General features: G+C 35.3%; 2 protein-coding genes across 2 annotated transcripts; one reads left to right on the forward strand and one right to left on the reverse strand.

Moving 5' to 3' along the window:
- The first annotated feature begins 2,846 nt into the window (after positions 1 to 2,846).
- Positions 2,847 to 31,806, forward strand: LOC131035276 (transmembrane emp24 domain-containing protein p24beta2). The gene is made up of 5 exons (XM_057966949.2): positions 2,847 to 3,051; positions 7,714 to 8,082; positions 30,799 to 30,985; positions 31,140 to 31,247; positions 31,431 to 31,806. The coding sequence occupies exons 2-5, from the start codon at positions 7,870 to 7,872 to the stop codon at positions 31,562 to 31,564; spliced, it is 642 nt and encodes a 213-aa protein (XP_057822932.2). The 5' UTR covers positions 2,847 to 3,051; positions 7,714 to 7,869; the 3' UTR covers positions 31,565 to 31,806.
- LOC131035275 (uncharacterized) lies at positions 23,627 to 25,021 on the reverse strand. The gene is made up of 2 exons (XM_059210869.1): positions 24,225 to 25,021; positions 23,627 to 24,109 (listed from the first exon to the last, which is right to left on the reverse strand). The coding sequence occupies exons 1-2, from the start codon at positions 24,846 to 24,848 to the stop codon at positions 23,726 to 23,728; spliced, it is 1,008 nt and encodes a 335-aa protein (XP_059066852.1). The 5' UTR covers positions 24,849 to 25,021; the 3' UTR covers positions 23,627 to 23,725.
- Positions 31,807 to 72,089: the final 40,283 nt, after the last annotated feature.

Consider the following 72,089-nt stretch of genomic DNA (forward strand, 5'->3'; position numbering starts at 1 on the left):
CAAGAAATTATACCTACATTCTGCCAAAATCATTTTAGCATACATCATCACAACCACATTCGTTCTTCCTTGAGCTCTTGTGCAAGTGCAACAAAAAATTGAGAGCAACGTCCTTGATACAAGATCATGGAGGATAGGAAAATAATGGAGACAAGTCTCTCTTGCATGTGAAGGTATAACTTTCCTTATTTCATGTGTATTTGCACATATTTGTAGTTTTTCTATTAAGTTTTATTGAATTAGTTTGTAGATCTAGGGTTTAGTGGTTGGCTTAGTTAGGGTTTGCAAATAGATTCACAATTTGGCATAAACATTTTTGCACACCCTTGATTAGATATTTTTTCCCTTTTGAATCTATATTTTTTGAGGCAATTCTAACCCTACGAGACTAACCTTGTGCAACTAGAGTTGAGGACACAACCTTAGGGTTGGAAATATTTGATCATATGTTCAAACATCTACAAAATTTTTACTGTAGGTTGGGGATGGTTTAAGGATCTTCTAGTCCAAAAATAAAGATTTTTGGATTAGTTTTGAGGAATTCATATTTTTTTTAATGTTTTTTCATAAAAAACAATTTCTATGAGCAAATCAACAAATTTTTTGGAACTTCTTACATTTTTTGGAAAGATTTCAAGATTCCAAGGGGGTTTGTTCTTTGTATTTCTAATTTTGATGAATAATAATAATTTTGATGAATAATAATTAGTGAAAAATTAGATCTTTAAAAATTAGGGGTTTTCCTTAAATTTGCTCTCTAGGGCTCAAATCAAAGATTTTTTGTAATTTTTTTTTATGTTTTCAGAAAACTCTCAAAATTTTAGCATGGATATCTTCTTTGTATTTTTATTTTTGGGATAAAAGTAGCGCAAAAAAATGAATCTTATTGACTATAAATAAAATTGTAATTTTGTGATGATTTTATGTCTTGTTTTTGCATTTCTAGTTTTTCGACTAACCCTTGGTACTAACAAAGTGGTGGAACTTGCTTTCAGTTGTAGAAGCCCCCCTAGACTACTAACATCTTTTTTGCAGGGCCTAGCAATGGAAAAGGGTTTTTTTTTCCACTACTAACTTGTGGTTTTGGAGGGGTAGCTAGTTGTGCTTTTGCTTTTCTTAGATAGCTCACATTTGGAATTGGTTCTTAAAATGAATCATTTGTTTGTCATGTCTTGTGCACTTGCATGCTTTATGTTTAGATTAGAACCCAAGGTGTTGTGAAAGTATCTTCTTCCCTCACCTTCATGGATCTTGGGTGTAAGAGAAATCACAATATCTTCTTTTTCTTTTTAGAGGTCCTGCCTTTGGAGAAGTGATCACTCCAAGGGGAACAACCTAAAGCAATATTTCCTTCTGGCCACTATATAAAAAGAGCAAAAGCGAAAGCTATAACTGAAACCTACGACTATGTATCAAGCATGTCAATGGTGCAGGGGAAATATGGGCCCTAAGGTGGTTGAATAGAGAAAAGTGTCTCATCCCGAATGTACATATGCAGGTTTCCCCAAATTGCTACTAGAAACCTTTTTTTAGTAGCTATCCCTTTTGATCAGGTGTTGTGGTGATTTCAATGCAAGGGATGTGCATTGCACCTTGAAGTTACTCACCATTTGTACTTCTTTGAGTTGAGACCCAAATTTCTAGGTTGTATAAGCTAATTGTGGCTTTCAAAATATTGGGTTATGCCTTTAACAAATCTAGTTTTACTTTATGGTTCATTTATGCATTTCTCAAAATTGTACCGCTTCAATTTTGAGCCACTAAAAAATCACATATGTATTAAATCTTAGGGAAAAATCAGACAAGGTTTGAAAGATCTTCAGGTTCATTTGCTTTCAACATTGTGAATAATACAATTATTGCATATCGAGACATGTAAACATTGATTTTAAAGTAAAATAATAATTTTGAGGTAGAAAACAAATATATAAAGTTAAATACAAATTAGAATAAAAAAATGAAAAATAATAAATAGATTAAAAATAATGTAAATAGAAGTGAAATAAATAAAATAAAAAATTGGACAATAAACCAAAATTTAAAAAAGAACTAATGCACTAGTATAGTAAATACATCTATTTAAAGAAATGGTTAGAGGTATCTTCTTTCATAATAGAAAATAAAAATTAATATAAATAGAAGTGAAACACATATAAATAAGGATTGAACAATTAACCAAATTTTAAATAGGAAACATACTCCTTGATCAATAAAAATTGGATAATAAATCAAATTATAAAAATGAACTAATGCACTAGTATAGTAAATACATTGGAGATATAAATTTTCTTTCAAAATAACAAATAAAAAATAATATAAATAGAAGTGAAACACATATAAATAATAAATAATAATAAGAATTGAACAATTAACCAAATTTTAAAAAGGTAACAAACTACCTTTTTAATTGACCGTGAGGTGAGAGAAACATCGGCGTAGCAATGAAAACAACCACACAACATCAAGCGAGTCCGAAGAATCAAACTCAAGACCTCCGTATTAAGATGAAGTTGCAACGCCATTGCACTATGAGGTCATCCCTAAAATGAAGCTTTTTAATTATAAAATGATAGATTAATTTAAAAAATGTGATTTTTAATTTTTAATCAAATAATAAATTGTATTTATCCATCTATTTAGAAATTATAATGTTCATGATATTTATTTTTAATATTAATTAAGAACACACTAGTTTCCGTTGAACATACTTAATATTAATATTTATAATTAAGAAATACTAATTTCCGTTGACAATTTTGTTATATAATTGTAATTTTCTCTAATGGAATTATTAATGATTTGTCATACAAGAGAGCTCTAATTGGTCCATTGACCAAACCATCACGATCTGTAACCAATAATGGCATGCCACGATTGGCTTCACACGAAAGCACTCGAAATTTATTTTATTTGCAGAAAAATATGATCCGCTTGTAGGATACTAATAAGCGCATTACAGGCGCGAGAGAGGTTAATGAGACAGAAGTTTTTTGAAGTTTATATGCTTGATTTCGGTGTCACTGGGACGGATTGAACCAACGTTCAGAGAAGGTAAGTATTTTTTAGATATTTTGATAAATTTGCTTAAAAATATCTACATCCCTCCAAAAACCGTGCATTGTTTTGGTGATATCTGTAACATTTTTTTTGTATGTCGATATCTCTGCTAGATCATTTAATTTGAGTTCTATCTTTGAATTTTTCTTTCGAATTTGATGAAGTTTGAAGTCTGTGCCGGGGACTTGATTGGTGGCGGTTGTTTTTCTTTCTGGAATTGGAGAGCGTAATAAAGAATTTGTTATTATTGAGGATGGCGTGAAACTGAGTTTTTGAGGGTCAATGTTTATTCTTAGCAAAATAGCTACATTTAGCTGCCGATCCCGTCAGTTAGATTTCGCTTTTCGGATTATTTTTGTATTTACTTTCCTCTCTGCATATTTTTACATTTTAGGAGCGTGATTTTGAGTTTTGATAGGGTCGTTAGGTTTTCTTTGTGAAATGTTATACTGGATTTCTGATCTCGCTGCTTAGCTTTCATTTGCTTTTTCACTATTTAAGGTTTACTCTGTGTTTGGCAATTTGACATTCTGTTATCTAAGTCAAGATAAGGGTTTGTAAACACCTTTAAAGCAAATGTGTTTGACGTGGCAGTCCCGACTTTTTATGGTGTTTAAATTACCAATACTGTTTAGCTACTAAGGGCCAGGTCTTTTTTTTCGCTGCACATGTTTATTGAACCAGTTTTCAATAAGAGTAAATAATAGTGTATGCCTCCATCTCTCTCTTGAAACATCTTCTGATTTACTTCAAAGCATTTTTCCTTAACTTTTTTAATAATTACAGAATCTTAAACTTGGGAAATCCCTGCTAACAAGCTCTAAAACTCATAATCATCAGGGGACTCAGGTCCATGAGGTTTGAACCTGGGTCATCAACGCTGCCAGTGGTGCTAGTACATAGCCCTTTTGACCTCTTTTGATTTACTCTATTGCTACAATTTATCAGCCCAAATGAAATGTTATCAAAGCGATTTAAGCACAGGTCTCTAGAGTCTACAATCTAAACAGAATCCAGTGAAGGAGTTATTGTGGTTTTCCACCGAGTTCTGTTAGTGATATATGGTAGGGTTAAACTTAGATATCATCAAATAGAAATCTTCAGGCTTGGACATTTCCTAAGTTGTTGGTAATTGGCTTAAAATGTCTTGCTTTGAGTGAATATTTTCCACAGATATTGGTTCAATTTAGTTTAATACTTTAATTCCAATAATCAGTGATTGAAAAGCCCTGCTAATGTTAAATTAGGGATCTTTATATTGCAAGGGTTGTATTGAATGAATGCTTTTAATAACGTCCACAAGGCCAAACAGCCAATGGGATCCATGGGTAGCCAGCAAAGATCAAAAAGCTGTGTTTGCTAAACCTCCTTTTACTTTTCCTTCTGCATCTTGGATCTCATATAGTGTAACTTGACTAAGAAATTTGCAACTCTTGTTATCTTTTCTTCTTCAAAAAAATTGCTCGAAGTGTTTACATTTAGCGTGTCAATGTAGTGGATCCGGATATCCTTGTAAGCTGGGCATTCCATGATGTAATGCCATTCTGTCTCCACTACTCATTGGGTGCAATATCTACACTTTCTATCTGCCCACTCCTCTTTAGGTATCTTCCATCTTCCAGTTTCACATCTAAGTTGATGTGAGCTGGTTCTTATCTGAGCAGTTAACATTTTTGCCTTCCATTTTATATCCATTCCTATGTAATTCTTTTGTGTATGGTCATGTGTGGGATTGAAATTTTTGATATAGTATTCCCTTTTCCTCCCAAGTTGTCTTGTCCACATGTTTTCTCTAAATTTTTCTTGCACATACTTTTTTATTTCCTTATTGTTTTTTGGGCAGTCCCTTGTGCTAATATCCCATTTATTCATCCATTTAATGTGTTGCTTCATCCATGTATCCTTCTTTCTCTCTAGATTCTCTTCCGCTGCTATTTTTTGTGAACAATGTATCTCCATGTTTTCTACTCTTCTTAGATAACTTAGTAGCCGAAACATAATCCATGCCTCAATAGGAAAAGCCCTTGCTTCCGCTAGAACAATCTCATATGGAATAGATGATTTAATCTTTGAGGCTATTTGTGATTAAATGTTTTTGTAATGTCTCTATCTGCCTCCATTTACTTTTTGAAGTGTTGCTGCCCTAAACCTCACAACCATATAAAACCATTAGAACCACAAGAAGGCCAAAAAGAGTTTTCTTAGTTTTCCAGTCCCATAGCTCAGCTCTTCTACATCTATTTTGCAATGAGTATAAGGCTTTCCATCTTCCTTGGATCCTTTTCGCTCTACATGTTTCCCAATTGAGTTTATTGTGGAAGTCAAGGCCAAGGTATTTATATTCGTTGACTATTTGTAGTGGGCTGCCCTAAAAAACAAATTCTCTATGAACGTTCTTTCTCTTCAAGGTAAAGATCATAACCTTAGTTTTGATAGTGTTCACCTACATCCCAACCTCATGACAAAAAAGTTCTAGAGCCTTCAAGTGTTCCTTCAAATCCAGTGCTGTTTTTGCCATTAAAATAAGATCATCAGCATATAGAAGTAGTTTTATAATATAATTGGTCAAACAAACTCCCCCACCAATCCATTCCTCTAACTTGTCAATGTATAACCCAAATAAAGTAGGAGATAATGGGCAGCCCTGCTTGACCCCAATGTCACTTCCAAAGCATTATGATAATCCCTATTTGGTTCGGAATTTGGCCCAGACTTGAACATACAAGCTATGAACAACAGCCCTATAATGCTTTGGAATTCCCAATTCTTCCATTCTACTCCATAGTTTACTTCTAGGTACTGTGTCAAAAGTTTTCTTGAAATCAACAAAGCAGCAAAAGACGTCCCCTCCTTGTTTGTCCCAAACCTTTTAAATCAAGTGTCTGAGTGTAATGCAATGGTCAATGGTAGAATGTTTTGGCCTAAAACCTGTCTGCCCTTTTGCCCTCTTTCCCTCTTTTTCAGCCCAAATACTGATTCGTCTTTCTATCATGCTCCCAAAAAGTTTACCAAAAAGAGGATTGTTCATCATAGTGCGATAATTTGAAGGATTGTTGATGTCCCCACTCTTAAGCAAGGGGATGACAACACTAGTTGTTCAATTTGTCGGAAATCTATTTTGAATGACCCCATTGAATATTCATTTAATGTGAGGTGTGAGGATTTCCAAGCCCCATCTTAAGTATTCCGCTTGTTAGCTATCTATGTCTCGAGCTTTACCTGCTGCAAGCTTTTTAATTACTTAATTAATATTGTCTGAGGAGAAGAGTTTAGTTCTTGACTTGATTACCGGTGAGGTATCTTTATCTTGCACTCTCTCATATAGTTGCTTTGCATATTCTAACCACTGAATATTTGTGATGTTATTCTCTTTGATTGTGTTTTCATTGTGTCTCTTTGCTGCAACTCTCTTCAAAAGCCTCTTGGATTGTGCCTCCCAAGAAAAATCAGCTCTTCTCTTCTTGTTTGCATATAAACCTCTTTTTTCATTTTTACTAGCTTTACATATTCCTTGTTATTGCCCCATACTTTGACCATTTTTTTGCTGCCTTTGATTCTTCATCATACCATGGATTTTACGGAAAGCTATTCTTGCTACATCTTTTAGGCCTAGACCTTTTGCATGAGTTGAGTGCCCTGAGGATTATTGAAGTCAGCTTGATGCTTCCTATTGCTTCTTTGCTTGAATTGGCTAGCCCATTGGCTCCCCTTCCATGTAGCTGTTTTTTGAGCATTGTTTGAAAGGTTTCTTGGTTTTCATGTGTCAAGAGGACTGTAGCTTGAGTGACCTCTTTTTTTTCCTTTTTGTTGTATTTTCTCTTGGTGCTGGTTATCTTTAGGCATGCTAATCTGAATATATATTGGGCTGTGGTCTAATTTCATTTCTGTAAAAAGCTATGGCATCCAAAACCCATAGAGTATAATCATTTTTTCCTTAAAGTCAGCCTTATTAGAAAAATTAACTCTGAGTGATAAATGGTCACTTTAAGTCTCTTTTCATTTAATGAGTAACTTTACTAGATGAGTCACTGTAATTAACGAGGCCCAAGATTTAGAAGAAAATTATAGTAGCTTCTCAGATTCACAATGTTGCTCTATACCACATCAAACAATATTCATTCAGAAAGACTCATACTATACACAGGTCATACTTACAAAATGTATCTAAAACCATACTAAGTGTAACACGCCTTGATACTGTAGTAGAGGCTTCACATATACATGCGTGTGTGTGAGAAGAAAAAAGAGATTAAATTGAGTATGGAGCATTTTGTTGAGAGCAGTTTTGAATCTAATGAAGAACGCTTCTTAGCGGCACATGAATGTGAAACTTTCAGAATCCTCACTGTACATTGAGTTATTAAGCAATATAATATACATTTCTGGATTTTTGCTCAAACCAAATATTTGCATGTTAAAATATTGACTGTTCAGTGAATTTTTTCATAGTACTGAAGTTTTCACTATCTGAACAGTCTTTGATCAGCACATTTTCAAATACCCTGTGTATTAAAGTCTGTTTTTACAGAATTAATCTTAATGATTGAAAGCTTCTCAGCTGACTGTGGCCTTATTTTTATTTTTTTTCTTTGTGATCCATACAAGGATAAACCATGTTCCTTTCCCAATTTAATTTTTTCTTGACTTCTTATGCAGTGATTCTATTCCAGATTGCACAGAAGGGATTTGTAGTTAGTTGTCAAGGAAGCTAATGCATTTCAAAATTTTGGAAGGGTTTACAAAGTGTTAGAGTTGCTGGCACTGTTTGGAAACAGGATATATGTTCTTGAATAGCAGAGAAGAATTACACTGATGGGGCTTGCTTTTGTCAAGACAGGGCTGTTTCTTGTCCTCTGCTTTTTACTATTCAGCTTGCAGTTGGCATTTGGTCTCAGGTTTGTAATTGACAGGGAGGAATGCTTTTCCCATACTGTTCCATATGATGGGGATACTGTGCACATGTCTTTCGTTGTAATTAAAGCAGACACCTCATGGCATTATGAGGATTATGGTGTAGACCTTGTGGTTAGTATATTTGTTCTACATACCATGTTAACTTATTCTGCAATTTGAATGTAACTGCAATTTTTAACTTCTTAGATTCAGGGTTCTTGAATTATCTTTTGTTTTTAAAATCCATTTTACTTCATTAAAAAAATTGCAGATGCTCTATGCATTTCATCTTGGAATCTGATTTCCTTAATTATTTGCTGTTTCTGAACTTTCTGAGCATCATTTCACTATATCAGAGAAAATGCACATGCTTTTCAGGAGTTGGCATGATGGCACACATCAAACCTGCCTGACTATACTTAAGAAGTATTTCAAACAAAAATAACAGAAATTTAAGATTCAAGAAAATGCAAAGTGGATAGCTTCTAATAAGACAAAGAATGAACAGAAGGTTTAATACATAGTACTTTGGTGGGCTACTTTTGTTTCATATTCTGCTAGTGAAGAGTTATGATGATTAACTTTTTCCCATAATACCAAAGTAGTTGTGCCTCTCTTTGGGGGCGGGCTCAACATCAGTTTCTGCAAAGAAGGCCATTCTATCCTTTGTGATCGAGGGATATTTATGTTTAATGTCTTTTTGTGTGGGTTGTGACGCTCTTGATTATACATGTTGATTTTACGGTAGCTCATTCTAACATAATTTGTCATCTTTAAGCAACAATTCACAAATTTTGTGCAAAGATCGATATATTTTCAAAGGCATGGTTATTTGTGTTTATATTAATAGCATCATTTATTTCCTTATATAAGAAAACGTTTTAATTTAAGAACGTGTCACCTCATGATGAATATCTCCCAGAAGTTTTAAACATCTAATAGAGTGACACAAGGTTTGCATCATTTGCAAATTTGGAATTCCTTATATGGAGTGCTTTAGCTTTTTGACATTGTCAATTGGTTTCCATGATGGTTTTCTCATGGCTAGAGGCACATTGATTGTAATTGCAGAGGGTATAATTGGATCAATTTGGGCCCACGACTTGCCACATGGTGGGGAAAGGATAAAATGAAGAATTCATTTTTTGTTTCTATGGACAACCTTCATATTTAGAGTAATTTTTGATTCCAAATTGAATCGTTACATATAATTTACCATGGTTTCTTGAATATGTTCTCTACTTCTTCACCTTGTGTGTCCAAGTCCAACTATATGTATACAAGGATGAAAGGTCCATAAGTGTCTGAAAAGCATTCCACATCTAGTTCTTCTACCAAGACTTCACATCTTTTGGGCATAGTTTATTGTATTGTGTTAGGGATGTGGGTCATCATGTTCTAAGAGTTACTATTCTATCACTGGTTTCCAATTGAACTTCTTTTAGATGTATATTGAATCAAGGCATGTTGTTTTGTAACAATATATGTCTTTCTCTAATTGAATTTTGTTTTTGGAATATCTAGATGCATGATAGATTCCAATGTTTGCAATAGATCACCACATTAAATGTTTGGGAATTTGTTTTTCTGTCTATCTTTTTCCCATTCAAGGAATGTTGTACCCTACTATTGTGTTTGTGTTTGAATTTAGTTCAAATTAGCATTAGAGCTTGTGATATGCACATTCCACTGTGGGTATCTTAGGTTCATAAAATCCTTGATTCAATCAAGCATTATGTTATGCATTTGTTTCTTCAAAACTCCAGTTCATAGTAAAAGGCCTTTATTGTGAGAGGTTGTTTAGACTCTGAAACTTATAGAACCTTTTGTAGCCTTTGTGGGTTCTTTACTATTTATAATAAAGTATATTCCAACTTCCATATGTTTAAATCCAGATGATGCACCGCATGCCTCAAATGCCAGTGCTTTACTATTTGAACTCTAGAGCACATATATGAGTTGAAACAAGATAAGGGAAGAGTGGAAGGACATAAAATGACTTGTCCATGTCCAACTCTTAATTGGATTTAAAAGGTCCATGAGAAGACCTTATCAGATCTGAACAATGGTAGCTGCCAAGATGAGTTTGGAGAACACTAATTGATGAAAACAGGAAACTAGATGGCAACTCATAAATGAAGAGCTTGAGGTTTTTACAGGATAAAGAATGAATAATTTATAATTCCCATGAAGTGTTAGATTGTACAATAAGGTTAATATACAACAGAAATATAAACTCCCCATGCAAAAGAATGATCCTCAAAATGTGTCTAGACACTGAAAGACACCAGAGAGAAGAAACAACTTTGAAACATATAGATGGGGAATGCAAGTAACAGACAAAAAGGGTATGTGAATGGATTGCAGAAATGGTGAGAGGCGCTAATCACATTTAAATAATAAAAGCCGACTTACACATGAAGGCCTACTAATATAAGTAGGCTCACTTAAACATGCAGGCTCCATAAATAGGGCACACACAACCCAAATAAGATGAACATAACCCAAAGTTGCTACACAAGAATCTATAACTAAAAGTCTAAAAGGGTTTTACATAGTCTGACATCCCCTCTAAAGTTCAACTTGAGGACATGGAAGAAAGGTGACATCCAAGCCCAAACAAGAGAGGCTCCAATGTTCTCCCTGACAACAACTTCTAGCTACTCAAGAAACTCCTGCAATCTGGAAAATTGCCTCATTGTTTGCATATATTTGAAGGTAAAAATCTCTTCCATCTCCAGCAAAAAATCACAATTCTTGGTTGCTACATCTCACACACTAGCCTTGATATCCAGATCCAAAAAGAAAGGAATTGGTCCCATTGCAAAATGGATCTAAAGAAATCAAAATGCTATGTAACCATAAGTTGAGTAACAAATAGATTGCTTAATGGGCATCTGCTTCAAAACAAACAAAATGTGAAGCAAAACCTGAAATCCATGCCATTCAAGAAGAATTGCCACACGTGTCTCTCAATCATGAATGTTATTTCCATGTTATCAAGCCATTATCGATAATAATCGGAGATAATGGAAATCAAAGAATGAAGAAGTGATTCCTTTGTAGATACATGACCTCTACTAAAAGAATGAAGCAAGTACTCTTTGGACACATGACTTGAAGCAACTCCTCTAAGACACTTGGATCTCCAACATCCTTTTTAATCAACTCGTGGAAGCAAAGTTGAAATCAACATGCTAATATTCACTCCATGTGGTGTTCCACATACCTAAGGCCATCTATCCATCAAATGCAATAGAAAGCCCATAATGCATGAGTGCAAGAGGCCTTAATTCATAACAATGTCATTTTTATCATGAGTTTCATAATCCCAAACACAGCCATGCTTGGCTGAATTGAGCCGACATCACTTTTGATCAAGGGAATCTCCTGTGTTGTATTTACATACCTAAGGCCATCTATCCATCAATGCAATAGAAAGCCCATAATGGATGAGCGCAAGAAGCCTTAATTCATAACAATGTCATTTTTATCATTAGTTTCATAATCCCAAACACAACCATGCTTGGCTGAATTGAGCCGACACCACTTTTGATCAAGGGAATCTCATGTGTTAATCCCAAACAAGCCATGCTTGGCTGAATTGAGCCGACATCACTTTTGATCAAGGGAATCTCCTGTGTTGTATTCACAAAATACAAAATATAATGCTCACGTATCTCTCCTCTAAAGTGTCAACAAATATAGCAGCTCTAGAAACAACCTCTTTTGCTTTTAAACTCTCAATTGGTACAGTAAGAAGACTCTCCAAATGGGGTGTATGTTTTTTTCTTCTTATATGGATCAACAATTGGAACATTGAAAGTTTGATTTGAGTGGGTGCATCCTATGGGGGAATCTCAACATAACTAGAGATTACCTTATCATACTTGGGGGATATCATTGATGCAGTTTCTCTTGAATCTCAAGTGAATGAATGAATGAATGATTTAATGACATCCATGAGACCAAGCAATCTAAGGGATCGAGAATTGCAGCCTTAAGTTATCTTCAAACTCCTTTCAATGTCAAATCTTCTACTATGGGTCTTGACTAGGAAGCTACTAGTTTCGCTAATCCTAGCTTCCTCAAATAACTCGTGTGGGCTACCAACTTTCAAGCTGTTTTCATACTAAACACAAATATCCTCATATGTTGTGCACTTAATAATAAAGTGCCATTGCATCTTCACCGCCCCCTTACTATAGAATATGCAAGTTCTCTCTTCCCGTTTTCTCAGGCATAGTCCATCTACTAGTCTTGCACCTAAGATGATGTGATCTAGTCCTCAATTGTGCAATTAGCAACCTTGCTTTTCCTTTAGAAACTGCCCCTTGATATGTTTTTTCATGAGTTCTTCGGTTGGGTTAAACTCTTTGACATTATATGCTTTTTTTCACCCAATTTGCTTTGTCCACATGATGTCCCTGAATTTTTCTGTCACATTTTTTTTTATTTCCTCATTTGTGGTAGGACATTCATGCAAATTGATGCCCCATTTGCTCAACCATTTGTTGTTTCACTTCATCCATGTTTTGTTCCTTTAACCTGACGACTCCACAACTATTTTGGGCCAACGGTGGTTATCCATGTTTTCAGCCTTCTTTAGGTAACTTAGCAACTGGGTTATTGTTGATACCTCCAATGAGAAAATTCTTGCTTCAGTTGAAAGAATCTTACAAGGAACCATGGTTTTGACTTTGATATTGCTTGTGATTAGGTGCTTTTGGATTCTTTCTTTTTGTTTCCAATTGCAATTTGACATGCTACTACCCGAAAATTTGCAGCCATAAAGGTCAACCGTTGCAACCAGCAAACCAAAAAGAGTTTTCTTGGTTTTCCAATCCCACAATTAGCTTTTCAGTTTTTGAGTAAGAAGCTTTCCATCCTCCCTATATCCTCTTCTCTCTACAAGATTCCGAACTAAGCTTGTAGTGCAAATCAATCTCAAGATACTTGTATTCTTAAACTATTTTCAATGGGCTGCATTCAAAAATAAAGTTAATTTGTTTGTCTTTTCTATTTAATGAAAAAGTCATGACTTTGGTCTTGGTAGTGTTCATTTGCATCCCAACGTTGACAAAATTGTTCGAAGACCTTAAAATGTTATCTTAGCCCATGAGCTGTTTTTCAAATTTGGATAAGATTGTTAGCATATAATACTAGCTTCACAACATACATTGCTAGCTGGACTAGTCTTCTAATTTGTCAATGTATAGGCCAAACAAAATGGCAGATAGAGGGCATCCTTGTTTAACACCAATGTCGCTACCAAAACATTTGGACATTCCTTCACTTGTTCTGATTTTAGCTCTACCCTGCTCAAAAAGTTTATGCACCATTGCTCTATACACATCTAGTATACTCAGTTCTTCCAATTTGTTCCACTATTTGTTTGTAGAACACGCATTAACATTGAGAGGTGGGGTGAATTAGTGTTAAATACTTAATTTGAATTAAGTAACCTGTTCTTTGCATTTAACAAATTGAAGATTGGCTTAGTTTAAAACTGAATGAAATGAAAGATACAAGGAAAGCAACCACACAATAAGAGGACAAATTTTTTACGTGGAAACCCAAATTGGGAAAACCACGGTGAGAAATTTTGTTAGGATCTATTGTCCTAATCCAGCCTCACAGTTAAAAATATTACAATATCTTAGGGCACCAACTTGTTGATGTGTTTTTTAGGCACTTCCAACACAGAATAAAATACCAAGGTATTTTACCCTCTCTTGAACAAGATCACCTCAGATACTAAATATCTGATCAACTAAGATGATTCCAAGGTTTCTACGGTTAGTTCTTGACACGTGGATAACTCAATGGTTTGATGTGAATTGCTGTTCTTACTTGGGGACTTACACAATTGTTCTAAAGATTTCAAACTTATCTTGAATGGAGTAGGCTTGCCAATGATTTCAAACGACTTAAGATTTTGCAACTTGAGCTCTTAATCTATTCTAACAAAGATTTTAAAACAAAATGCAAAAGGATGATGGTTTAGAAGCTCTAATCTAATCCTAGAATGCAAGAGATAGTGAATGATTCAATGAAATTCAACTAGGCTAAGTATTACCATCAAAGAACAACTCTACACAAGCTTAGTGCAATCGTCTAAGGTAAATTTACAGATGTTCAAATACATGCTAAGCAACATCAACACCATCAATTGGATGCATATCAACGGGCAAGCATAAATTGAAGTTAAGTTTGATTTATATTCCAATTGTCCACACAAGGCAAACTCACAATCAACAAGAAGCTAGTGGTATGGATAAACGAATTTTATTCAAATGCATTCAATAATCTTTCATTCAACTAAAATACTTGAAAACAAATTCTAATCTAAATTTCCAAACATTCTTTTCCTGCATTGGTTGGAAATCTTTCCAAACTCCTTCCAAGTACTGTATCTTAAATATGAGCATTGTTGTCTTATCAAATGCTTGGACATGCTGAGCTAGGAAATCGTTTGCTTGTTTCGAAACATCCTCTATCCATTTTCCAACCTCTTGATATGGATTCCTCATTGCCTCATGATCAAAGGGGGATCCATGAGCAATAGCAATGGGTGAGACAAAGGTAGGATCCTCATGCCTTAGGGAATTCATCCCTTCATTATATTCTTTGCGTCTGCATCTCTTTCTTTTCAATAGTCTTGTCTAATCATGCCTCAATAGCTCTTGAAACTGTTGCTTCTTTGTAGTAGGTCCAAGAACAATTGTGGTAACTTGATAATCCATAGGAGTGACCACATCTCTGGTCTTATCACCTGTCGGGACAGCCACTTGTGCAATGTGTGCTCTTGTGTCATCTCTAGTAATCCTAGAGAACATCATCGCTGCCTTCTTTTCCTTTTCCTTGCCAACCCTGGCTAGGAAGTCATCCATATCTTCTATGGGCTGTGCCTCTATCACTTTTTTCTTCTCCATGCTACTCAACAACCAATTGTGAATTATAGAAAATTCCATCTTGTCTTCGAGGTTCAAATCTTGATCAAGTCCTCTCAAGGCTGAAATAACATTATCATCATCATCTTTATCCTTAGGCAATTCCACTACATTATTGCCCAAATCAACCTCAAGTTGAATTGTGGGAGGTCATGGCTGTTCTTCATCATCTTCATGTGGTGCTGATTGTGCTGTAGCATGTAAATTTTGATCATTCTCTGGTAGGATTTCCATGTTGGAACCTCGTTCGGACTCATTGTCCTTCTTTGTCATATCATTCTCCTTCACGGATGAGGAACTCATGGTACATTGAGGAGTGTTAGACTTATGCTTCTTGTGCCTTGACTTCTGGCTAACAATCTCCTTGCCTTTTGTTTGTAATCCTCCAGGCATACCTTTCCTTCTTTTGGGAGCCTAACTTTCCTCATCATTATGTGTTCTAACATTGCCTACCGCTCTCTCATCATCATTGAGAGAGGACTCCTCTTTTCTCATCTTATCATAGGTTAGGGTGACCTTTAGTTTTCTCAACTCATAATGTACTTGTCCACTCATTCCCTGGAGTAATCATTTACATCTCTCATCAAAATATTCAAATCTACCAACTCAGGTTGCGACCAACTAGGCAATGTGATAGGCTTGTCTTTCTCCTTTGCATACTGTGGGTGGATGTGATCCCCATCATCTTGCACCTGATCTGGAGTAGAAAAGTAGAGAAGAAGTTACACTTCTTCATGAAGTCCATTGACATTCGTGACCACATTTTCCTTCTTACCGCGAACTCATCCATGAGATTAGCCCAATAGTCCTCAATGTCAATCTTGTGTATAAACTTCCCTCCCTTAATTGTTACAATTCTTTGAAATGGATCGAATCGATCCTTGCCTCTATAGATTCCAAGATGCTAGAATTCCAATTCCTCATTAACTGTCTCTGTTGTTGCTGCAACGTGGCATACCTCCATCATTTTCCCAAGCGTGATAGGAAAAGTAATCCCTTGCCTATGCTTCGCCTTTTGGAGGAAATCATATTCTAAGAGCTGTCTCACTACCTCAAGTAACACCATCTTATCTGTCGGATACCTAGGAAGCTTGTATGGTTTTGATGTGAATCCTTGAATCCTTAGGTATGTGAAGGTAGAAAACTAGATATACCATGATCCATACTTCTCAATGAGCGTCGTTGCCTCCTTAGACAATCGTTTATGTATTCCGCCTTGCAGCAACTTTGTGATGTACATGGTGAAAGCATCGTTCACCCTTATATGATGTTCAATCTCACGCAGGTGGAGTTGTGGGTAGCACTCGTATACTTTGTATTGTCCTAGCCTGTTCCCAACTTCGCCTTTGCATATCAATCCTTTGTATGCAATATGTCTTGCAAGCATGTAGACTAGGTAGGAAGTCATATAGAATGTCTTTGGTTTTTCGAAACCTCTCAACTGGATGTCTAGGTTGTCACTTATAGTCTTTGCCCAATTGATCATGATTGTTCCTCCCACTATCTTTTCAATAAATTAATACATCCATGTCTCAAATAGCGCCCCTTGAGGTGCTCCCATGACTTGGTTGAGTAGAAATATCAATTCACTGTACTCCTCCTTGAAGTCTGAGCATAAGAGTCTCTTGGGTAACCTAGAGTGGTGCTTCATGTTCTCAAGAACACACTCGTTGTTTATAACTGTCAAACACGACTTCGATCTTCTTTCAAATTTAGCTTGGGCTTCCTCCTTAGTTCTCTCATGCATGTCCCAAAATCTTGGGATTCCAAAGGCCTCCCCAATAGACTCCTAAACTAGGTATGCAACACCAACCCCTTAAGAGATTTGATCATTCTAGTTTGTGGATCATAATGCTTCACACACTCAACTATGAGTTCATTGCACTGGATGGATGTTGGAAAACCAGCTTTGTGTAGATTCCACTCTTCATGATATTAGCCGCCAAGGGTGATGGGAGGTGATTCCTCGTTCCAAACATTCTTCGTCTCGTCCTCTTCATATCTAGGTACTCCATGTTGGTGTCTCTAATCTTCTTCCATTGGGATGTTATTTGTGACTCCGGATAGTTACCTTCTTGCACAACCTTCTTGCACAGCCTTCCTCGCTGATATCCTCGCTTTAGACATGAGACTTGTACGAAGCTGGAAGTTAATATCATGACAAAATAACTTAAATAATTCATTTTCAGAATTACCCTAAGTTCTGATTTTGAAATTTTTTCTATCTTTATGAGCTCGAAAATCAGAAATTTAAACAATGTATAATATGAATTTGGAAATAAGGCATTTCGCCTTCTAAAGAACCTGAATTTCAAACTCAGAACAAGTTTGATTACAATGTATAAATCTGAAGGCATGTCTGCAAACTCAGAAAATGAAGTATTTTGATGTCACAAATGTATTTCCAGGTCTGATTTTTCTGCGTTTGGAGGTCTGAAACACCTCTGCAACTGCGACTTTAATGTCTAGGATCACTCATAATCATGGCACAACACATATACTTGGTGTGATTTTGCCCCAATCAGCTGGAAATCAATACGCCCGGGCATAAACAATGGCTGGGATAATCTCTTAAGTCTGTAATGCAAGTAAATGGTGGCTGGGAAGAACATTTTGGCTGGATAAAATATGTCTTGGATTTGGTAATGAAGCTTGGACCAGCAATGGTGCTACGAATGATGTTGCAATCTCTGAACAATGGGGCCACACCGGGGTTTTGGACAAAGTCGCCCTTCCTCCAGTTGTAGTGAACCTTGAATCGACCTCTTCCAACCCTCCAACTGTCAAATCAGTCACAATATAATATAATATAAGGTGCTGGACTGTATATTTATTCATGTTTTTGCCTAAAAATGTCACCACACAGCCAATGTGGGATAAAAATTTGCCTTACCAGCCAAATGGAAAATCGATATGCATTGGGATTTCAACACTTGGCACAATTTTACCTTGTTTGATCATTAAATGTATGTGGTAAGGGAAAATTGATGCCAATTGGGACATATTTACCTTCAAAATTTCACTTGAATTTAATATCCAGCCACTTGGGGATATTTGAACTCCATTGGGACACATAATTTTCACTTAAACTCACCCCAATTTGCAAATTATAACCTTGAGGGGAAAATCAACCCTCATTTGGACAAACAAATTTCCATCACTTAACTCATTTTCATTCACAAATCCACTCCAGGGGAAAATCGATGGCCATCTAGACAAACAAATTTGATCATTTTCATGTAAAAATACCCTTTGGTGGAAATTCGCTCTTCATTGCGACTCAAATTTCCATCAAAACTTGTCAAAATTCATCAAAATGCTCTCCAGGGAAATTCGAACCCCATCTGGACATGTAAACTTAGTCATTTTTCTTCATTTTGACCCCCAGTGGAGAATCAACTTCCATTGGGACACAGATTTGTCCTCATTTCACTTATTTGTTTCACTTATTTGTCCTTTGGTGGAAATTCGAACTTCATCCGGACATGCAAATTTGTACTAGAACTTAGTCATTTTACCACCTGGTGAAAAAATGTGGGTAATCGGGATAGCTCTTATAGGCCTGGTGGAAAAATGACCTCCATCTAGATAATCTCAGTGGAGATTCTAGATGCATCGGGATTTTGCCCAAAAACACTTGCAAATTCAGTCCATGAGGGGAAAAATGCACCTCATCGGGATTTAGACCATTTTCATCATTAAAATAAGTCTTTTTGCAAAAAAATGGAGTGGAAAATCATGCTCCATTGGGACAAAGTCCATTTTCACCTTTATTGCTCAGTGGAAAAATGTTTCCCATCGGGACAACTCACTTTTATGCCTTAATTTGATGGGGGAGAAACACCTTCCATCGGGATTGTGATGATTTTCACACTGTAAAAGCCCAAACTTATCAGATTTTGACATTTTATGCAGTGGAAATTCTATTTCCATCGGAACTTTAACATTTTAATTGGATTTGAGGGGTGGAAAACAGGAGTCCATTGGGACTTTGTGCACATTTGACTTATTCTACCTCTAAGGAGTGGAAAAATGACTACTATAGGGACTTTTGATGCTCGAACACAAAATTCACACCAATTTGCAACATGTAAAACACATTATGCTCATATTTTAAAGCAAGTTGCAACCTCAAACGCTTAGAAAAACTTAGGATCATTTTGACATTTTAACAATTTTTAAACACTTTGATCCTATTGACTTCAAAACTTAAAATTTAAACATTGCTCGCACATTGAAGACCTCTGGACATGATCACATCAAAAATGAGACTCGGGCACTGAAAGCTTAAAATTACCACTTGACTGTCAAAACCCTTAAACTAACGCAGGCGGAAAGCACGAAAGAGGGGGTCCCCGTTTACAATGGGGCGATGTGCGAAAAGGTCACAACACAACCCCAATGTACCACCAACTTCTGAATAGTGAATACAATTTACAATTTGTTGAGCACCAACTCAACTAATGTTCAGAGCAACAACTCAACCAATTTTCAGAGTACCAACTCTAAATACAATCAATTTCCAGATTATATCAACTCAATCAATTTTCAGAGCACCAAATCAATTTGCAGATTATACTGCTTTATCATGATAGACTGAAAATTTAATTCACCCAAAATGAACAGATAGAGAATGATTCAAAATACAGATTTGATTAATCTGCAAAACAAGTAGATTAGATATAATGTGATTCGTATAAATCTGCAATCATAGAATCGCTGTACTTCTGAAGAAATGATATCTCTGTAGTCTGGAAGAAATTATGCAACAGATCCAAAATGAAAGTCCTTGTATTTACCAAAATGCTTCAAGACAAAACTGGATATGATGTCAGTGAATTCTTTATTGCTGGAATATCAAAACACATATATAAATATAAATCTCAGAAGTATAATCTATACCTGCTATTCTGGATAGCATACATATTCAGAACTCTGTCTTTACTCACCACACAAACATGTCTTTTCAAATTGCGCTTCTTCTTATTGCCTTTTAGCCTCAACACATCTTTATCATATTTCGACATGCCTTCGAAAATTAAGCCCCTCAACACATTTATGCTTCTTAGCAAGCTTGGCAGAGATTGTTTCCACCTCTTACACAGAGCAATGTGACTTTATTTCATTTCGCATACACGCATCACTTTCTCCAGGCACCGAAGTAAATATAAATATGAGTGAGTTTAGTCGTCACTGGTTAGGAGTAGTTATTTGTTAACATAAATAAGTTCAACTAAATATTGAGAAATCCAACTTCTCTAGTTCGAACTTCATAATATTGACAAATGCAACTTCAAACTGCATCTCTTAACACAACAGATTCGAAAGGAGTTATAGCCAACCACAAATTCCATTTCGTACCAACTATCTATGCATTGATTAATGAATATCATAAGAGAGTAATTTGTTTGTTTCTCCAATGTCATCTATGCTGTCACAGTGAGTCATTTTTTATTAACATTACCAGTCATAAACCCTGAATAAAAATATGCTCTGCAAGCCTGATAATAAAATCTTTAGATGCTGAATGAAGAAAAAAATGAGTGGAGGAGACAAGCCCGATAACAAGAGAAGATTGATATAATAAGCCCCGATAACAAGATGTATAGACACAACAAGAGAAGACTGATATAGTTAAGTGTTGGATACAAGGCTCTCCCGATATTATTGTAGATATGATTTCTTATGAATTCATTCCAGATTTAATTCTGATTCTTTTCTAATATTATCTGTACTTTGCGTTTCCAGATCCAACAATAGAGCATACTTCAGATTAACAACACGAGCACACTTCAGAAAATAACCACACCGTGACAATCTTGTCCATACAAACTGAATATCTGAATTATTATTAGCTTTGACATCAATGCCAAAATTGATGTCAACATTGTCTCTAGGCTTTTTTAAAGTTGACAAAGCGGCAAAAGCTTCCTCTTTTTGAGTTTTCCGTATTTTTTCAATCAAGCATCTAAGGGTGATGCAATGATCAATTGTAGAGTGTCTTGGTCTAAAACATGCATGCCCTTTTGTTTTTTTCCCTTATTTTCTACCCAATTGCTGATTCTATGTTCTATCATGCTCCCAAATTTCCAAGAAGAGGATTGACCATAATAGTGCTGTAGTTAGATGGACTGTTAATATGCCCACTTTTATAGAGAGGGATGACCACACTAGTTTTCCACTCTGTTGGAAAGCTGTCTTGAGTGATGTCATTGAACATTCTTTTGATATAAGGGGCAAGGATTTCAACTCCCCATTTTACAATTTATCTTGAAGCCCATACATGTCTCGTGCTTTACCAATTGCTGAATTTTTTATTCGTTATTTGATATCTTCTACCAAGAAGAGCTCCATTGACATGTTAACTATGGGAGGAGAGTTTTTCTCTTGGACCCACTCATAAAGTAGTCTCAGACATTCTAGCCATTGGGCACCTGTGATATTGTTTTCAATCTGTATTCTTTTTTGCTGTAGTTCCTTCCACAAACCTTTGGGGTATTGTTTTACAAGAGAAATTAGTTTCTTCCACAAACCTTTGGGATCTTATTTTTGTTGGTTTTTAATTAGGGTGAAGAGCGGATTCCAATTGCCTACGGCAACATTGGGATCCGCCCTTTAGGGCTGGGACCTTTTCCTCACACGCCACTCTCTAGGGCTGAGCCCTTTCCCACACGCCATCCTCAAATAGGGCTGGGCCCCTTCTCACACGCCACTCTCAAATAGGGCCAGCCTCTTAAAAGGACACACTACACTAATATCCTTGGCGCCAAAATACCCCATTCAAAGGCCGACCTAATTAAGGATAAGATGGGTATAAATAAAGATGCAAAGTGAAACATTATACACTTGCAAAATATACATCAATTGTGAAATTCAGTCTGCTATCAGCTAATGCGAAATACATCAGAAAGGTGCGAATTCATCTCCAGTCAAGTGCGAACTTTGTAACTCCTCCTTCATTGTCATCTCTGCCGTTGAAAGTGCGATCTCCATTCAAGTAGAGGTGCTGGCCCTTCATATAATCTCAGAACTGTAGCAGACCTGTGAATGTTGAAAGAACATATCTGATTGTTCATTCACCCACTAAGGGGAAGTGTAGATCTGAACAGAAGACTACAGACCTATTGGAGTCAACCTAAGAAGCAGTTTGTGTGCTGACCTATTTGCTAAGTGAACTCCTTCATCAAAGCCCTAAGAGATAAGTTGTAATCAGAACATTATGCTTAATACATAATCAGATCCGAGGATCTTTGTGGCTGGGTTTTTCCTCGTAGGAGGTTTTCCCAGGGTACTTGTGTGTTGTGAGTTCATTTTGTTCATTTCTCTACTTATGCTTAATTCTGGAAAATCCTAACACTAACAGCATTCAACATTAATCTGGAAATTTAGATAGATTTCTATTTTCTGAACATTGTATTAATCTGAAAGTCTAAAAACTAACAATTTTTGTTGCACCGTTTTCTCATAATTCTTCTTATTTTCTTTGTTCATTCCCCTCTTTCAATGATCTATCAAATAATTAGAAGTAGGAAGTCCTTTAACTCCACTTAATAGATAGTATGATCTATCTATTGGCACACTCTTCATTATACCACAGATTTGCTGAAAAAATGTTTACGGTCCCTTTCTTGTGGCAAGATCTTGCTGCGAACACTATCACTTGCCTTGTTGGTTTCTTTGTCCCCTATGCTATTTTTTATAATATGAAAATGTTGCTCAAGAGCAGCACTAAAGATTCCTCTATGTTCTTGATTCGTGAGGATTTTCCTCTTTGGAAAGGGTTTTCTTCTGCATATGATGGGTTTGTTTGCCATGTTGGCTGCATGGAATGATGCCAAGTTTAACAAGTAGAGTTGCATGATCAGATTTCATCTCAATAAGGCATTCCCAATATCAAACTCCAACAATTTAGAGATAAAACTCCAGGAGCAAGTTATGTAGTCCACCACACTTTGACCATTATATGTTTTGTAGGTAATACCAGCTGAATTTGGTCAACCTCTCATGCCATTGCAAATAACCATGCAAAAAAAGCTACAAAGCCCTACTAATTTTGCCCCAAAGGGTGTGAAGAACTCTTTGTTTTGGAACTTACTATCTCAATCTCACAGGCATCATTAAAATGGATGATGGGAATATCACCATGGTTAGATTTATCTTAATTGGAGTTGTGATATAACAATATTTGTCCTGTAATTTGCAAAAATTATAAGCCTTGGCTTTCATATGAACCTTTTGACTTAAATCACCTAAACCTTATTGCTTATATTCTTCATAAGAAGCTTGTTAGGAATGAGTGAATAACATAGGTTAATAATTAATAGATAATAAATAATAAGTTAACACACTATTGCTATTTTTAACTAAGTTACCGGTTCCGGTTCGGATTCGGGTACGGGTTCGCGGATTCGGCAAAAATTTTTTTTTTTTGGGTACGGGTACGGGTTCGTCCGTACATATATATATATATATTTTAATTTTTTTTAATATATATATATATATATGTTCAAACTTCAAACATCAAAATTATATATGTTCACAGTTCAAACATACAAATATGAAACATCAAACATACAATGTAACTTTCCCATACAATGATACATAGATGATAACAGATAAATCATAAATCAATAAATCATAAATCCATAATTGCCAATGCCAATAAATATTCTGATATTGATATATCATAAATCATAAATGTAATATCATATTCATAATTTGCAAAAAAGATAATATTCAAGTTTCAAGTTTCAAAATGTGAAAATGTCATGACACAATAAAGTATAAAGTTAAACATTCAAATTACAAGCCATCTATGGGATTTAAATTCCATATTCATCTTCATCTGAAGCATCCAACCCAAGCTCACGGTCATCAAGTGGTTCAAATTCAGCATCAATTGAACCAATATCAAATGGAATGCCACTCCCACTAGCTATGTCTCTCTCAAATTCCATAACCGCCTCGTCTATAGAGACTTGGCAAAGTTGTGCAACTGTAGCATCTAAATCAGCACACTCAGGGGCTAGATCCCAATTCCTTGTTACACCCTCACTATATTCAGGGTCCTTATGTGACAACAAACGAAGGTTGGAGTGTACGTAGACCAAATCCTCAGCTTTCTTTGCACCCAAACGATTACGTTTGACTGAGTGGATGAAGGAGTATGTACTCCAATTCCGCTCAGCTGAAGAAGAACTTGCAACCTGTTAAAAGTTAAAACATAATTAGAAATTTACAAATTAAAATTATAAAATAAAAAAATGATAGCATCAAATGGAATTGGAAAACTATAAAAATAAAAAATAAAAAGATACATACTTGGGAGTTAAGTTTAATTGCAAGAGGCTGCAAGTAAATGGAGCCTTGACCATGTACATACCACCACTCATCAGCATCCATCCCATATCTAGCATTAAGAGCTACAACATCATGATTTTTTGCAGATACAAATTGGCCAAACTCCCTCATGACAATATTTCTTGTCTCCTCATCTTGATATATCTTTTTAAAGGCAGCCCTATAGCCAGAAGCAACCTCTGCATCTCTATATGGTGGCACCCTCCTTGGTGTTGCAAGTATCTCTGCACTATAAAATTTTGGCGTCAAAGCAAATGCTAAGAGATGTAAGGGGGTGGTCATCTTGTTCCAATGGTCAACAACAATTTTCTGCACAACTTTGAAAAATGTTTCCGTTGGGTCATTTTCTTTTCTATTTATTACTTCTTTTATTTTTTCCACCATGCAATCCATGCCATCATAAATCTCGCCCAAACATGGGCGATCAGTATCAGCATACCTGATCATGCTCATGATGGGCTCAGTGAAATTCAAAACATATTCCACATCATCCCACCATTTCTCACTAAGGATCAATGCTCTTACTTTTAGAGCTCTTTCTGTGTGGGACTGCTTCCATACACTCCACAAGCTGTTGATGACCATAGAACTCAAGGCGTCTCGCACCTTCAGAAGTCGTCTTAAGACGAGCGTGTGAGATGCAAATCGTGTTTCAGCAACCTAACATGACATAACAAAATACACAACATATATCAAATGCAAGTCTATAAAAAATACAAATTTAAAACTAAAAAATTAAAAAATAAAATTTAAAATTAGTAATTATAAATTACCTTCAACAACTCCAACTTGGAGAAGGTCCTGAAAATGGCTTGTGACATATGATGATTAGTCACAAACATTTGAATCTCCTCGCCCTCCGCATATAGTTTTTTCACCCAATCAATTTGTGTGCCAAGCTTTTGCATGATTAAATTGAGTGAGTGTACTGCGCATGGTGTCCAAAAGATGTGACCATATGTAGCCTCCACTATAGTCCCTGCTGCCCTACAATTTTTAGCATTGTCAGTTACAACTTGGACAACATTTTGAGGCCCCACCATGTCAATGCATTCTATCAAGATATTGGCAATGAAACTTGCATCTTTCACTTGCCCCTCACAATCCACTGCTTTCAAAAACATTGCCCCTTTAGGACACACTGCTATAACATTGATCAATGGCCTATTTTTACAATCTTTCCATCCATCAGAAACAATGGTCACACCTGTTTCCTGCCATGTATCTTTGATGACCTTCAACTGTAACTCTATGGATGCTTTCTCCTTTGCCAATAAGGTGGTTCTCACCTTTTCATACCCTGGACAAACATAATCAGAAGGTGTATTGCAAAGAGTATGCACCATGTCCCGAAAGTAAGGTGATCTAACAAGGTTGAAAGGAAGCCCATTGCCATAAAGGCAACGTGCAATTTTGGAATCTGCAATCTCTCTCAGTTCATTTTTGAAGGCAAAATCCAATGGGCCTCTTTTCCGTGAAGCCACAACATTCTGATTCTCTACTGCATCAACTGGTGGGTTTTGCATGAAAGGATGTGAACCAGCTGGTCTTGTGGAGCCCATGCTACTAGAAGGCCTCTTAGACATTGAGCTTTGATGGACAAGAGGATGATTAGTCTTTGCTTTGCCACTTCTCCTATCAGCTTCCTCTTGTTCTCTAATATATCCCAAAACTAGAGCTTTTGGCAGCCCCTTGCCATCTGATCCCTTACAAAATTTTATTCCACGCCCAGGGATGAAACAAAGGTGGCCTTTCACTCATAGTATGAGCTGGTATACTCAGTGCCACAATGGTTGCATTGCCAAACAAAACCCCCACCACCAGACACTGGCTTGATCATTGTTGTATAATGCCAAAGTGGTGAATCTTGATCAATTTTAAAGGGGGTATTTTCATTTCGGACATTTGCAACTGAACTAGAGCTTGCACTTGCACTTCCAGTTCCAGCCATTATGTATGATTATATGAATAGTGCACCTAAAATGAAAAGAGAATGCACAACATTATTGAAAAAAATTATTAAAATTTTGGTATTATAACCCCATACTATGCATACAAAGTGTAAAAAAATATACAAGACTTCTTTAAAAAAAATTAAAAAAACTTTAAAAAACTTTAAAAAAAAATTTAAAAATTTGAAAAAAACTTGGAAAAATTCTTGAAAACTTGAAAAAAATTCAGATTCACTTACCTTTAATGGCTAAATCTTTCTTCTCCAGTGATTCCTATGCCTTTGATGCGTGTCTCACACCTTCGTAGTCGTCACCTTCGAAGAAAAATACAAAAACTAAGAACCCTGATTGTAGAGAAAAAATCTTCAAAAATGCAAGTAGAATAGGTTGAATGCATGTTTTGATGCATGAAATGCATTATAGAGGGGCGGATTAGGGTTTAGATGTATTTAGAAGATTAAAAATATTGTTTTTTTATTGTTTTTAAATGCTTTCTAACCCGTGGGCCCCGTTTTTGGGAACCCACGGGCTTGGGTTCACCCGGGTCCTCCTGGGTTCGCCCTGGGTCCCCCCCGGGTCCTGCCCAGGCGGCTGGGTTCCCTGTGGGTCCTGCATGAACCCAGCCGCCTGGGCAGGACCCGGGGGGGACCCAGGGCGAACCGGACCAGGACCAGGACCGGGCACGGACCAGGACCAGGACCCAGGCAAAAAAGGGGAGAACCGGTATCATTAATTGGTGTTAGTTATGTGGTGGTTGGGGCTGTAGAAAGAAGAAACGATTTGTAAAGCCATTGAATGCAATTTTGTGGCGTCGAAGATGAATGACTGTTTGTGTGTTGGAGCCTTTGTCTCGTTTTGTTTACAATGTAAGGACCTTAAGGTCTGTATGATCTAAATCTTTGTACTTAACTGTTAAATTCAAAGAAACAAACTTTTTGCACAATATAGATTCAGACTGGTTTAGGAAAATAAATACACGCTATAAGGAGCTCAAAATTACTTATAGAACATTCAGATTTTTAGTGCTTACACAGATTTAGAGCATCAATAAACACGTTTTAACTTAGGAACTGCAAAATCAGGAATATATTTGCTATTTAACTGATATAGAATTTCTTTACAAAAGTAATTTGAGCTTTCAGATTACATAGAACACAATATAGAATTCAAACAGCAACACATGATCTTGAGGGTTTCATCTCAAGACCATATAGAGCTCGAATAGCAACACACAACAGCAGTGGTGACCTCTTGGGGGTTCCGTCCCAAGACCCAAATTGTGCACAAAGGCAAACCAGAATATTCAGCATACCAAAAGACAAAGTAGAGTCTTCAATATATACCCACTTCGGGCAGTACATTAACTTGTAGTGCAAGGCAAGTAAACAATCTGATTGCCTTCAATGAAGGGATGCCAATCTGTAAAGAGGCCAACAACAGTTAGCAACGAGTTGGCTGAAGTTGGTAGAAGCTTCTGGTTCACAAATAACTGCAGACAGTTGGCACATAGCTGACAAAGAGAAATCCTAGGGCGGTTTGATGCTAAAGACAAAACAGATATAATTTCCCTTCTAGGATACAGCTGTCACTACAAGACAAAATGGATACAACTGCCACTACAAAACAAAATTAGGCTTCTTCAAGAAGTTGATTGTTCTAATAGAAGATTCCAGACCAAATCTGGTTCTTTTTTCCTACAAAGGATAAGACTAACAGCTGGCATAAATCTGGTTTCTTCCTCTGATTTTTCTGGAAGGAGACAAACTTGCACAGTTGGCAACCAATATTGCCATCCAAGCCAGGTGGCCTCATCTTTCATGGGTTCATCACATACAATTTATTTGTCTCTGTTCCAAGGTGATGTTCACAATCCAGGCCTCTGGCCTTTTATCAAAAAATAAAGTGATGTTCACAATGATGATGCATTGAAGACTACATGCAACAATCATTGTTCTTCCCATCCACTGTTCTTGCATTTTTGTCAGCAGTGCTGCAGTGTGGACCGCATGCAAATCTGTAACATACATCATTCATGTGCACTGTCTCCTCTCTCCATCTTGTTTGCTCATTTCGTCATTTTCTCTCCATTTTGTGGGATTCATTAGAGTAGAAGTTAAAAGCGTAAATTAATAATGGTAGGCTGTGGGGATCAATCTCCACCCTAATTCAGGCACATGGTGAAAAGTTACTCTAAGGGATGCTGTTATTGCTAAAATAGGGCAGATCTCACCTATCAATGTGGGTGATAATGAGCAAAGTAAAATCAAGGAAACATTTTCAAAACTGATTATCTCACCAATGAGATGAAGTGTGAGAGAAATAATAATGTTCACTAAAGAGCCCACTGAGGTTTGATTCCTTGGAAGTATGGAAGAAGAGATGAGGCAACGTGCAAGCACCTGGGTGATTTTGATGGAACAGGTACTGCTCTTGGCTGTAAGCTGAAGGAGATTGATTATGCGTTCACTCAATAGTTAATACTCAACTAGTTGCTTTCTCCAATTTAAAAGAAAATTGATTACTTCAAGTCAGCTTTGTTGAATTCGTTTGTCATTGATGTCAAATCAGATTGAGTTAATGTTTGAATGTACAAATCAGGTTGTAAGAAAATATAGATATAGAACATATGCGATCAATTTGAGACAAATGAACAGTGATACCTGATCATTTTATACCGTGTTCTGTTGTATATCTGCAAATAGAATGACTGTTTTCAAATCACGGCCAGTGATTTCAGACGTAGCGAGTTTGCAGTATGTGTCGTAACAAGATTGTGTTTTTGTTTTTGGGTCTGCATATACAGTATTACTGTTTTTTTTCAGAATCTGTTCGAATGCATAGAAAGGCTTTGCCATGTTCAATGCTTGCACAGAAAGCATCGAATGTGACTTCCAGGTGTTTGGATATCATTGTTGAGCAGCTTGCTGGTCATTCTCCAAGAAGAAATTCTCAGACTTACATCTCTACACACAGGTTGCTATGCGATCGACTCAGCAAATAGAAGGAAATTGCCGCCTTGGGGGTCTATTCTTTATTTTGAAACTCATAAAGTCATTCTAGTGGTGCGATATTTATCTTGAGAAGGTTTCAAATGAACAAAAAGTTTGTTTTAAAGAAAAGAAGCCACGTTAGAAAGAAGTTAAGCGGTTTTGCAGTTAGAAGTCAGTTTGGAACTAAACTTAACTCTCTAACCACCTTCAGTTAGTCGACTCTCTTAGAAATATTATATCTGCACATTCCTTGGTTCGAAAGTTAGTTAAGTGGATGAAAGTTCAAAGGGATATAAACCGTGTATATGATATGAATGTAGCATGTAAAACACAGTTTGCAGAGAATTTAAGGAGGATTTTTTAATGAGTGAATGTATGAGGGTGATTGCTGTCATGCTGTATGAAGAGGATTGAGACGTACATACCTGAAAATCAATAGTTGGTACATTTTTGAAGGCAAGTGTGAGGTATCAATTTCAAACTTATTTCCTAATAGTAATCTGATTGTGAAGCGTTTTGCAAATCAATGTTAACTGTGAAGGTTTTTTAAGTCTCTTCTAAATCTACAAGATGAGTACTTCATATATTGAATTTGCAGTAACAGTACAGAGGAATATTATTATTATTATCTCAGTCTGAATTCAGTTTGCAGGAGATTTGTGATTGTTACTTCAGGTTGGAATCAATATGCAGAAGATATACTTTTATTGTTTATGTTTGAATTCAGTTTGCAGAGGGGTTATTAGCATTTCAGATTGAAACCATTTTGCAGAGAAATATATGGAATTGTCTTGTTGAATCAGAATCTCTGTTCATTCATATTTGTAAAAGGAAATCATGGAATTGTAATAATTTGTAATTGTTGTATATTCTGATTTGGTGCTCATATAAGTGAATTTGGTGATTCCTTTTGTTGGTGCCCTCAAAATTGTAATTCTTCAAACCATGAGGCTGGATTAGGACGGTAGATCCTAGCAGCATTTCACACCATGGTTTTTTCCCATCCTGGGTTTCCACGTCAAATCCTGTGCAGTTGTTCCTTGTGTGGTTGTTTTGTTTTACAGTTTCAGTTCCAATTTCTTCCAGATTTCAGTTTGAAGGTTAAATGTTTTATTTTTCTGAAGTTAAAAGTTTGTATCTACTACTGATTCAACCCCCACCTCCACTCTCAATAGTAGAGTTGTGTTCTTCAACATTACCTTTCTACACTCCAGTTTATTTGATTGAAGGTGAAGAAGTTAAGGTGATACTAACATTCTCTTCTGTAAAGCATATAAGTTGAAATCAACCGACTTTCTTGACTGGGTACTTGTTTTCATTTGATGAAATCAATGTTCATACTCTTTGGTGATGGATTTTGAGCAGCTATTGTCCGTGCCTTTCAAAGTTATTTCATAATTGACACTAAAATAACTATGATTCTTATAAGGAGTGTGAATCACACTATTGTGAATTGCTACATATTCTTCAACAAATATTCAAATAATTCTATTGGCTTGCCATTTAGTTAAATGGATAACTAATCTGTAGCAGAATTCAACTTTATAATGTTGTTGTGATGTATTCAGTTTTTGACATGTGGAACATTGTCAGGTGAAAGCTCCTTCCGGTGAACAAGTTCATGATTCACGTGACAAGGCAGAGGATAAGTTTGAGTTTGTGGCACACAGTCAAGGACTTTATCAGTTTTGTTTTACTAACAAATCTCCATACCATGAAACTGTAGATTTTGATATACATGTTGGCCATATTCCATACTATGAGGAGCATGCGAAAGACGGTAAGCTGTTGAAAATTTCAAATGCTTTTGTATTCTCGTGGTACACTTCTCTAATAATTTAAAGCATTTTATGGGCAATTATAACAGTTTTAAAATAACAATATATTCACTGTATTTTTTTTACCATTTGCTATTCTCTGTGGGAATTATGCAGATCATTTTAATCCTTTGATGCAACAAATTGCTAAATTAGAAGAGGCCCTTTACAATGTACAATTTGAGCAGCATTGGCTTGAGGCTCAGACTGAACGTCAATCAATCAGTATGTTATAATTGACCTTCACATTTAAAACCTAAATGTACTAGTTTCTATTGTGTGCCTCAGCATTTTTCTTTTTCCTCTGGACATAATAATTTACATCAATATCTCCTAAATAAAAAATTGAGAGACATCTGTCTTATGTTAATGTGTTGAGTACTAATATGTTTGTATCTCATACTGCAGTAAATGAGACTATGAGCAGAAGGGTCATTCATAAAGCATTCTTTGAATCAGTGGCTCTTATAGGTGTTAGCCTTCTTCAAGTGTACCTCCTACGACGCCTATTTGAACGGAAGCTTGGCAACACAAGAGTATAGCTTAGTTTTTCAACTCATTTTGGAAATTCCCTGGATGTTTGGTCACGTAGGAAAGCTGGGAAGTGAATTTTGATAAATTGTAACTCTCAAATGGTACACATCAAAGCTCTCTCTGTTTTTCTGATTTATGAAACTCTCAGTTTCAATTGAACTGGGAGTTCTTAGTTTCTAACAGAATTTGAATTAATCTAACTTGATAGTTGTATAATGCTTATAATTTTAAATTATGACTTGAGAATTAATTTGCCTATTTAGTTTTAAAACATTTTTGCAAGGAAACATGCTTTGAGCACGGAAGTAATGTTTTTAATTCTATAGTTTCATGTAGTTCATATTTCATGTTTTGTCCATTTCACTGTCAGCTGTCCTTATTAAATGAGGGCTTTGATGCTTTCTCTTTTCAAGGGAAGGTATTTACATTCTGGAGTGGGCTAGCCTTTGAGAAAAGTATTATATAAACAACTAATGGTGGTTGAGATAAGTGTTTTGATTTATAATCCTTTTCTTAGTTTTTAATATGGTTGTTTATTTGATAAATGCCACTGAATTTTGGTAATATCAATGTTTTCTGTGCTCAATTCAATTACTGATTGTTGTGAAAGATTAGATGTTTCTGAAATCTAAAGTAGATTAATTTAAGCCCCTCAACCTACAGGTCTGTCCTCTGCAGATAGAAAGCGATTCTTAAGCTGTTAGTAGTTAGTACTTTTATTGGGGTTAACTTGTTTACCGAGCAACAGTATTTGAGCTGTATATCTAGAGCATGTCAAGTAATCTTAGCCACAGTTATTTTTCAAAAAGAAATATTTAAACTCTATATCTACAGCAGGTCATTCTATCTTAGTTGGAGTTATGTGTTAAGAAGGAATATTTGAACTCTATATCTACAGCAGGTCATTCTATCTTAGTTGGAGTTATGTGTTAAGAAGGAATATTTGAACTGGATATCCACAAGATTTTGTTAAGTAGTAAAGTAAGTTATATAACATGTTCTGTACTGCTCTGTATTGGCAATCTATATATGACAAATTGACTGGTACAGGTATGGCATGCCAGGCATGCCATATCCCCGCACGAGTTCAGAATCACAGCCATAAATAATAAACACATAGGCAATTAATTATGCCAGGCCGACCCGGCATTAGTAATAAGCATTGGCAAAAATTAATAATTATTAAAGGGGCCGACCCAAATAGCAATATAAATAAAATTGGTTATGAACATTTAGAAGAGGGCCGACAAAAACCGATTAAGGGGCTGACTCAGATTTGTTAGGATGGTGTTCAATAGGTGTGACTCTTGCCAGAGAAGAGGTATTATGAAAGGGCATGCCTCTATCCAAGAATAGGGATATAAAAGGAAGAACTAGTCATCAAATAAAGGCATCGAGAAGAGGAGGATAGAAAAAGGGAATAAAAAGAAAATAAGCAGTTGATAATCAGAAAATAAGGAGCAGATAAGAAATTCTGAAATTTGAGTGTGAATTCAGAAAAAGGTACCCATAATGGATTATCAATGGAAAGAAACATTTGAACTATAATCAGAAAATCAGATATGACTTGATTAATAAGCAATTGGCATCGAAGGTGATCAGATTTGGATACAAGCATTCTGCATTCAGAATACAGCAGTCTTTGCTCTAGCTAGTGTTGTGGTATGCAATGTGATGATATTATTGAACATATAATCTTTTATGTATTTTTGATATAATTAATGATGAGAATTGCTAATCTTTCTAGTTTCTTTAATTATTTAGTTGATTTATTTATTCTCCTACGAACAATCATGTAGAGGTTAGTAAGGAAACACGATTGGGAGGGCAGAGACGGGTTCCCCATCTAAGTAGGTCACTCCATGTTGGATGGACAAGAGTTCCTGCCACTTGTGGGCCAAGGGGTGTTCCGGGCACCATATCATGCTTTCCTCTCCAATCCCTATGCCGGTTGGTTGTTGGAAGTGATCGCACTAAAGAATAAAAGCAATCATTGTATGTGTTAGTAGGGGGACACGATCGGGAGGGCAGAGACCGGTTCCCATATCAGGTCCTTGGGCTTAGTTGCGGCGAATTTTCTGGGCACCCTATTGTGCTCTCCTCTCCAACCCCTACCATGGTTGATTAGTAGAAATGAAACTATAGATTAGATCCAAGTATGTGAGGTTATTTAACTAAATTGCTTATTTACTCTGAAAGTTCAATAGCTATTATATGTTTTAATTATAGAATGCTATTTGTAAACAAATTATGTTGTGGAATTGTTACTTTGGGTAAAAATCAGGTATACCCCAATTTGGGACATAACATGGCAGTAGGCCAATTTTTTCTGCCCAGGTTTGGTATGGCTTGAGTACACCTACTAAAAAAATGTATAAAATAGAAAATATCAGGTTTTACTTTTTCTTGACTTATCATGCTAAAAATGAGATTTTTGCCAAGGCATTAAGGGACGTGGGTATGGCCCGGGTTTGCCCTAAACAAACCCAGAATGGACCTGGGTAGGGCACCCACAAAAGAGGAAACTGGTTCATTTTGATACTCGGACTAGCAGTGGGGGGAGAAATTGGCTAAGACAGAATAAAAGATTCACTGCTAGAAATATCAAATTTGTTGGATGGTAAATGTATAGGCCATGTGAAATTCTATAACATGGGTCTTATTAGAAATCTAAATCATTCTGTTAATATTGGACTGTTTTGCCTTGCAGTACCAAGAGTACTTAACAGCTTTCAAGACCAAGTTTTTTAAATACTGGCCACTGTTGAGGTTGTGTAGTCATCTGTAGCAAATGGAGCAGTCCTCTAGATGAATAACTAATTTTCATATTCTCTTAAGGTCTGTTTGTGAGATTTCTGTCTTTATTGGAGAGCTTTTAGGTCACGGCTCAGCTAAAGCAAGGTACCCATGTTTATGGAAAAAAAAGCGATCAATAGATAGGAATGATCAAAATGAAATTTAATGCTACGTCAAGGATTGATAAAATATGAAAAAGGGTACTTGCAAATTCAAGAATTAGGAGTATTGGAAACTAGGAATAATGGGGCCTAGAAAAAGTAATTTTTGGGGTAAATAGGAAAAAGCACTAAAAATTTTAGCCAAAAAAACCCACGAATCTTGTGCTTTCTTTTTCTGATATTGCTGGCGACTTGCTTTGACTGCTGATTTCTAGGATAGTGCATGATGGTTGAAGTTCTAGTTTTGTTCGGTAATTAAATTCTTTGTTGCTTTTAAATTTTTGGTCTTTGGGGCAAATTCTTCATAAATCTCCACCTTCTTTTTGAAGAATCTTATCGTTCAAAGAATCGAACTTGGGCTCTGTTATTTTGCTACATCCAAAGACTATTTATGAGCATCTTGAACTATGGTGTCAAGTTTTTGTTGCCGTTTGCCTCTAGTTTCTTCTCACTTACATCCTTACATACGAATGAAAACAATTTGCCAGCTGTTTTTTGCTAAATGATCTGCTACTTGGCATCTAGACCTTATGTTTCTGAAAGTACTGCAAGAGTGGATTGATCATCAACCATATTATATTTCGGAGAATCAAATTCCAGACTTAGCATGCACACTCAATGTATTCGTGAATATATTTTGGAACTGTTGTCCGCCGATAAAAATGTCTACGTTGAGTATTCCGTTGTAAAATATCTGATTTATATGATTAATAAGTGTTTAAAGCTAAAATGTTTACGATTACGGTAAGTAGGAGTTTTTGAAAGGGTCAGATCCTTCTAAAGCTAAATTCTTAATTTGTTAAGAGTGCAGAAGTTAATTTGTCTATCCAACAGAGTTGTTGCTTATTTTGCCATTCTTAGGTAGTTAAAAAAATAGAAAAAGAGGGTTAATTTTAATGGCTACTTAGGTAATAGCGCATCCGAAGTTTAATTATGATATTAATGCAAAATATTTTGCTACGTCAATGGGTCCTTGGTCTATTGGTAAAGTTGAATGGATCTTAATAAGCCTACTAGGGATCAAGTCTTGTTGAGTGAAGACTTTGATATCATAAGGAATGAGGTTGGTATCGAGCCTAGGGCAAATTTGGTGGAATAGATACCTCTCAAAAACTTATTTAGATTTGACTGGAAGGAGTCTTGACAAAGAGGACATAGCATTGGTGTTTGGATTACGTAGGGCCTTAGTTAGACTTGGTGTTTGGATGACAAAAGTGGCCAAGATGGAGGAGGATATGCACCACATGTAAGGAGATTAGGCTAATGTGTTAGGAGATACATCTAGCATTGATAACATAAATTGTCATTTATCAATTATTAATTTAGGAATTAATCAAGCGCATAGCAAAAAGTTCAAATTAATCATTTAGGCAAGCCAATCTTGATTCAAATGCTAGCTCTCAAATAGGATATCAAATCTTGGCTTCTGAAGGTGGATATGTGGAGGTTTGATGGGAAGGATCCATTGGCTTGGGTAAATTAAGTGGTTTTTATGTCTACCATATTTCGAGTGGACAAAATGTGACAATGACTTTGTGCATAGAAGCAAAAGGGTCTTAGTGTTAGTTAATTTTTATTTTGAATTGTAATTGCACTATTGTGATATCATGATAGTGAACTACTTTAGCCAATTAGCAAAGTTACACCAAATATGTTTTGTCAAGGATTAAATTCAATAGTTGCAAAATCTATCATTGCTAGTGGAAACAACATAAATGAAAATATGAATGATTTGTCTCTTGGTGGGCTCAAGTATCATATCTGATATGAAGCAAGTGTTTAATTGGAGTTCTATATTTGAGTCATTTATTATGGCACGTAGTGTAGGGGTAAAATTTTTATCACCTAGAGAAGAATTCATTAGCAACAAAAATGGGAGAACTCATGCAATGCCATCCCTTTAATATACAATATTGAATTACAATTTGATAAAAAAGTGGCCAAATAGTTAAATTTTGGTTGTGTTGGCAAATTCAATGGGGGACACAATTGTGCTAAGAAGCTGTTCTACGTTGAGAGCACCAATGATGAAGAAACAAAGAAATGAAGAGATAGTATTGGTTTGGAAAGACTCAAAAGATGTCCAACCATCTCTGGCATGAATTATAAAGTATAAGCATCCCGCAAAGCCTTAAGATACTAGGTTTCTTTAAACAACCAAAGGTGACAATATTGATTGACTCAGGGAGTAGTATTCATAACTTCATCAACAATAAATCGACAACAAGATTGAATTGTTTTGTTTACCTAACCTCAAACTTTTAGTTTATGATTGTAGATGGAGATAGAATTAGTTGTTTGGGGAAATGTCACAATATTAAAGTCACAATGGGAAACTAAATGCTTGATTGCCCTATGTTTGCTACACCTAACATAGAGTATACATTATTATGGGAGATGAATGACTTGTGACCCTAATAATAATTGCGACTAACTTATAGGAGTTGTTCATGCATATTGTATTAGAGGGTAGGATATTTGAACTGATTGAGAGTTTTATACAAAATGTCCACAAATGGTAAGCTCACACCAAATGTAAAAGATTTTTAATAAGGGGGTGGATAGGAGTGTGGCTTAACTGTTGTCATTGGAAATTCACTAGTCCAAGATTCTTGTATTGCTAAATACACAAGGAATTTCAGGGGACTTGCGGAAAAGATTACCTACCAAAAGAGATCACGGTCAAGCCTTTCAACTTGTACTAGGAAATTTGTAACCATCCATCACCTCTTCTTGAAAGGTACACCAAAAGGTTAAAGAAGTGGAGGAACACATTCAACACCAGTTAGAGGTAGTAACTAAGAAAAACAAGCGAATATCACAAAGCAAAACGAAGCAACATGGTAATCAATACAACAAGTTAACCTAGGCAAGTTAATAGAGCTTGATATGAAAAGCAAAATCATTTTGGAACAATAAAAATTTTCAAATATGCACGAAGAGGTTACAATTGAGGGTAGTTATAGAGTATTTGATTAAGTGAAAGAATTCTCTTGTTGAAGATGCCATGTGGAAAACCAAAGAATTCAAGAAATAACATCCACATTTGATCAATATTGAGGACTGTGCTTCTCTAAATGGGGGGCATGCTATGCCCTTAGCTTATTGATTGTATTAAGATATGTGTAGACAATTTGTGGTTGGCATAACCCTTAATTAAGTTATATGATCAATTATATAGTCTAATATTGGTAAATAAGCTTTGCTTGGGTGACACCCAATATAAAGTATGCTATATATAGAAGCAAGTAGTTAGCTATCATCGTATGGCAAATTTTGTTCTTGCTGAGAACTTTTAGAGGTTTGCCCCCTTGAAGTGATTTATTATTCTCAAATGTTTCTTGTTGCACTCTTCTTTTGTGCAAGTTATATCATTACATGATGCACTCGTTTTATGTATAGAAATTAAACGTGTTAGTCTTATTAGTGGTTCAATATACTACAGTAAAAGAGGAAGATGTATTATAGATACATGTAGTCAATTTGTGGTTGACATAACCCTTAATTAAGTTATTTGATCAATTATATAGTCTAATATAGGTAAATAAGTTCGTTTGGGTGGCACTGAATATAAAAGTATGTTATATATAGAATCAAGTAGTTAGCTATCATCATATGACAAATTTTGTTCTTGCTGAGAACTTTTAGAGGTTTGCCCCCTTGAAGTGATTTATTATTCTCAAGTATTGTAGCATATTTCTTGTTGAACTCTTCTTTTGTGCAAGTTTTTTCATTACATGATGCACTAGTTTTATGTATATAAATTAAATGTGTTAGTCTTATTAGTGGTTCAATATACTATACTAAAAGAGGAAGATGTATGTTTAGTGCATTAATTACAATCTCACCTCCAGTAAATTTTCCTAAAATTGATTGATTTATAGATGCCTTAATTTATCATATATGTTATTTAGTTGTTAATGAATATTTTGTATTAAAAAATAATGAACACCTCTACATTGATCTCTTGCAATAAATAACATAAGAATTCTCTAAACATATTAAAGACAAAGCTAATTCATAATTTATTAGCTCACACAATTAATTCATAAGTTATTAGACAACTAACCTAATTTATAAATTTTTACTCAAAAATAATGAACAAGTACCTCTACGTTGATCCCTTTCATATCGAGAACATAGACATCTCCTAAACACATTAAACACAACTAATTCCTAATTTATTAGTTCATAATTTTTTGCTCAATGTTGATGAACACTTCTACATCAAGGTTTCTTTCATACCAAGAATATAAGCACTATGTAAACATACAACACTAATTCATAATTTATTCGATCATGTACATAGCTAGTTTATAATCTACTAGTTCAATGTCATATTAGTTCATAAACTTTTACTAAAAAATAATGAAAATCTCTATATTGATCTCTTTTGTATCAATAATATAAGCATCCTCTAAACATAAATACTCTCTCTCACACACAGTACATCTATTTGTGTTTTATATTAATGCAATTTTTATAGATACTTGTAATCTATCACCATCTAAATTATATATAGATTTATACATAATCTACTTATCAATTAGACTTGCTTTAAAGTGAACTACAAGCAGTATGATTCTTAAAATATATTATATACCTTAATACAAACTATAAATGATTTGTCATTAATCATACTCTCGAATAATTATGATTTCATGTGCAATATATCTATATGAAGGCACTGCTTTTGGTGCAAATTTGAAATAGCTATTTTTTAGAACCAATAATCTCCTAGATGTGGCATTCTAGTTGGTCTTTCTATTTCATAAACGCATTAATACCTAATATGTTGAATATTTATTTACATGATCATATATTATTAGTACTAAACAACTTCATACTCTAGTAGTTTAAAGTAAATCAAAATTGACGATTTCTATTAGTGTGTAAAGTGGTTTTGTTTAACTAGTTTGCTTTTAGCTTACATAGTTGATTCCTATTCACACTACACTTAAGCTTACTTAGAGGTTAGCTAAACGTTTGTCTCACCTCATGTTGATTCACCAAGTGTCCCAACAATTGCCCATAGAGTCCTACGTTTGTTTCACTCTTGGAGGGGTAGTTAGAGTTTTAATGCTACGTTCTCATTTCTCCTTGGTTGCCTTTATAAACAAGGCTCCTTTGTACATTTTGAACTAATTGCTTATGATATTTCTCATTTTGCATATTGCTTGTTTGTGGAGAGTTTTTAGTTTTGCAAGTGATCTTAGTTGTTCTAACAATTTCAAACATTAACATTTTTTTCAAATTATAATAAAAATTAGACTATTCACTAAATATTCAATTTGAACATTAGGTAATAGAAAGACAAATGAATGGTTATATCTCATTAATATAACATATCCAATCGTAAAAAAATATAGTTATGTGATCATCCTAATTTGAAGTTAAATTAAAATGACATGTTTTTTTCAAACTACTAGTGTATATGAATTGTACAATATAATTTCGTAGCATTTAAGTGACATCATCGCATGTAGAATGTATAAGTAGTGACAATCATGCGATATAGTTGTATAAAAGTATAATAGTATTGTAAATATGAGAGTATAAAGCCAAAACATGAAATATATATATATATATATAAATCATGTTTATAATTAGCTTGTAAATAAATTAACTATAAATACATGAGTCTTAACTATTATGTGAGAAATTTATAATAAATCAAGTTAAAAGCTATTGTAGAGATTTCTTACATTTATGTGATGCTTAGCATAATTTTTTTTAATATGTTTTCATATGTTGAGTGTACTTAGTAGTAGTGACAATCATTCTATGATGAACATGGGAACATAAAGCCAAAACATAAAATACTTATCTAAACATATGTCTAAAATTAGTATGAGAACAAATTAAGTATAAATACACAAGTCCTAACTATAAGATAGGTGAGCAAATTTTAATAAATCAAGTTAGAAAATGGTAAGAAAACTTCTTACATTTGAGTGATTCTTAGCATTGAAAAATTCAATATGTTGTCACATGTTGAGTGTACTTGAGTATTGATAATCATACTCTGTACTTGTAGGAAACTAATGCAAAAATGGAGGGCCCAATAAATAATAGTACAACCATCTGACCAACACATATAACACACACATAAATAGAAGAACCAAAACAAAATAATACAAAATATATTGTAGGAAAAATTCAATTAATTAACATAAAAAATAAAATAATATAATAGAAAATACACTACAAATACTTGATAAATATGATACTTTTAAGGGACAACCTCCTAATCCACATCAAGTGGGATCTATCTAATAGTCTTCAATAAGAATATGATATTGAATATAATGATGGTACCTAGCCACTAACTCTTATATATACTTAATTATGCCTTTGTTATCCCTTACATTGATTTAGATACTTAATTGTAACCCCTAGAAAGACCTAGCTACCTATATATGATTATAATAATGATTATATAAACCATTTAATAGTTAAGGTGGCTACAAGATGACTACTCATAACCTAATACACACTATAAGATTAAGGGTGTCTCATGCTCCTCTCTTTGCAAAAAGTGTTGCCCTTTATGCTAATCAATTTTGGATGTGCCTACATAAAATCTTCACCTCCCCATTTGATAACTTTGGCCAAAAAATTCTTCCATGTAGTGAGGTAATTTGGAATTGTCGTCATTCTCATCATCTTCATGTGTGTTTGGAAAATTAACCTTAGCTCCAAGATGTGTTTTCTCTCTACATCTAGTTTAGATATCATTGTTTGTGTTAGACTTTTGTATTGATTTGGACACTTGCCTCTTCATCATGTTTTATTCCTTTTTCTTATTCTCCTTGAGACTATAGGGTACCTCTTGGCAATGAATTCATTTTTCCATTTCTTTAACCTTTTAGTGTGCCTTTGAGGAAAAGGTGAAGGATGTTAGATGGTACCCTAGCATTGATTGAATGGCTTGATGAAGATCTTCTTTAGGAGGTAACACTTTTTTGAATTTCTCCAAGTAGTGATAATGCATGCAAATATATTTTTGGCTCAAATTCTCCTTCTTCTCATCGTCCTTGGACCCTTATCCCCATTCTTGCATATTCTTCATTTGTAGCAAAGGTTTTGAGATACCATATGAATGCTAGCTATTAAATTATTGGATATTTCGTCCATACTAAGTTATGATTCAAAATGAAAAAAATATGTCCTTTAGAATAATCACCCTCTTCCCAAATATTATGATTGGGATCCATTGTCTTCGAGTTCATAAAAATCTGAAAGAGAATTAAATATTTTTTAACAACTGGATCTAGGCACTATTCACAAACCCTTTCTAACTTGATTGAATCTTTTATTTTTTGGTTGCTAGGTTTATTTGTTCACTTATAGATTTGTTACTTATGGAATCAATCTCTTTACTAAGTGTGAAGCCCCCCCTTGTTTTAGGCCTCGCAATAAATTAGAAAAATAAATCCAAATTTTCTAAAACCTTTATTGTAACTCACTTGGGCTTTTACATATTTCCTTGTACAAAAAAATCCAAACAATTCATTGAATTGCAAATAGAAGAGTGACTTTTGTGGAAAACCTAACTTTATAATAAATTCCTCAAATCTCCTCCAAATTAATTAAAATCAATATTAAATGTGGATACATGCATCTTTGTTTAACCCTCAAAAAATTAATAAAAATCATGAATTTCTTTTAGGATTAGCTGTTGTACACCTTGCATATAACATTAATTTAATTTAATTTAATTATGTAATTAAACAATTAATTGTTTGTGATGCATCCTAGGTGATGTGTTTATCCACATCAAGAAATTATTTTGGTCCACTTGTAAAGTTGTACGTAACATTGGATTAGATACTTTATGTAGGTCACACATGGGAAAAATATTTAATTTAATATCTGGGGAAGAATATTTAATAAAGTGAGAACTTAGTGCCCAATATTAAATGTGGGGTGTATAAAAGAAAACACATGTTTAGTGATTTAAGATTGGCTAGTTAATGTTTTGGGTAGGCTGTCATTGTATTGATTTTTTTTTTAGGAGTGTATATGTGAAGCATGGCATGGGATGTATGTATATATGTAAGAATTGGCTATGAAGGTAGCCACCCAAGATCTAGAGGCAATGAAAAGCACAATAGCAAGATATAAATAATATGTGACAAGAACAAACTATATACTAATCAAGATTCAAATAGCCAAATCAACATACAATATACATGAGCCTTCTTATAAAGGCAAGGCCATAGGGAAAAGAGAGCACACAATCATGACATGTGGCCCAACGAGATGCAAGGGTAGGTAGGGGTAGGTAGGAGAAATAATAGATAATTCTACTAAATGTGGATCACCCACTGAAGTTGGAATTATCATTCCACTATAAGTGAATATGAAAATGTGATAACAAGACAACAACACCAAAGGTGAAATTTCTCCTACAACCATATTTCCTAGATATGCAATTCCCTAAGTGCCTCTTATGCAAATTACTATGATATGCATTATCCTAAGTCAACTTAAGTAAAGTGTAATTACATGAGACATAAATTACACCAACACCCCCCCTTAAGTGCAATTTAGGGGGATGTAGACTCAATCTAACAATGCAATATGGGTCCTGGCTACAAGGCCATGATAGGTACCCATGTACAAATGTAATGCAATCTCTCAAAAATAGAGAAAGAGAGAAAAACCCAGTGGGAAAAAAAATCCCCACAAAAGAGAGATGAAAACATACAATGCTCTCACTGAGAAGAACAAAATCTCATGCGAGGAAAAAGTCCCCCTATAAGACAGAAGAAGAGAGACCATGAAGCCCCCCATCAATGTAGAATCTCCTCCAAGGATGGTCCAATGATGTCGAACAACATTCCTCCCCATTAGGAACAAATAGAGCCAAGGTTGCACTAAGAATCTCAAAGTGTGAGAAAATCAGGTACCAATGTTGATGAAGAATGATAGATGAATCACTCACTACAACATGATAAAGATCATGCATGGAGAGAACCTGTATGAGCATCAACTGAATAGTCAAACTGCATACATTCTCAACATGAGACATGTACCAAGTCTCACAAGATAGTTCCAAATATACCGAGTACAGGAGGATTGCATCAAATATGTCATCAATGACAAACTACAAAGAGTTGTGACACTTTATAGTAGTGCGAGTACAACATAGCCCATGCAAGAGAATACAACATGACGATGCAAATCTAGAAACATAAAAAATGATGCCACCAAAAAGATGCCCTGTAGAAGATTGCAGATGAAGATGCCTCTGATTGGTATCTTGCCAAGAAAAATATAGGAGCTATTGCCTTCCCCCCCCACTGACTGCTAGTTGGAAGATGTTGCAAGACAGGTATGTAGGTAGACAAAAAAATGTGCTCCCAATTTTGCTTATTCATGAAAAATTTAGTTTTAAAAATAACTTAATCAAAAGTTTAAATAAAACATTCATTAACATCCAAAAAAAATAAAGTAAACACATTTAAAATTTTTTTTTTGACATTTAAAAAAAATATAAAAAGATTTTTATTAAAAAAAGTTTATTAAAAAAACATAATTTAAAAAGTTTTAATTTAAAAAAAACTTAATTAAAAAATTGAAAAAAATTGACCTTTGTGTGATGCAGGTTGTCCATATTTACCCATAGGTACCCTGTTGTATGTAGGGCCTAGGGGCCACAAGTCACTCGTGATACTTGTAGGGCTTGCGATACCTATAGGTGCATGCGATACACGCAGGTGGCCTATGGGTCCAAACACAATTTTTTTAAACTTGTTTTTTTTAAGAACGACCCTCGTAAATTTAAGCAATACGAAAAAAAAAAAAAAATTAATTGTAGAAAAAATAGTTTATTTTATTATTTATTTTTTAAACAAAATCATACTTGAAGTGCAATGGCATCCGTATGACATGGAGGGGGGCTTTTTTTTTTTTTTTTTTTTAATTCGGGGTGTCTAACTCTGATTTCAACGAATGGATAGATGATCTTGAGGGTTTTGGGCCTTCTAAGCACAATGACGATGTCGGATTTGGCCCAAAGAACTCCAAAATTGTAGATCACTCCTGGGTTTGGCAACCACCCTCCACCTTTAAAAAACTATAGATTTGGCCTTCAACATCAGATTTGGATGAAACAAAAGGTGATTTCAACTTTCTTGAACCTCCTCAATCCAATGGTAACCTCAAATTTGACCCAACAAGCTCCAATATTATCTTACAATAGAAAGCTCCAAAATATAAAACCTTGAATTGTACCAAAATTATCTCAAAAGGCAAACCAATGACACTTTAATGGCTCTAATACCATGTAAGAATTGACTATGGAGGTAGCCACCCAAGATTTAATAATTTTCTATGAAGATCATAAGTAATTCAATTGTGTGTAGATTTATCCAAAAATTTACTCATGATCTTCATAAAAAATTACTAAAGTATGTTTGTTAATATCAAATAGCATATGAAAAGGTCTAAAATTAATTTATTACTGTAGCAATACAATATAGCTTCAGACATCATGAATACCCAAATTTGCCCAATAAACTAGCTAGCTAGTCTTCCTTGAAGGAACACCAAACCAAATGAAAATTTGTGGAACATCGAAGGAATGGATTTTCTGATAATCAACAATACATAATCAGTTTTGAGTTTTGATCTACAATAACAATAGGTATATCAACAAACATACTTTAGTAATTATGCTCTCTTTCTTTCATCCTAATGATGGATCATGTAGTATGATTTGAAACGTTGATGAGAAAAATCTAGACATAGTTGAATCCATAAATTTTCTTATGATCTTCATGGATTGTGTAAACTACATGAATTTAATTTTCTATGAAGTTTCCTTAATTTAGTGCCATTTCTATGCAAGACTAGCTAACGATTTTTTGTTATTTTTGATGAAACTGACCTAATATTTGCAAATCTAATTTTCAAATATGAAATTATTTTTTAATTTTGGTTGAGCATATTACAAGAAATTATTTGGTATGCACATTATTTCTTCCATTTATTTGAAACCTTTGGATGATGAAAGAAGACTAAAAAGTGTGCTTGGCACCAAGGTGAAAAATTTGAGGAATGGAAGTACAACAAAATATTTAGTCCATTGAAGGATCTTCCTATTGAGTATGCTTTGTGGGAAGGTGTTGAAATTCTAGAGCACCCAAATTTGAATGTCTTGAGGACAAACAATTTTGAGGGGGAGGACTTGTCATGTCCCCTTTCAAAATAATTTAATTCAAGCAATTATTACCTCAATTTCCATATTTTCCAAGTTAGTATAAATACATAAGAAAACAATAATTTTAATATTTATTTATATCCTTTCTGAAATGTAATATTTCAAATAAAATTTGAAATATTTAAATATTAAAATAAAATATTTTACAACTCCAAATGAAGTGTGGGTTTCCTTGAATGCTCTTTTTTGGTCAAAAGCTAAACTTAGTTGATTCCATGATGGTTATGATAGTGGTATGACAAGTCATTAATTATCTATGACACGGTAGACATTTATGGGCATGCAGTTATGAAAGGGAATTCAAAATACAATTTTTAATTTTTTTCCCCTCCAAGATGGACATTGGATTTGATGAACCAAGTTGGGTATAAGAAACATTTTTATTTTTATTTTTAAAAAACTTCTTGTATTAGCTTCAATTTTACAACTCCTTGGATGAAATCCAATGAAGGCTAGAGGTTGTGTATGAAATCCCATTGGTATCTTGGAGCCAATTTTACTTAGGATCTTTTAGAGATTATGTTACAAGTGTGGTTATAGTTGCACCAAAAGATCGACCTGTTAATGCCCGATACAACCACTAGACTTATAGAATCCACATGAGGCAGTTAAGCCATGTCACAAACCTGAGTGCTATGCTGCACAACACAAGGAAACCAAGGGCAAACACCTTGCAACAATCCCCCTCGCCACAAGCAAGGGGTTTGAACCTATGACCAAGCTCTGATACCACTTGTTACAAGTGTGGTTGTTGTTGCACCAAAAGATCGACATGTTAATGCCTGATACAACCACTAGACTTATAGAATCCACAGGAGGCAGTTAAACCATGTCACAAACCCGAGTGCTATGCTGCACAACACAAGGAGACCAAGGGTGCACACATTACAACAACTTAAGGATTTGTAGGTTGTTTGTGTTGAGACTAAAGTTTAACTCCAAAGAAGTATCCTGAAACTTATTAGTCCATCATAAAATAAAAATGAAAGCTACATGAAACTTAGCTTCAACCAATGAAGTAACATGAAATAAACAATATAAACAAGACTACACCTTCCATGATTTACACCTCTTTGTGTCCTAACTCCACTGTTCTTAATTGTAGATGATTTTTCTCTGAGACAAGTACTGGTAGATTCCAAGATGGCATATGAAGAATGGACTGATAGTTAACTGATACTATGATGCAAATGATATGAAGCTAACATGCTATGAAAATGATTTGTGCTCAAAACTCTAAAAATGCTATTTGCTTCAAACTCAAACTCACGGATGCAAGATAAAGACTCCTAGAATGATTGTAAGATTAGCTAATTAGACTATTAGAAAAAAATGACTTAGGAGACCTCTATTTATAGATTTTTGAGTGCATAAGCTTAGGTGGCAGAGATCAACGGTCATGATCAAATCTTGCAATTTTGGATGGCTATGAGCCAGAGGTTGGGATGTGAGAGAGAAAGGTGGAAGATGTTACTCCTGTTGAAATGCAAGAATACTGAGAGGGGGGGGGGGGGGGGGTGAATCAATGTTCTACTAGAATGATCAATTTTAACCTTATTAAAACATGCATACACCGACTGGTATACCGGTACATATAGAATTGAAAGAAGTAAAGCAACCAATAAACCAATCACACAAATGAATACCATAACACACAAAATTATATGTGGAAAACCTCAAAGAGGAAAAAATACGGTGGGATTTGTGATCCACAATATCAATCCACTCGCCATATGAAGAGATATTACAAAATATAGGGGCCTGCATTTGCATGAAGGCTTATAGCCTATAGCACACTGCTGAATCACAAAAGGAGGCTCATTGACTACATACAAATCCAGACTATAATCCAGAGAAATGATTGAACTGCAAAGATAACATCTTCTATGCCTAAATACAGTTCCGGTTAAGATCTGTCTATTTCGGTCTGAAACCCTAAACCCTTGCCGAAATAACCCTTACATAAATATCCTCACATACATGATCTCTCTCATATGTTTCACATCTCCTTTACATTCCATAACCTTACACACTCTCATATGATATGTCAAAATGATCTAATCAACTGACCTATATACCCTTTACAATCCATTATGCCTTATGTCGGCTTACAAAGATAATTACAGAAAGTACCAAAAAAATCCGGGATGAATAATGAAAGACTGTACAGTGAATATGTCCCAAAATACCTTAACAGAGATGAATGTATTTAAAAATATCCAGATAAGCCTTCTCCAAAAGCTCAAGATAGGTATCCCAACCTGAATTGAAAGTGCCAAAAATAGATACAAGTCCATTTAGCATATGAGAAAATGACTCTTTCTCACTAAGCTCTGCCGATGTGGGCTTACCAACAATATCTATACACTCCTTATGTACACTTAATGAATCCAACTGGGGACTCACCAATCCTCTAAGACTTCTGGCTCTCCTTATGATTTTTCTCAAGAACAGAAACTTGGGCTTTCAAAACCAAAATCTGACCATCTATAGATATAGTCAATGAATTCAATCCAGCAAAAGAATTGGCTATACCTGTAATCTCCTCTTGAATATCATTAATCTTTTTATCTGTCTCAGTTGTGAGTAAACCTATGTTACAACATACTCTATAAATATTAGTACACTGCCTCAATGCATTATCAATCAATTTCAACTTATCATTAATCTCCTTCCTCCCAGACTTTATCATTTGATCAAATGTAGCTCTCTTTGCCTATGTGAACCTCTCCAGTGCTTGTCGGTTTGATATCTGCTACAAAGAATGAAAATCCTTTAAAATGTGCTTTGTGATTGTCTTAAGCTTGTCGGATGGGCTCACTTCTTTGTCAAACTTGCACTCTGGGACAAATCTATGCAAAACAGTGATAGACTGATCAATAACCCCTTTATCCATAGATTCCTCCATCATTTTCTGTGCAACCATCATCATGAGTTCAGTAGAACTCATCTCCGTTATGCTTTTATTTTCATCAATTGACAAAAATGATGGACTCACTACTGATTCCCTGTTGGATCCCCCTTCTTCTCCTCTTATGTTTTAACTTTTATAGCTTCCTCTCTTGCATCGGTGGCTTTGCCAGTTGGTGCAGTCTCAGTAACTGTCGATTCCTCCCTAGGAACTGTAACCTTATCTTGTACATTTGGATCTAGAGGACTGTTGTCCTCAACATTAGTAACATGTACATTATCAACCTTTACACTCTTTGTATCTACTAGTATCTCAAAATTTGCCTGTACATCAGTATCTACTTGGGGCTCAATATCCACTATATTAATGTTTTTCAAAATTGAGGGTGAAGTACCCATAATACCTTTACCTTTCCCTTCAATCGAGATGTCTGCAGTATTTGTCGTAGGTTCCGGTGAAGTATAAAAACCATGGTTTTATTCAAAGAACTAAACCCATTCCTTGTGGGTCTCCTTGATTATCTCATTGATCCTACCTAACATAAGACTGATTATTCTGTGCTTGTTGTTAAAGATTTTCCTATCTGCAACCTCAAGTGCCTTGTCCATCTCCTCTGGAGCAATAGAAACACAAACATATAACAATTCCCGAATCTTTATATGCCCATCCTCTTACATTGTTGATAGTATTCTAGCATCTAAGATGTCATACAACTGTGCCAGTATTTGGTCTTCAATTTCTAACAAGGCTTTCTTATAAATATCCAAATACAACAAAACTGATTACTCTACTTTGTTCATCATTATTTAAATGTTCATAATAAAACTATACATTCTTTAACATACCATCTTTAGTAATTTCATCAACTAACTCTGCACAGGTCTTTGGTGGAATAAAAGTTACATTACTAGATTCAATTGCAATATCAATGTCATCCTTCTTCTTTCTCCTTCCAGTACTGGATGGGGTTGAAGGTGTTTCTTTTGGTGCTCTTTTCTGTGCCAGTACCCTGATAGTAACTTTCCTAACCGGTTTCTTCTTAGCTTCTACCTTGGTCTCTCCAGTTTTCTTCCTCAATAAACTTTTGAATGCCAAGGGTGTGTCATCTTCAGATCCAGATTTAGCTGCAATTGGCTCAATGAATATTTCTGGCTCTTTCCTCTTCTTGCATCTCTCGCGGACAACATCAATCAATGCTTTGATGTCCTGTGAAACGTTTTCAACAAATTTACTTGCCTTGCCCTCCCGCTTCTCTCTTTTTTTGGTTGAACTCAATTTCAACCTCTTGCTTCTTTCGCTTAGCAGTGCCAAAGGTTTTTACAGATTCACATTTGTGTATAAGCATCAAGAATCTGTGCATCAACTTCATAACCCATTTCCTCAATCCAAATCTTTTGGGGCCTTACAACTTCCATCATAGATTCATCTTTCTTGACCATGAAGCATATCTCGGTTGAGTACTTCTCAACAATGTGCTTTGGAACCCTCGTCCTAGAATTCATATCCTTTTGAAATGCTTTAAAGTAACCCCACACTTTGTCATCTCTCTAACTACCCAATGTAGCAATTGACTGTTTGAGTTGCCTCCCTATCGGGATATCGAATGCCCATTTTCTCTTCCCAAAACTGAGAGTCTCCTTGATGAAAAATAGCATCAAATAGACAATTAGGTTACCATACTAGAATGTTCCTTTCTTTTCTCCTTTAATCTTTCCTAGATTAATCAACAATTCATCCAACATCCAACTACATAGATCCAAATTCTCATTCTCCCTCATCATTTTATGAGTTGCATAAATATAGGAGCTAGAAATAGAATTCAATCGGTTTGATTGTGTTACCTTGTAACCAATGACCATGCTTCCAAATTTGATATCTATGTCGGCGATAGTACTAATCCTCATTGATCACTTGTCTGATGTTGCGTTGGTAATCTTGTTGACCCGATCATTTGAAACTTTGTTCTCTGGACATTGTCCAACCTGCGGTAAACCGGTGATTGCCTTGATGGCCTCCTTCATAATCTTATACGGTCTATAAAACCAGATAAACTCTCCATGCACTCTGCTCAAAACATACCTAACAATCTCATCTTCAAATTCCAGAATATCTAGAATACTAGTAAACCCTAAATCCACAATATGCTGGTGTTCGGGCTTAATCTTTCGAGAATCTCCCACTAACTCATTCATGTACATTCTCTTGATATCAGTCATTCCCAAATCCTCAATATGAAAGTGAATGTAAGCTCTTACATCTTCGACATACATGACTCCTTCTGGAACATGGGAAAAAGTGCCAACCGAATCGTCCAGGGTAGCAACATGTAGATATCGCTTGAAACTTGGCCTGGGATGATCCTTAACCTCAACTATAGTTGGATTTGCAATAAAAATAGGTACATATGATGATCCTGCTTCCACGATTGAAGATAAATACTTGTGAATAGCTGCCGGTGAAAAATCCTAAAGACCTCTTCCAATCACTGGTGAAATTGCTCAAGATGATATCAATCACACTGATTCACCTTAGACTTTCCTCTGAATCACTCTGAATGCAAAGTGATTAGAAATGAAGTGAATTCGATCTTTTATCCTCCAAGAAACCCTCATCCATCATTGATATTAATGACTTTCGGTGGAAGATACCAGATCTCGATCAAACATCTCCATGCCGGATAAGCATCTCCAATGTCTAGAACATCTCCCAGAACCTCTTCCCGAGGCATATGCCGTATCTTCATGAATCTTTCCTACCCCTAAGGTATCTTCCTTAGTTACCAGATGAGCTTCCTGCCCGTACAGGAGCAACCTCCTCTACCAGTTGAGTAACCGATGCATTTCCATCTGTTGTTTGTTCTTCTATCTTCCTGACCCATCTCTGGGTACGATCTTGCTAGATTTCATTAACCCTCTCTTTTCCTTTCTCATTTGATCCTTCATTACCAATCGATGGATTTTTGCTTCTACAAAACTTAGTAGTATGTCCAACCTCATTACATGCATAACATGTAACATTGTTCTTTTGGATTACTTTGCTAAAACCGATGTAATTGCTTGACTTGCACTGATTAGCCATATGTTCAAATTTTCCACATGCATAACATTTAACATTCATTTTGCAATCTTCTATCTTGTGACCATACTTATTACATTTAGAACATTGACTAGGAGCAGAATCCGGGTTTCGATTTGCTCTATTTCTACATTTCCTAGCCATGTGACCAAATTTATTACAAACAAAGTATCTACCATTAAATTTGTAAGCATTAAACTGCCTTATCGGTGTCTTATTATTTTGATCTTCATTTGTAGTACCATAACTCTATCCTTTTTCAAATCCAAGTCCACTGGAATCTCCATTTTGCCTTTGTCTCTTCAATAAATCATTCAACTGTGCTGAACTATTCTTGAATTTTTCTTTATACTCACTTGCTATAGTCAGATCATCTCTCAGGAATTATCATTTGTCTCTCAAGCTCTTGTTCATTACTCTGGGATTGTACTAAATCAGTTCTCAACATATCATTCTCATGGACCAACCTTCCACATTCTTCAAATTTGTTCTTCAGAGATACAACAAGATTTTCTTCCTTTTTCTTCCAGTCCTCAATCTCTTTAGACATCCTCATAGTTATAGCTTTCATTTCATTCCTCATAACCATGTTCTCCTGACTCAGCTTCAGACATCTCTCATTAAGAGCATCTTTCTCATCATTATCCTTATTTTGCAAAATTTCCTTCCTCCTAGCCTGAGCAGATGATAGTCTCTACTATAGGACAAGAATGAATTCCTAAGCAGAATTCAATTCATCTTGTAGCTTCAAGTTATTCATCCTTTCAACATCATAATCTTCAAGTGCCACCTCAAGTTGCTTCTCCAAACTCATATCCATGGATTTCAGATTCAGGATCTTCCTCAAGCTGTTAAACTTTCTCCCAGGCACAAGACTCTAATATCAATTGTTGGAATCCAAGAACACTGAGAGGGGGGGGGGTGAATCAATGTTCTACCAGAATGATCAATTTCAACCTTATTAAAACATGCATACACCAACTGTTATACTGATACATATAGAATTGAAAGAAGTAAAGAAACCAATAAGCCAATCACACAAATGAATACCATAACACACAAAATTATACGTGGAAAACCTCAAAGAGGAAAAACCACAGTGGGATTTGTGATCCACAATATCAATCCACTAGCCATATGAAGAGATATACAAAATATAGGGGCCTGCACTTGTAGTAAATCTTATAGCCTAGAGCACACTGCTCAATCACAAAAGGAGCCTCACTGACTACATACAATCTAGACTACAATCCATAGAAATGATTGAACTGCAAAGATATCATCTTCTATGCCTGAATACAGTTTCAGTTAAGCTTTGTATGTTCCAGTCTGAAACCCTAAATCCTTGTTGGAATAACCCTTACATAAATATCCTCACATACATGATCTCTCTCATATGTTTCACATCTCCTTTACATTCCATAACCTTACACACTCTCATACGATATGTCAAAATGGTCTAATCAACTGACCTATATACCCTTTACAATTCATCATGCCTCATGTCGGCTTAGAAAGATAATTACAATATGAATATACATGTCAGCTCGATAACATAAATACATGAATATCAAAATAATTGCCAATGCTAGATCCAAAAGATGTCGGCCTCCAATATTGATAACTTGATTCTAAACCATGTCGACCTGCATTGCCGGTAACCAAAGAAATCTAACCAACCTGTCGGTGCCGGTGAAGTGCCTGCCGCTACACAAATGAACCAAAATATGAAGCCAGAACAAGTTGCCATGTTGCCATCAATGACAACATATTGAAACCAACCAATTGAGTGTCAATTGACAACACCTCCTACTCCTACATGATGCAGAAAAAGGTAGAAAGAGAAGGAAAGTGTAATTCATCTCACCTTGACTAAGGATGAAGACTGAGAGAATATAGGATAGTTGGAGAAGATTTAAGGATAAGAGGACAAGTGGACTCAACTTCCTCCAAAGATGTAGGAAGGTTGGAGAGAATATAGGGAGGTTGAGGAATGTGTGTACGTACACATTATTTGGAGAATGAAATGAATGTTGAAGATAATGATATATTAATATCTTTAGCCACATGATGGATGAGTTGGCAAAAGAGAAAGTGGTGTGGAGATGAGGGTGGATTTAAATAATTTAAGAAATTATTTAATTAAGAAGACTATAGGATAGTGGATAAAAGAATAATTAAATATTAGATATTTAATTGATTAGAAGAAAGGCTAAATGAAAGAATTAATAAAATATTTTAATTAATTAATAGAAGAATGAATTAAATAAATTAATCTTTTTCAAATTAACTATTTAATAGAAGAATAATTATTAAATAAATATAAAATATTTATTTAACTACCCATAGCCAATTTTGTGTGTATACATTTTGCCCATCTTTTAAATAATGTTGAGACAACATTGTTTGAAAGATCAAATCAAGTCTTGATAAAAATCCCAATTGTGTGCCCCCTTGGGAGACTGATAGTGAAATTGTTGAAAAATTTGGATTGAACGAGTGATCTCATGATAATTGATTGAAAAGATTTGATAATAGGTCTCTCAAATAAATTTATTTTTGAAAAGCAAATAAAATTGCACCACTTGAAACATTAATTACCCCTTCAAAATAAAAAAGGGTATTAATAAAATTATAAAATTAATTATCCTCATTTGCATTCTTGTTAGCTTCTGCGAGATAAAAGAAATTGGTGTTGAGTTGGAAAAATGGTGATCCCGTTCGAGAGCCATCAATTGGAGTGCATGCGACGATACCAGAGACCTACTGAGTATGGCCCACTGGTGAGTGACCTATCCCAAGTTTGTTTGTAGCTTTCCGTACAAATTTTCATGTTTTTCGCATGTGTTAGGACTAGTTTTAAAATTTTCCAATTTTTGTGTTTAGGTTTAGTGCATATGCATCATAGTTTAGCGCATCCGATCGGTAGGTTAACACTTTTGAAAGTTTAGCGCTTCCATTATGTATGTTCTCGCCTTTGTTAGGAATGTTTGTGCATATAATTGATTAGCGCTTCTGCCCATTAAGTTCGTGCTTTTGATCGTTATGGTAGTGCATTTGATAGTTTTCTTGCTTCTGTGCAATTTGTTCATGCAAATGATTAATATGTTAGCACTTTAACTTCTGTCAACACCTATGTTGAATAGAATAACACTTTTGTTTGGATGAAAAAAAATTTGGTTAAAATTGAATTTGTTTGATTTTGATTATGTTAAAATTCAATTTAATGAAATTTGATTTGATAATTGATGTGTAATTGAATACATTCATAAATGATTGATGTCTGATTGATAGAGGATTTGATAAATTTGATCGATAAGATAGATGATTGATTGATAGAAAACCATGATTGATGGTTTGATTTGATTTGATAGCTCTAAGAGGCCGATTCAGTCTCTGATGAAGAGTGTGATAGATTTGTTTGAACACATTGATTAATAGAAAACCATGATTGATGGTTTGATTGATAGCCTGATTTGCTTGGTAGAAAATATTTGATTAATTGTTGATATGATTTGATCTTTTGATTGATTTATTGATAGGTTGGTGATCTATTAGATTTGATAGATAGATGATTGATAGAGGTCAAATTCTCTTGTTTAAACAAGAGAAACTTGATGTTCTCCAATATCGGGAGAAATTCCCGGCCATGCGCCATCTAGTTCCAGAGCTGACACAGGATGAGATTAGACATATAGATGCGTGTGGATTGCATCACCTCTTGTATATGCCTAACATTACGCATAACAGGGGGTTATTGACTGCACTAGCCGAGAAATGGCATAGCAAGAATAACACATTTCACCTACCCACTGGTGAGATTAGTGTGACGGTCAAGGATGTCTATCAGATCTTACACATCCCCATGACTGGTGAGTTATTCTAGTATAATTACTAGGATTTTGGAGGGATAGAGGCTTGCATAGCCATGTTTGCAAATGATAACATTGATAGAGGAGAGATTAGATGGGAGGACATTATTATGCACTATGAGACTCTCCCAGTGATTCTTGTAGGCTTGATTGGCGGATTCATTTGTCCTGATAGGAGATCTCTAAGTTTTGTTGTTGATTGTGGTGGGATCTTGCTGAGCATGATGCAACATCAGACTCATTATGCATGGGGTGTGTGTATGCTTGCACACTTATATCATGATCTACATCAGGTTGTTTATGATGGCAGGGCTAGTCTATTGACTAGATGTACACTACTACAGGTCTAGTGCTGGGAGCACATTGTTGTTACCCAACCTATTCATGATAGAGTTCGCTATGAGGAGCAACCATATGTATATTTGTACAGAGGTATAATTACTCAACAAAAGCAGGGTAAGCTTGAGTTTTGGTGATGGGTTTTAGACTCCATGGATATTGTGATTTGGAGACCATATATTGATTGTGAACCTTGGATGGATGATCCTTAGACTTTGCCATTGATTTTGCAGAGTAGGTATTTGATTGGTCATACTTTGTATATTATTGAGCGGTAGTTGTTTGGTCACATTTTGAGACAGTTCGATATTATTCAACACATGCCTTCTGATGCCGCCATGTATGCACATATAAGGATAGGCAAGATTGGGTCCCTTCTTTATCTTTTGAGATAGCACATGTAGAGTTTTTGGCTGTTTCAATTGCAGTGTATGATTTGAGATTACACATTTTGGATGCCGGGATTATAATAGAGTATGCGCAGTATATGCTTGCACAACTGTTTCCACACATTAATGATCCAACAGACCCTCCTCCCAACTCAGAAGATGAGGAGGATGATTCAGATGATCCTGTTGTTCGATGATGGAGACACAGATGAGAGATGAGAGATGCATGAGGGGTCAGGGGAGATGGGGGAGATGAGGGTGGAGATGGGAGAGGAGGGATAAGAGGATGAAGGGGAGGCTGGGTGAGAGTGCAAGGAGGAACTTTTGCTCAGATTGGCAGGGTTGGGAGACCACTTCCCATGGCAGGAAGGGTTGAGAGGGTAGAAGGAGTACTTCCTCTAGCACGAAGAGATGCAATGCAGATTGGTCAGGATACAAGCAGAGGAGAGCTGAGGGCAGTGAGAGGATTACCCTCTCCAGGACTAGGCAAAGGCAAAGGATTGGACAAGGGTCGAGGGAGAGGTATTTATTTTGGTCAGATTCTTCTAGATCCAGGGATTATTGAAGCTCAGGGTGGTTGGGATGAGGAGGATTCAGAGGATCATGTGCCTCTCATTCGATGACGGATCATGAGAGGTACTCGGGTGGAGACTCCGACAAGTGGAGATGAGGGCATGCAATATGTACACTAACAGGATGTGCCACAAGAAGTCTTTAGAGAACAGATAAAGAAGCTTAGGGAACATGTACAAACACTCACTATTGAGAGTGTTAGGTCCCAGAGACAATTGAGAGGGGGGTTGAATCAGTTGTCTAATAAATTCAAACCAAAACAACTTAACCAACTTAATGCTTGATACCGGTAAACTAGTTAAGTATGTCGGTAGACAGTGTTAACAGTTAATTGCTATACTGGTAAAGATTAATGCATGAAACATAAACATAAAGTTATCCACAACACATAACACCAATATTTGTACATGGAAACCCTGTAAGGGGAAAAACCACAGTGGGAAACCTTACCCACAATCAAATGATACTACTGCAGATAGTAAGTGTACATAAATGGGGTCTGCACATGCAGAAAGGCCTATAGCCTAGAGCTCACTGCTCAATCACAAAATGGGAGTCACATTGACTACAGTTGGATAGTTAAATCCAATAAGAATGTACTGCTCAAAATAACATCTTCATATGCTGGATTCAGTACCGGTGTAATGCTGATATGCTTCTACAAAAACCTAGCTTTATCTTCAAATGATGTCTTTGTGTATACCTCTGCTTAATCTCGCATATACCTTCTCACAATTCTTTTTCGCATCCCACATTCGATCTTACAAATAAGATCTTACATTTATACCATAACCTAAGACCAATTTTAGTAGGTCATCTCTACAAGATATTACAATAAAGACTTTTACAAATAATATAATATCTGATGCAATAATTGATTAAACATGTCATCTTAATGCATTTTAGAACAATAATAAATCATCTCCATAGTGTGCCATGCTGATTTGGAAAAGATAAGGCTGCTGGTGTAACCCTAGGTAACCCTGGACCTATTTGCTGGTAAAAGCAAATATGCAAATATGAATATACCAATATTAATTCTTCAAAACAAAGTGTCCACATGATGTCTTCGACATTACCAAGTGTCTTCCATATCATTCCAAGTGCTGGTGATCATTATATCCTTCTGGTGAACTATATACTATTAATTGTGCAGTAGTTACTTGCTTGCCGGTGAATGCTGCTTGATCTCCAAAGTGCTAGTGTTTTAGTAGGTGTTGACATCAATGACAAAACCATGCCAAAATACGAACAGAGAGGGTTAGAGCCACGAGGAGACTGACAATATGATGAAACAATAAGGATCCGATCAACTACTGGGGGGGGTGAATCAATAGATAGAAAACAAACTTAACTTTCACCAAACTTAATCCCAACTCAAAAACAACTTGCTAAGCTAAACGATAGAAAACAAACTTAACTTTCACCAAACTTAATCCCAACTCAAAAACAACTTGCTAAGCTAAATTGGTTTAGACACTGTATCCAAAACTGCAACTGCACTGTCAAACTTTACTGGTTGACCAAAACATCAATGATACAATGTAACAGATTTGAAAATCACATACCATTTATCCAAAACATTAAACCACTTTACTAACATCAATAATAGCTCATTTCAGATCGCTTCTAGTCATCTAAACATTTCTAAGTGGCTTTACTAGTTAATCACATCAACCATATCAAAACACATCCACAAAATCATTCACCACTTGACACAATGATTTTTCACGTGGAAACCCAAATGGGAAAAACCATGGTGGGGATGAATACCCACAAGTATTTTGAACTCTTCTAAAGTTCGCCCTGTTAGGAGCCAAGCCTTGTTAGAAGCTTATACAATAATTCCTATTAAGAATAGATCTGGTTAGGGATCACCCGGTTAAGGGATTGACTACAAAACCCTGTTAAAGGCAATACCCTGTTAGGAGTAACCTTGGTAGAGGATTTCAAATCCAAGCTAATGGATCACCTGGTTAGAGGATTTAGACAACACCAAGCCTATTAAAGCTTACCCGGTTAAGGGATTTAACTATTGTAATGGTTAGAGAAGAACAGGGTCTTTGCTGATCTGGTAATAACACTTCTTTGCTTAATCAAATCCTTTTCTTCTCCTATTTGCCTTCACAACATCCTGTAGACACTCTTTCTGGTTCGACAATAATCACACTACTACACTTAACCAAATTTCCAACACAATTACAAACAATTCATCGACCTTAAATACAAATACAATAGGTTGGTAACACATCACAAAATCTACAAATCTTATAGAGATTACAAACATATCGATTCAATCATGACCGTTGGATTACATAGAAATCAACTACACATTGTTCAAGATAACTTCAACTACTTCCAGATCACCGCACATTGGATCCTGTAGCTCATCACACATTTTTCACTTCATGCTATGCATTTTCTCATTCCCAAGATAAATGGTTATCTTCACATGCCAAAACCACTTTGAAACTCATCACGTGCATCATGCATACATGGCATCTTCATCTCCAATCACCATTCAATCGTAGATCAACCCAACCGATTCACCAAGCTCCATTGGTTAGGGTTCTGCATATCAACTAGTTAGGGTTACCGGTTGATCACTTTGCATCAAATACAAATACCGATTTCCTTCACTGCTTTACTACTGCTTGCATTATTGCATCACTACCGATTGTAATACAAATTCATTACTAGTTGCCATTGACATCAATGACAACACTATACTTCATCAATGCAATCTTCATGCAATGCCAATAATCTCCCCCTTTGGCATTGATGGCAATACAAATATCAATACCCTTTGATTGTGATGATTGAGAGTAAAACATATACATAGGTATAGGAATCCTGGTTTACAATTTTCCATGTACTCTCCTTCAACTGTATCTCCATGTCTTCAGCTAGTAACTAGCTATCAATCATATACAGTTCTTGTCCCCCTTTGACAACAATGTCAAAGTGAAGGTTAACCATTCCATGCTTCACCGATCTACAACAAGCTGCTCCCCCTGTGGAGTAGTTCCACTCTACACTAATCCTACTTCAGGATTTTCAATAAGCTCTGGGATTGATGTCTTCCACATCTGCTTAATTGACTTCATGTAGGGGTACAACCCCTAACTTACCTCTAAGATACTCAAAAGTAGCCTTAGGTAGATGTTTAGTAAAGATATCTGCTAGCTTTCCTTTGGTAGATACATGCTCCAGTGACACATCTTTACTTTGCACTTTCTCTCTTAGGAAATGATACTTTAGCTCAATATTCTTTGTCCTAGCATGCAACACCGGGTTCTAGAAATGTTTATTGCACTAGTGTTATCACAAAAAATCCTTATCGGTTCTAATAGCTTCAACTTGAAACCTTCCAAAATGTGTTTCATACAAATTGCTTAGGTACAATTCATATACGTTGTGACATATTCAACTTCTGTAGTTTATTGTGATATACAACTCTGCTTCTTGCTAGTCCAAGACACTAGTCTTCCTCCAAGAAATAATTGTCCTCCGGTTGTACCTTCCTGTTATCAACATTGCTTGCCTAGTCCACATCTGTACAAACTTTTAAATCAAAGTTTCCTGCATATGGATACCATAATCCATAATCAATTTTACCTTTCAGATACCTAAAAAATTCTTTTGGTCACTACCATGTGTGTCTCCTTCGGGTTATTCTAAAATCTGGCAACCAATCCTACTGGTTGAGCAATGCCCGGTTTGCTTTGGACAACATAATGTAGTTTACCTATGATTGACCTGTACTCCTTTTCATGCACTGATGCATAATCATCCTCTTAGACAATTTATAGTCTGTAACCATTGGTGTTCCAACTGGTTTATAGTCTCCCATTCTAAAAGTCTTCAATACTTCTTTCACATATTTGGACCGTGTGATGAAAATGCCATCCTTCATTTGTTGGATTGCATACGTATAATTTTTTTTATTTCACCTACCAGTGACATCTCAAACTCATTCTTCATTTCACTAGAAAAATCATGACACATATCATCATTTCCTCCAAAAATGATATCATCCACAAATACCTCACTTACCAGTATCTTATCTCCTTCTGACTTGAGATATATGTTACTGTCTTCACTAGTTCTCTAAATACCTATCTACACCAAGTGAGAGTGAAATATTTCATACCATGCTCTAGGTGTTTGCTTTAGTCCATGTAATGCCTTATGTAATTTGCACACCATGTCCTTTTCTATAGTTTTGATTAATTAGAAAAATAGGTTTTAAGGACCCGAAACCTTTTACATAAATATCAAAAGAAAGATCATCAAAGATCACCTAGACCAACATAAAGACAACATACAAAAGATTGGCAAGAAAGCCAATAACCCGAACGGACAACAAAAAACTAGGAACAACAAAGCAGATAAAACTGGAAAGAAAGACCTAGATAGCTAGCAACACCTACACAGACTTAAGAAGTTCAACAACCTTGATGACCAATAGGTCATAATTCACCGAAGCAACTTTGAGCTCTTCGATTTCCTTGTTTGTCTTTTTTTCCCTCTTCTTGCCTTTGGTCCTTGTTCTTGGTCCTTGCACACCTTCCACGCCCTCCATGTCAAGTTCCTGCTCTAGGGATCCCTTCTCATTCTCCAGCTTACTAATCATGATTTTGATTTTGTTAGCCGAGGCCTTAAGAATGTTATAACCATGTTCAACAATGCTTCTGAGACAAGTATTGATTTTGTTGAGTCTGTTTTCAGCATCCACCATTCTCTGGTCCCTAACAGTGTCAGTGTTTTTTATGTCCTTTTCTACAGTTAAAGCATAATCATCCGGCTGTTCAATGTAGAATTCCTCTTCCAATATTCCATTTAGGAATGTTGACTTCACATCCATCTGATATACTTTGAATCCTCTGTATGCTGCAAATGCAAGTAGAGTCCTTACTCCTTCCAATCTTGGAATTGGTGTAAATTTCTCACCATAGTCTTCACCTTCTTCTTGTGCATATTTTTTTTATACCAGTCTGGCTTTATTTTTTACCACTACTCCATCTTCATTCAGTTTATTCCTGAATACCCATTTTGTACCTATTACATTCTTGTTCTCTGGTCTGGGTACCAATGACCAAGTAATGTTCTTCTTTATCTGGTCAAGTTCTTCTTCCATTACCTTGATCCAGTCTTCATCTGCAATTTCTTCTTTTGCGGTTGTTGGTTCAATGGTGGAAAACATACAAGAGTTCTCTCTAAGCCTTTTTCTTGTTTACACACTTGCATTCATGTCACCAATAATATGATCGGGGCCATGATTGAGTCTAACATACCTTGGAATGACATGATCTTGATTTCCAAGTTCTTCTTCTTCACTTTGTTTTTCTTCTATTGGACCTCCCTGTTCCGATTGAACTGGGGCTTCTCTGTTCTGTTCTTCAACTTCTGGCTTCACCGGTTTCGATTCCAAAAACATTGTGCAAGGTTCTTCTTCCTCCTTCTCTTTACTTGTTTCTCCTGATTTCTCAGGAAACTCATCAGCTTAGACATTAACACTTTCAATGATCTTCTTGGTCCGGTTGTTGTAAAACTTGTAAGCTTTTCTCTTGGTGGAGTAACCAAGAAATATGCCTTCATCACTCTTGGCATCAAACTTACCAACATTATCACCTCTTTTGATAAAACATCTTCTACCAAAAATCTTAAAGTAACTGACATTAGGTGATCTACCATACTAGTACTCATATGGAGTTTTATCCTTACCTCTTTTAACCAGTATCCAGTTCATTGTTTAAACAACTGTGCTGACACCTTCTCTCTAGAATGTCTTAGCTACACCTCCTTGTATTAGCATAGTCCTAGCAACTTCAACAACTTATCGGTTGTTCGTTTCTATAATACCATTTTGCTGTGGTGTCTTAGGTGTAGAAAGCTGCCTCTTAATTCCATTATCTTCAGAGTAACTAGTGAATTCCTCAGAAGTAAATTCACCACCTTGATCAGTTCTTAAGCACTTTATTTTCTTTCCACTCTCATTCTCAACTAAGGCTCTGAATGCCTTAAACTTGCTAAAAGCTTATGTCTTGTCTTTCAAGAATTGGACCCACATCATCCTTGAGCAATCATTAGTAAAAATCATGAAATACCGATCACCTTGAATACTCCTAGTCCTCATTTGTCCACAAAGGTCGGTATGAACCAAATCTAGCAAATGTACTACTGAGAAAAATTTGCTCTTGAAGGTTGAGGATGTCATCTTCCCTAACTGACACTCCTTGCACAAAGCATTCACCGGTTTGTCCAACTGTGGCAAACCTCTTACTGATTTGGACTTACTGACTTTTACAAGGTTATGAAAATTTATATTATAGAATCTTTGATGCCAAAGCCAACTATCTTCTACTTTTGCAATTAATCAATTATTGACTTTAGAACTTAAATGAAACAAGTTACCCTTGGTCTGTTTGTCAGTTGCAATCAGCTCACCTTTTTTTCCATAAATCATCCAGACACCATTTTTGAATTCCAGTGGGTAACCTTTGTCATTGAGTTGAGCAACACTCAAAAGATTGTGTTTCAGTCCTTCAACCTAGTAGACATCATCTGCACTACTTTTACCATTCAGAGAGATGGATCCTTTTCCTTTTACCATGCAGGTTGAGTCATTCCCAAATCTTACAACACCTCCATTAAACTCTCTCAAAGTAAGAGACTTACTCCGGTCATCGGTCATGTGGTGTGAACAACCACTGTCTATAATCCAGTCATTAGAACTATCCATGTGAGAGACTAATGCCTTCTGATCTGATGTCTCTTCTTTAATAGAAACAAAGACAATGTTCTCATTTGCATCTTCTTTAGATTCATCATCTGCAATTCCTCCATCCACTGCAATGAGACAATCTCTTTTACCTTTTCCTTTATACTTCTTATACTTTACCTTTTTTTTCTCATTGTATCCATTAGGACAGTTAGTTGTAATATGTCCAATTTGGTTACATGCAAAACACTTCAAAGGTAATTTACCTCTGTACTTACTGATACCTCTAGGTAACCGCTTGGCCAACAATGCTTCAAGCTCAATCAAACTGTCTTCATCATCTACCTCTTTGCTGGATCTAGACTCATGACAATAGTTGACTTCTCTACTTTTCCTTATCGGTGGGGTTGAAACTGAGGCTCTAAATGCAGATTCCAATCTCTAAACACTTCCATCAAAACCATTTAATTCAAATGCAATTAATTTACCAATGATGAAATCAAGAGTTACCTTTGTGTTATCAATAGACTTGAGTTTCTGAATGGCTGCAACTTAGATAGCATAGACCATTAGAAGGGTTCTCAACACCTTGCTAACCACTATGGTATCCTCCACTGTACCTCCAACACTTTTGATCTCTCTGACTATCTCCTTGATCCTTTGACCATACTGTCAAATTTTTTCTCCTTCAGCCATCCGCATATCATCAAATTTACCTCTCAAACTCTCTTCTTTGGCAATCTTAACATGCTCATCACCGCTATAGATATCTTCTAGTTTCTTCCACACTTCATAAGAAGTGTCCAATCCATGAACATCAACATACTCTAAATCAGACAAGGAGCTGATAATGGCTTCCAATGCTTGATTGTTCTCCCGTTGCTCCTTATGTTGATCATCTGACAAAATTCCACTAGGCAAGTTATATTTAGTAACAACATGTTCCCAATATTAACTTCCTAAGCTCTTGATATAGATCTTAATCCTATCACTCCAGATTCTATAGTTTTCCCTATTGAATTTTGGACCTTCTTTCTTCATCATGTCCTCCTAGATCTTTTCCTCGAGCTATTGGGCTTAAACACGAGGACCTAAAATACTCTGATACCAATTGATAATATGATGAAACAATAAGGATCCAGTCAACTACTGAGGGGGGGGGGTGAATCAGTAGATAGAAGACAAACTAAACTTTCACCAAAATTAATCCCAACTCAGAAACAACTTGCTAAACTAAAGTGGTTTAGACACTGTATCCAAAACTGCAACTGCATTGTCAAACTTTACCAGTTGACCAAAACATCAATGATACAATGTAACAAATCTGAAACTCACATACCATTTAAACAAAATATTAAACCACTTTAATAACATCAGTAATATCTCATTTCAGATCACTTCCGATCATCTAAACATATCTAAGTGGCTTTACCAGTTAATCATATCAACCATATCAAAACATATCCACAAAATCATTCACCACGACAATGAGAATGAATACCCACAAGTATTTTGAACTCTTTTGAAGTTCCCTTTGTTAGGAGCCAAGCCTTTTTAGAAGCTTATACAATAATGTTCTATTAAGAACAGATCTGGTTAGGGACCACCCGGTTAAGGGATTGACTATAATACCCTGTTAAAGGAAATACCCTGTTAGGAGTAACCTCAGTATAGGATTTCAAATCCAAGCTAATGGATCACTCGGTTAGAGGATTGAGACAACACCAAGCTTGTTAACTCTTACCTAGTTAAGGGATTTAACTATTGTAATGGCTAGAGAACAACAGGGTCTTTGCTGATCTAGTAATAACACTGCTCTGCTTAATCAAATTCTTTTTTGCTCCTATCTACCTTCACAACATTCTGCAGACACTCCTTCTAGTTTGACAACAATCACACTGGCACATTTAACCAAATTTCCAACACAATTACAAACAATTCATCAATCTTAAATACAAATACAATAGGTTGGTAACACATCACAAAACCTACAAATCTCATAGAGATTACAAACATATCAGTTTAATCATGACCATTGGATTACATAGCAATCAACTACACATTGTTCAAGACAATTTTAACCACTCCTGGATCACTGCACATTGGATCGTGTAGCTCATCGTACGTTTCCCACTTCATGCTATGCATTTTCTCATTCCCAAGATAAATGGTTATCTTCACGCGCCAAAACCACTTTGAAACTCATCACGTGGATCATGCATACATGGCATCTTCATCTCTGATCACCATTCGATCATAGATCAACACAACTGATTCACCAAGCTCCATTGGTTAGGGTTCTGCATATCAACTAGTTAGGGTTACCGATTGATCACTCTGCTTCAAATAACAATACCAGTTTCCTTCGTTGCTTTACTATCAGTTGCATTAATGCATCACTATCGGTTGCAATACAACTTCATTATTGGTTGCTATTGACATCAATGGCAACACTATACTTCATCAATACAATCTTCATGCAATGCCAACAAAGACAACATGATACACAGGCTTTCCTTGTTCATATTCAGCAAGTTGGATTTGGCACTTTGTCAGTTGATACTGTTAGAGCATTGTATTGGGCTAGGAAGGAGACAATGTACTAACATAAACGATATGAGGATCTACTCTCAGAGAATCAGAGAGTTGGGAGCTATGCGACTACTCCTATATCCGACAGGATGGATACCAGCAGTGGTCGGGTTATGGGGCCTCCTTAGTGGAGTAGGGATTGAGGAGCAGGGCCATGTGGAGGATCATCTCACCCACAACCATAGAGATGGACAAAGTTATGCGGGAGTGGTACATGACATCCTTGATTTTATCTTGATCCTATCTTGTATTTGTATCATTGAGATATTTATACTTTATTGATTATGGTGACATCATTGTATATTTGAACTTTTGATTGTTTTATGATGATATGCAAACATGGACCCTATATGATGTTGATGATTCATGATTTATTATGCATGCTACTTTATATGATGATGACTTATATGATCTATATGATGATGTTATGATGATTTTTACTTTCTGTTATATTTCATAATGTTCTATATGATATGATGGTGATGAAATGATCAATATGGTGATGTATGCAAATGTATGTTTATTTCTATTCCTTGATGTATATGCACATGATGATGAAATGATTTAAATGAAATGCATTTTATTTTGATTTTTTGAATGCAATATAATGATTATAGATGATAATGCTTATAATGATTAGATGATGAAATATAAACAATGATGAAATAATAATATGGTTAATGAATCTAAATGCACAAATGCAATTAAATGAACCTAATGGGTGAATGATTCTAAATGAAACTATAAATAATTAGATGCAAAAAAGAAATTAAAAAAATGATAAATGAATCTAATGCACTAATAATGACACTTTATTCAAACTAATGCAATCTAATGCAAATAAAATGAATGCAACTGACAAATGATGAATGATGAATGACTAATGCAACTATCATGACCAATGCAATTGTTTTTGTTTGTCCAAGTATACTCAATCTTTATTTTTTTGATCATTGATCCCTAAATGAAATGGGATGAATGCTTATAATCCAACTGACAATGAAAGCTTATAATGTAGATGATAAAATGAATGCAAATGATAATTAATCTAAATTATCTATCTAAAATGATACTTCAATTTTTCACATGCTTTCTTGTAACAATGCTTGATTTCATCATTGATCTTTTAAATGTTGTAAGAAAATACAAGCAACTTGACATAATGATTCAAGTTGACCTGAGTGCTTCTTACATGGATTTTGATATAGCAAGTTTATACAAGCAACTTGATATAATGAATCAAGTTGACCTGAGTATTTTTTAAAAAATAGACAAGGATTATCCCCTTTCATGCATGACTCGGAACGTCCTCCATGATATTTTGCCAATCATATCCTTAGACAAGTACATAACTTAGTACGAGATAAACCATATACAACAAACAAAGAAAATAATCATGCCCCATCATAGCTTCTCTAGTCATGGACAACATCAAATTGCATAGAGTATAAGATTAGAAAAAATCAAGATAGAAACACTAAATCTTATGTGTCATACATATGTTCTCATGGTCATTAACTGATGTAATCATCTTGATGAATGTTCATTGATAAACCATCATTACTTGCTAGTTTCAATCTTTGTTTTCTGAATGTCACAATCCAGTTGTTACAAATGCCTTGATCTTCATTGCTTGTTGTTCATCATCTATTTAAAAACCCTAAGTGTTTTTAGTTTTCTAAATTTTTCGAATGTTTTTGGATTTTCAAAGATTTAAAAGATCACCTTAGCAAAAGGATTTTAGGATTTTGCCCCCAGTGGAAACAAAATTTATTACGAATATACGAAAAATGATCCAAACCATGGTGGGATGCAATGCATATATGATTAATTCTGATAAAATCTAAGACAGTAACTACACTAAGTATGTCAAAGATTAATAACTTGTTTGATAAGCTGCATATTTTTTGCTATTGATTTAGAGCAATGGATGCTATAGGATGAATATATGCAATAGGATAGATGGATGCGATAGGATGGATATATGCGATATGATAGATGGATGCAATAGGATGGATATATGCACAAAGTGATCTCATAGATGGAAGAACCCACTTTTAGATAGCGCCTATTTACTAGGATTTCACCATATAAATTTATTGCATTTTTCCATATTCAATTTTTAACTGTTTTCGTTGTTTTACACTGTTTTTATATTTTTCTTTTATGCTTTTAGGGAATTTTGCTATTTTTATGATTTTTAGGCTTTTTTTTGCTTTTACTTTTAAACATAGAATTTCTTCAGATGCATAGTATGTTGGCATTACAGTAAGAAAGATTGTTGGCATTTCAATACCAGGAGATTGTTGATATTCAATAAGGATATTGAGAAGGTTGTTGAAGATTATTGATATAACCGAAGAAGGATGATAACTATCTTTATAACATTATTTTATCATTGATGTCAAGAAATTGATTATTTGATTCAGTATGATGTTGCCATAGCTTGAGAAGATTGATTAGAAGAGAATTAAGATGTCAGTAAAAGACACAGAAAGAATGTGATGAATAAAGAGGAGGAATAAGTTATTCAATGGGCAACTATTACCGAGTTAGACAATGATGAGATCATGATGTTTAGATTGTTTTGATATCCTACATATGTTGTTGATTGTAAGGTTAATACTATACTATGTCACTGAGCAAAGAACCTAGTCGGTAAACCCTAAGGAACCTAGTCAGTAAACCCTAAGGTTATCGATATCGGTTAATGAAGGAGAAATATCTATCGAGTAAAGTTTAGTATTTACCGAGTTGCAACCGAGTTATGACAGTGTGCATGGGATGGATAAAAGCATTATTTAATAAAGGACAATGATTAGTTGGAGATGTATAATTGATTGGTATGCCGTGCATGAAGTTTGTTAAGGATCTATGGCAAAGGAAAATTGGCAGGAAGATCTACAACACATATTGAACCGCAATAACCTTATGCAAGTTCCAAGATAGGAATGCAAGTCTTGAGGTAAGGTAAAACATTTTTCAGATCAGAAGGATACATTGAACCTGGTCAAGTTTGAAGATCTGATGGCTAAGATTGATCATGGGAAATGTGATCAAGGAGATTTAACAGTGTGCAATTGTTTATAAATAAGGAATTGTTAATAAACAATGTATGTGGGCAAGTGTATGCACAATGATGCTACATAGTGATTACCGAGCACAAAAGCTTGAAGACCTATTTGAATAACAGAGTAGAGAGCCCAACAAAGGGACAAGATAAGTCCTATGACTATATTGTTTTGAGCAAATAAGAATCTGCTTTAGCATTTTAGATGTGAAGTTGCAGATAGATTTTTATTACTGTTATTTTGTAAGTGACAAAAAATCTCTTAACTGAGTGGACTTAACAGTCTTATATGTAAACCCTCTAGCAAGGTAACATTCTAAATGAGTGTTTGAAATCTTTTAACAAGGTCACTTCTAACAAAGTGAAGATCCTAACAGATCTGAGGGAAATCCCTTAACCAGGTCACATCTAGCAATGTGTTTGTAATCTTTAACAAGATTTGCTTTTAACCGAGCATACTCTAGAAGAGTATATTTCTTAGTGGGTCCGAAATACCACAGTGGTTTTTCCCTATTTGGGTTTCCACGTTAAATATAGTGTTATGAGTGTTATTATGATTATGTGTTCATAAGTTTGCATGTTTAGTAGTTTTTGGTTAAGTTGCTGAAGTATAAGTTACTGAGGTTGAAACTGTTGATTTTATGGAAGTTAAAGTTTGTATGATTCACCACCCCTCTCATCTTGTTAGCTATTGGCATCAGCTCTTTACATTAAGTATTAGAACTAACAATTGGTATCAGAGCTTTGGACTCCGGAAGAAAAAGTTTAACGGTACTTGAGGCAAAGATCCGAAGATGTATAAAAGGGATGCACTGAAGCTGAACAAGTCAAGTTTCTGCACATGGCAGAAAAGGATGAAGCTGCATTTATCAAGAATTGGAGAATATGCAACATATTATCTGGAGAATGATTACATTGCACTGAGCACCAACCCTATGACCTTGGAAGAGATTAAGGCAAAGCAAGAACATATTCAAGCTATGATTGAAATAACATCATCATTGACTAACTTAGAGTTTAATGATCTAGAAGGCTGTACTGATGCAAAAGCAATGTGGACTAAGATCGTATATGTGTATGGAGGTGATGAACATGTTCAAAGAGAAAAAGTAGATAGTCTAAGAGGACAACTTGAATCCATGAGGATGAATGAAGGTGAAAACATAACCCAATACAGTACAAGACTAAAGGAGATTGTTAATCAAATTAAAGGAGCAGGTGGAACTATTGAAGAAAAGGATATAACAAGTAAGTTGTTGAGAACCCTTCTACCAGCTTATGCTATTGGAGTCTCTGTAATTAATGAATTGAGGTCTGTACCTAACATGCCAGTTTCTTTAGATGCTACTATTGGTAAACTACATGCATTTGAGTTAAGTAATTTTGATAATAGTGGGTCTTCGGTAAATAAAGTAGAATTTGCATTCAGTTCTTGTCATATTGGTGAATCTGATGATTACAATGATAGAATGAGTAAGTACTTTGAAGGGGATCATAGTGGAGCAAGTGAAAGATTTCATATGAACATGGAAAAGTGCACAAACTGTATGAGCAAATCAAGAAGCAAGAAGAATTTGAAGCATTATTAGCCAAAAGGTTACTGAGAGGAAAAGGTAAGTATAAAGGAAAGCTACCTTTAAAATGTTTCAATTGTGATAAAATAGGACATATGGCTTCTAACTGCCCTGACAAAGAATCTAGTGAAAAGAGAGAATACCGAGATAACAGGTAGAAAGATAACCAATATAGAGGACACCAAGACTTCAAAAGGAGAGATAGAAAGACATGTTTAGTAGCTGATGAGGAATCTAACGATGACAAATCTGATGAAATTGATACTGAGGAAGTTGTTTATGTGGCTATTAAAGATGGATCTGATGAAGAAAGGTATGAAGAAAAAGACCTAATATCACACATAAATAATAATGATTCTTGGATCATAGATAGTGGATGCTCACATCATATGACAGGTGATAAACACAAGTTTGTTAAATTAGAAGACTATGATGGAGGCTATGTAAGATTTGGTAATGATGCACCATGTCCGGTAAAAGGTAAAGGATCTATAACACTTCTTGACAAAGCTAAATATGATGATGTATACTGGGTTGAAGGTTTGAAATACAATTTGTTGAGTGTAGCACAACTAAACAATACATGATACCGAATATAATTTCAGAAAGGAATTGTCAAAGTTCATGACAAACATGGAAAGATAGCTACTATCGGGACACAAACAAAAGGTAATACATTTCATCTTGACTCAACTCGGAACAAGTGTCTTTATGCAAAGATAGATGATACCTGGTTATGGCATAAAAGGTTTTGTCATGTAAATTTTGATAATCTGATCAAAATAAGGAAGAAGCACCGAGTAAGAGGTCTACTGAGTCTTGAAAAACCTGAGAATGCTATGTGCCAAGGATGCCAGATGGGTAAGATGACAAGATCAAGCTTTACAAGTAAGTCCTACACCTCAAAAGGAATTTTAGATCTAGTACACACTGATCTTTGTGGTCCTATGAAAGTTCAAAGTTATTATGGTGATAAATATTTCATATTATTTGTGGATGATTACTTAAGGATGATGTCAGTCATGTTTTTAAAAGAAAAATCAGAAGCTTTTCAAATGTTTAAATGGTACAAGACAAGAGTTGAAAATGAAACAGGAAGACAACTAAAATGTCTTAAATCTGATAGAGGAGGAGAATTCACTTCTGATGAATTTAACTTATTCTGCAATGATCATGGTATAAAGAGGCCAGTATCTGCACCAATAACACCTCAACAAAATGGGATAG

This window comes from Cryptomeria japonica, chromosome 9, assembly GCF_030272615.1.
Source record: "Cryptomeria japonica chromosome 9, Sugi_1.0, whole genome shotgun sequence".
Lineage (NCBI taxonomy): Eukaryota > Viridiplantae > Streptophyta > Pinopsida > Cupressales > Cupressaceae > Cryptomeria > Cryptomeria japonica.

What these genes read in the sequence shown, in the direction of transcription:
- LOC131035276 (XM_057966949.2), top strand. Translation starts at nt 7,870, where the DNA reads ATGGGGCTTGCTTTTGTCAAGACAGGGCTGTTTCTTGTCCTCTGCTTT. An exon ending in ATTATGGTGTAGACCTTGTG is followed by an intron (nt 8,083 to 30,798) that starts GTTAGTATATTT and finishes GAACATTGTCAG; the next exon opens with GTGAAAGCTCCTTCCGGTGA. An exon ending in GACTGAACGTCAATCAATCA is followed by an intron (nt 31,248 to 31,430) that starts GTATGTTATAAT and finishes CTCATACTGCAG; the next exon opens with TAAATGAGACTATGAGCAGA.
- LOC131035275 (XM_059210869.1), bottom strand. Translation starts at nt 24,848, where the DNA reads ATGGTCATCAACAGCTTGTGGAGTGTATGGAAGCAGTCCCACACAGAA. An exon ending in CAATTAAACTTAACTCCCAA is followed by an intron (nt 24,110 to 24,224) that starts GTATGTATCTTT and finishes AACTTTTAACAG; the next exon opens with GTTGCAAGTTCTTCTTCAGC.